At 35.6% G+C, this 72,089-nt stretch overlaps 2 protein-coding genes across 2 annotated transcripts; one reads left to right on the top strand and one right to left on the bottom strand.

Moving 5' to 3' along the window:
• Positions 1-32,461: 32,461 nt before the first annotated feature.
• On the top strand, positions 32,462-36,511 carry LOC136202621 (3-ketoacyl-CoA synthase 10). Its single transcript, XM_065993360.1, has 3 exons — positions 32,462-32,917; positions 34,020-34,645; positions 35,858-36,511. The coding sequence occupies exons 1-3, from the start codon at positions 32,507-32,509 to the stop codon at positions 36,432-36,434; spliced, it is 1,614 nt and encodes a 537-aa protein (XP_065849432.1). The 5' UTR covers positions 32,462-32,506; the 3' UTR covers positions 36,435-36,511.
• Positions 36,512-47,283: 10,772 nt separating this feature from the next.
• On the bottom strand, positions 47,284-55,555 carry LOC136202386 (uncharacterized). The gene is made up of 3 exons (XM_065992967.1): positions 55,374-55,555; positions 49,720-55,136; positions 47,284-48,717 (listed from the first exon to the last, which is right to left on the bottom strand). Exons 2-3 carry the CDS (start codon positions 50,946-50,948, stop codon positions 48,669-48,671), a joined length of 1,278 nt encoding a protein of 425 aa, XP_065849039.1. The 5' UTR covers positions 50,949-55,136; positions 55,374-55,555; the 3' UTR covers positions 47,284-48,668.
• Between the last annotated feature and the right edge of the window lie 16,534 nt (positions 55,556-72,089).

The raw sequence follows: 72,089 nt of genomic DNA, 5'->3' as shown, positions 1-72,089 counted from the left end.
TGCCTTTCCTCCCCTTCCTAATCTTCATCGTGTGGACCATCTCTTGGGCGATCACCACATTATCCATCATTTGTCTACCAGGCACAAAGCTACCCTGATTCTGACAAATGATCGCAGGAAGAATGCCACGGATTCTATTAGCCACAATCTTTGTAACAGTTTTGTAAAGAACATTACAAAGACTGATAGGTCTCATATGCAAAAAGGAAGAAGGCTTATCAATCTTAGGAATCAGAACCAGGAGGGTTCTATTAACCAGCTCAATATCCTTCGAACCACTGAACACCCCCAAGACAAAATTATAGATGCCTTCCTTCATGACATCCCAATGCTTATGGTAAAAGCCCGCCGGAAGACCATCAATCCCAGGAGCTTTAGAAGCCCCAATGCTGAAGATAGCTTGGTCAATCTCTTTTCGGGAAATAGGTTGAAAGGCCTCCTAACTACAATCCTCACTGATTAAAGGAAATGTAGCAATAGAGTGAGCCCTCTCCAAAAGAACAGGTTCCTCTTTGAACAGCTCTCTGTAGAAATCCAGGGCTAAGTTCCGAATAACCTCATCTTCATAAACCCAATCACCATTAGAATCCTTAATGGCCTCAATTCTATTTCTCTGCCTTCTGATCAGGGTAGAGAGATGGAAGTATTTGGTATTACGATGCCCATCTCTAATCCAGGACTTCCGAGACTTCTGGAACCAAAGGAACTCCTCCTGCCTAAGCACAGCCTCCAGCTCCTTCTGAAGGGTTCTGAGGAGGCCCTCAAGGCTAGTAATTATTTAATATATTATAAATATAAATTTGTTATTTTTAATTAATTAAATATTTATTTTTAATTAATTAAATATTTTTAATCTGATTTTTAACTACGTTGACAACTCATCAAAAAGACCTCTTTTAGAAGTGAATTTCATATAAAATTCTCAAATAAAAAACCTCATCGCGCCATGGTAGCTATATAATAATAAACAACTAGTCGAAAACCCGTGCGATACACGGGGTATGAAACTTTTATATAATTTTGATAAATAAATAAATTGACATATTTACATATAAATAATTTTATATCATGCTATGAAAAACATTTATATTATGTATATTTGAAATTAATATATATATTTTTAATGATAATTCAAATTAAATTAATTTTAAAAATAATTGACTACTTTTTTTATAGAATTTTAACTAAAAATGAATGATTTATTTATTTTTACAAAATTCAATGATTTGTACTTTTTAGGAATTTTAATACATTTTCATATTCCAAATATTCTGTGAAACAATAATAATAAAATAGCAGATTAATTAAGAAATATATTAGAATATAATAAAAAACCAAAAATTGAATTAAACTATAATTAAAATTAAATATTATATTTACGATACAAAAGAATTACAATATAGGTTAAACAAAAATTGAATTAAACTACAATTAAAATTAAATAGTATATCTACGATACAAAAGAATTACAATCTATATTAAAATGGAAGCAATATCAATATATTATTCTATAAACTATTACAATCAATACTTTTCTAATGTTGCATATGAAGAAACTTTATCAATTCAATATGTTACATATAAAAAAATAAAATTCATAAGAATTAGTCACAAATTCATGTTGATGATAATTATTTTGGTTGATGGAATTTCATGATCACCAAGTATTCGAATTCAATTATTCATTCGGCTATAATAACCCAATATATCTAATTGAATCAGTTTAAGATGATGATTTCTCCTATTTTCATCTCGTAATATCTCATCAAGTCATTCGATCAATTTGTTCTTCATTCTTTCACTATATAGAATCGGCCATACTCGCAGATATCACTTATTTGACTTCATTAATATTTTCTAATAATTATATATTCTTGAATTTTGTAAGTAAGAAAAACAAACAAAAGAATTGAAAAAAAATGAAGGGACGAAAAAGATAATTATGAGAGAACCATCTTCCTCTCGGGTTTTTTTTTAAAATAAGAGAGAATGTCGAGACATAAGCGTATAAAGAGGAGAGTGAAAATATTTTTTGCCCATTAATTAAATATTTTATTTTTTCTTAATGAAGTATTAAGTCCACAAATTAATTTTAGTTAAATAGAATTAAATCGCAATTGTAACCACTCAGTATAAAAAAAAAACGTTTTATAATTAATATGTGAAATTAATTATATTAATTAGAATCATTATGCTCAACATTTGAGAATTTGAAAAGATTCAAATAATAATATTTTCTTAATTAATATTTTTCAATAATTTGTCCTATGATCATATTTCATTTTCATCTGTTAAAAACTCTTGAAATACTAACAATTTTGTATGAACCATAATATAATAGTTAAAAATTATATAAGCCAATGTTGCAAAAGCAATTATCTCAATATCTATAATTAATGTACATTTTTAGGATTTTGAGCATCAAAATTTATTTTTATTTACCTTGATTTTGAATTCGTATCTAGCATAATCCACATTCTTCAGGAATAAACATCTTATCAAGCGTATTAGACGCTTACAATCTCATTGTCTAGAAAATTGAAGAAAAAAAATAACTTCTTAATAATAATAATAATAATATAACATTATTTATATTGAAATAAACTTCATTGTAAGTATAATATTCCAATATCTCTTTAATATTTTATTTAATATGTCTCAAACTTCAATGAACAATTATCGTGTGAAACTCTATATCTATTTGTACTAAAATGCATAAAAATATAAAAAAAAATACAATCCATATCAATTAGCTAAACTCAAACTAAAAAAAAATTAATGGATTTCAACATGTTCCGAATTAGAAAATTAATCTAATTTCAATTAAAACTAAAAATTGAGTTCATAAAAAGCCGAAAATCTAAATTTTAGTTAGAGTTAACAATCAAAACGATAACACCTAGGAACATATACTAAAAAAGAATGTAAATATACAAAATCTTTATTTTAGTCATATTGAAAAATAAATAAATAAAAAAGAAAACATGGATAAGGTAGCGAGAGGTATGGAATCTAGATAACGACAGAAATGGAATTTCATCACTGAAAGATGAAACTATAACAACAATTGTTTAATAAAAATAAAACAACATTGAGAAAGGCAAAAATTGAGTTCATATAAAGCCGAAAATCTAAATTTTAGTTAAGAGTTAGCAATCGAAACGATAACACCTAGCAACATATACTAAAAAAGAATACAAATTTACAAAATCTTTATTTTAGTCATTTTGAAAAAAAAAAGACAAATAAAAAATAAAACATGGATAAGGTAGCGAGAGGTATGGAACCTGGGTAACGACAGAAATGGAATTTCATCTCTGAAAAATGAAACTATAACAACTATTGTTTAATAAAAAGAAAACAACAACACAATTGAGAACAAAAATAACTACAACATATGAAAAAAAACCGAATAATTACCTTGAGAAACATAAGAATTTCTTATAATTTTTGACACTTTTGTGTTTTCCGGTTTTAGTTGTTAATGCATCTTCTATTTCTGTCGGATTTCTTCAATTGAAGCTATCAGTTTGGAAAAAAAAGACAAATAAAAAAGAAAACATGGATAAGATAGGGAGAGGTATAGAACCTGGGTAACAACACAAATGAATATGAAAGATGAAACTATAACAACTATTGTTTAATAAAAATAAAACAACAACATAATTAAGAACAAAATAACTACAACATATGAAAAAAAATCGAATATTTACCTTCAGAAATATAATACTATCTATCGTGACCAATAAATATAATGGTGGAATACTATCTATCATGCTTTATATAGAAGTTTATTTGTGACTTTTGGATTTCCTTTGCTTTGTGTTTTTTCATCTTCCCGTAACTCTAATACTATCTATCATGCTTTATATAGAAGTTTATTTGTGACTTTTGGATTTCCTTTGCTTTGTGTTTTTTCATCTTCCCGTAACTCTTGCTTTCTTTTATTATTTTAATTAATAGGCTAGTAATTATTTAATATATTATAAATATAAATTTGTTATTTTTAATTAATTAATTAAATATTTTTAATCTGATTTTTTACTACGTTGACAACTCATCAAAAAGACCTCTAAAACACTTCTTCTCATTTCTCTCTGCTTCCGTAATTATATATATATAGTATAAGATAAGATAAGATTAGATTTTGGGCAATGAATATTCTTTCATATTTGATACCTTTGGGCCATCAAAATTAAGGCCCCATGTTGGAACCATTTTCTATCAGCTCGTGTTATTCTTCAAAAACAATAAGAGAAGAAATCTAAGTTCCATTAGGAAGAAATTATAAAGAAAATCATGTTTGAATTTTTTTTTACAATTAATTATTTTCTATTTCTATCTTTTATCACGATATGGTATTTTTAATTTAAAATATCAGAAAATTATGTAATTAATTATTATTTTATTAAATAATTAATTCATCCAATTTTTTAAGGGATGTATGTATTTATATAAAAACTATTTATTTGATAATGTTAGAATTTTTTTTTTAAGCATAAAAAACACTTGTAACTATTGGCTTTTCTCTTACTACTATGTAACTGTCCCTTGTATTTATGGAAAGATCTCCATTTTGAAAAGATAATATGGTTGGGAATCACAGCTTGCCCATTGACTGTCGGGCCGGGCCTAAGCCGTCTTGATATATAAATTCTTGGAAAAATTACATAGAAATTCATATTTTAAAAACTATTTACAATTATATGAAGTCATAATTTTGGATTATGTCAAACTAGTAAAATCAGTACTTTTAATATATTTTAAGAATTAGAATTTAATAAATTAGAAGTCTAGAATATATTTTCTAGAGTTTATGATTTATGAATTGAAGTTTAGATTTCTTAAATTATGATGTAAAATCATAATATATAGAAAATAATGACATATTAAGAATTAAGTTTGGTGATATGATTTAATTGTAATTTTGTACTTAATTATGATATTCATGTATTTCACCCTAAATTCTTTGTACAAATCCAACCCAACTTGCAATACTTCACAACGAGTTTGTGTCAGGTTTAATCAAGTTAAAAGAGCTCATTTTTAAGTCCAATCTAATCTGATCTGTTCAATTTATCTATTTATATTTAAAAAATAAATTAATATATAAATTATAATTATGAATAATAAAAATACATCCATCGAAAATTTACTAAATTAATTCAACAAACATAATCTTAAATGAAATATCGATTAACAAAATAATAATAATAATAATAATAATAATAATAAATATATATAAAGGGTGCACAAGACGAGGACAACTTAGACTCATAGTTTACATTCTTGATCACATACACTTTAATGAGCAAGTAGAATTTGCTTATTCACCGTTAGATCTAGGCTTATTAGAATCCTAAGGTGAAGATTCAAAGCATCCTAAGACTTAAATTTAATAAGCCTATATTTAACGTTGAATGAGCAAATTCACTTGCTCATTAAAGTACATGTGAAAATTCCTACAGAACTAGATCGAGCCGAATCAAATATGAAATCGGCATATTCAAACTGTTGCAACTCATAAAGGACATATTTGGATGGACTAATATGTCCATGAACATGCTTAAGTGACAAGATTTCCTTTTGCTAGATATTAATTCTTAAATTTTTAATTCAATTAGTTCTATGATATGTGTTTAAAAATTCAAATCTCAATGATTTCATTTATTAATTAAATTTTAACATATAATATAATGAGTATGTGTTATACACATTTCAACGTCAGAAATAAAATCTATTTTGGACTTTAACTATATCCTAATTTTTTTTTTTAATTTAATGACCACTCTATTCCAATAAACAAAATCTGATAAATAAATATAAAATTGACTACCACGTAAATTTAATATGAGCAAAAACAATAATTTGCAATTAAGTCCAGTGAATTCTAAAATTTAGAATTAGATCCCTGAACTTGTAAGCATTTATTTATAAACTAGTTTTTGGCCCGTGCGATGCACAGATTCATCTTAATATATAAATATTAATAAAAATACAATCTAATAATTACAATTAATGACATAAATGTGTTATATAAATTAAATATTATTATTTGATTTTCACATTTACTTTAAATAATATTTTTATAGATAAATATAATAATAAAATAAAAACTAATATATTATATTATATTTTTTATCAGTAAAAAAGGAGGAAGTGACACCTCAGTTCCATCGTTACTGTTTTATATTATATAATATATAGATATGTAGAGAATTAGAGAGATTTTAAGGATTAATTTAAATTCTGTAGTAATCTTAGATACATGGAATAAAATAATCTTTTTATAGATAAATATACATAATAAAATTAAAATTAATATATTAAATTTTTTATCGCTAAAAAAGGAGGAAGTGACACCTCAGTTCCATCATTACTGTTTTATATTATATATAGATGAAATTCAAGGTATAGTAGAATGTTGTTGATGAAAAATATAATTTAAAAATATAATACTCAGCTAAGTGAATAAATGAGAGGTCCTTCCTTCAACCCTGAAATTTATGGTATTTAGAAAGTTCAACTTCTCTTCCCATTTTCCAACTTCCAAGTACACAATTAATTAATTTATGCAAAGTTGTACAGATCAGAACAGAAGAGAACACAAATTCTTGTAGAATAGATAGTTGACTTTTAGAGGTGGTGGTGGTGGTTGTGCAATTAACTTCTCATTTATATTTATGTTTGTATTCACAATTAATTTATGCAAACTTCCGCCTCTTCAACTTGCCATCACCTACTCTATACTCTTAAGTACATTATCTATGTTTACCAAAATTAAAATTTAGGTTAGATAAATGGAGAAATATTATATATTATTCAGAATTTATTAAAAGAGGTGCTTATCGTAATTTATAGATATTAGATTTATATATTTTTAATGTGTTTACATAAAAAAAATGAAACTCTAATGACAGTTTCTATAGAACTTTCAGCGTTTTTCAACAAAGAGGAAGACATTTATTATAACCCTAATATTTCTTCTTTCTAATAGCAACTAAAGGTTATCCTCACTTCTTTAACTTACTCAATCACTCATCATTGTTGTCTTCTTCAAATTGTGGTAGCCACCGACCGACAACCACTTCATAGAATTTATGTCATTCTTTGTACAACTCTCACCACCATTCTTTCCGTCATTATTATACGTAATTATCCGTTGATTTTCTCTTTTTTTTATCTGTTTGATACCTGTTTGATTTCTCGGATATTATTTTCACCGATCATGTTTATATTTACAATTTCTATGTTTTGATCTATTTTAATATTGATTTACTTGTTCTGATCTATTTTAATTTTGATTGCTTTCTCCTCTTATTGAGACAACAACCCACTTTATTTACTCACTTGTTCCGATCTATTTTGTTTTTATTAATTCTCATTTTTAATAGGAGTTTTTCTAATATGAGTTTTATGTATTATTATTTGGATTGATGAATTATATTAATTGGAATTTAATGAGGATATCTTTTCAGCAAGTTCCAATTCGAGATTAGGGAAATAGTAAGGTAACAGATTTCGTTAGATATGTGGGGGAAGTGGTTCAGAAGAGGAGAAAGACACACATAAAAGTTCTAATCTATCTTTTCTTCTATGCAGATCTATCTGGGCGAATCTACTCGACATATCTTCTTTGATGTATCTTTTTCAGGTATCTAGTTATGCGGATCTACTTCGACGTATCTACTCATCAACGTATCTACTTCCAGTATCTACCTGAGTGGATCTACCTTGGCCTATCTATTCGTTGTATCTCCGTCGATGTATCTACTTCGACGGATCTACCTATTGTATATACTTCGACCCAGTTTGGCGGATCTCACTCTACCTTGAATCCTGACAGATCGTCTTCAGATGTAGACAAGACGAACAACACGTGCACCTGATGGCGTATGTTGGATGAATAACTAAAGTGAATCCTAGAGACTACTTTCTTTCCAAGGAGTGAAGTTTCCTTCCTTGTATAGGAAGGATTAGCCACAAGCTTTCTTTCCTTCACAAGGAATGATATACATCTTACCTATTCTACAAGTCTTCTTTCCTTCACAAGGAATGATATTTCTTTCCTTCAAAAGGAATGATATAATTCTGCCTAATTTACCCTTTATTTTCTTTTTTTGGTTGTAACCTAGTAAGGGTAATTATGTCTTTTAGTTTTCTTTAGGTATTTAAACCTCATCTTTGTAAGAAAGAGGAACTTTTGATCAATTTAAACTTTCTTTTTGAGAATTTAAGGTTTATACATTTATCTTGGGATGCACTCCTTTTAGTTTAGCTAAAGAAGAACATCTTTATTGGTTTACGATTAAAACCTTCACTTTATCGCTTTCAATCTGTATCAGAATTCATGATTTGTTTTATGAAAGATGGAAAGATATGGTTTCGTCCAATATATATCTTCTACTCTTATGATAAAAAAAAACTGCCCCATATAAACTTAGTATACCTTTAATATAAACTTAGTATACCTTTAACATTATCAATAATCTTTTGTACTTTCTTTTACGGAAGTCGGAATCACATTTTCCCATTTTTTGTTCAGTTTTTTTTTTCACACTTTTCACCGTTTTTCTATATAATATATATAGTTAGAAAATAAAAAAACTATAAATAAAAAAATATAATTCCGATACAAAATAATAATTTTGAATGTAATCTTTTCTATGCAAAATTTATTAATGCATAATATTTTTCTGTAAATAAATGGGTCTAAATCTCTATACATTCTGACATTTCTTTGATAATTCATTTGAGCTTGTGTTTATCCATTCATAAATAGTAGATGTGGATGCATGTTATAATGACTGTACCTTGTTTACAACTACATTGTTGAAAATTGTTAAGTGCAACTTCTCATCCGTGCACTAAGTTAGTATGTGATTCCATATCACGTAGCCAATAATTTAATATAATAAAAAATAATTAATTAATTAAATATGAAATATTAATATTTTATTAATTTAGTTTAACATGATATTAAATTATTGGATAGATGTACTGTGAGGTGTTTGGTTGCTCCTTTTCATGCTCCTTTTTGCATTTTCACTTCAAAATAGAGAGTTTTAGGTGTTTGATTAGTGACCTCCTGTTTGCCTTTTACATCTGAAAAACAACATTGAGTGTTTGATTAGTGACATCCTATTTACCTTTTACACCCGAAAAGCAGCATTTTACAAAAGCAGAGAATCTCTGCTTTTTGGAAAAGCAGCCTTTTCAAACAGCAAACAACAAACCGTAACAGCAAATAGTAGGTAAAACAAACGGACCCTACGATAATGTCATTATTTGAGTAAAAGGACCACTACTAATCTCGATCCATAGTCGCCATGGTCTAGAATGAGGCTTTTCATCTATGGATGTGTTGTTGTTGGCAGGGCCGGTCTTGATATTTTATAGGCCCTAGGCGAAATAAAAAATAAGGGCCCCTTAATAAAACAAAATGGGATAAGGGCCAAATTTAACCTCTAATGTCTCATGTGAAGTGCAGATGTAGCACTAACATATGAAATTGTGCAAATTTAACTATAATATTTTTAAGAAAAATCAATTTTAGCCATATGCTGTCGAAAATTTAAAAAAACTGGTTTGACTGTTATTTAATTGTCACACCTTCCAACAAACTTAATTTTCTATAACGTAGGGCTATGAACTTGCTTGAAAATGTTAGCCCCAAATTGCAATTTGATCTTTATCCAGAAAAACATTGTACTTAAAAATTTAAAATAGAAATTTAGATCCATTTTAGATCTAAAATATCAATTTCTTTTATCTTCTATTATAATTCAATTTATAATAATAAAAATTAGTAAAAAAGTAACATTTGAACCTATTTTGATCTTGAACCCTACGCGGCCGTACTCCCGGCTTATACCCAGGAACGACCTTGGTTGTTGGCAATGTAGAAGATGGGAACTTCTCTGCTTATGTAAGTTGAAGTTAACTAACAATGCCACCCATAAGGTGAGTTAAGCATGTAGTTAGTTGACTCTACCTTACTTCTTTTCTTTTGCTACTCGTATAGTTGATGTCTACTAAATTGCTCTACAATCAAGCTAATTAATTAGTGTTATGTTGATAGTAAAGTAACAAGAATTTCTACAATGATCATAGTTGTAAGAATCGAACTGAATCTGCCAGTTTAATCTGGTCCAACCGGAATCAATCACAATTTCGAAGATGGTTTAAATTTTTAATCTTTAAAAACCAATTGAATCACTCAAAGCGACTGATTTAACTGTGAACTAGTTAATTTGGTACCACTAGTCCGGCTAGATTCAAACATATTTATTTTAAATCAACAAATAAATTTTAGTAAAGATGAATTTGAATCTTGAACCATTAAACTATAAACACTAATGTTTACAACTAGACCACCATTTAAACTAAGATTATTATTAACCAATTAAAAATATGTTATAAATTAAATAAGTAAAATATTATTTAATATTTTTATTTGTTTTATATTTAAATATTATATAATGATGTCATAGTATTTTATGGCATATATAGGTAGAATAGTCTGAATTGCTTGAAATCAATCTAAAATGAAAATTTCACAATCATTACTTTTTAATGTCACCCTAGACAAACCGGAAAAAAAAGAACAATGAACCATTTTTTGTGACGACCGACCATCTCAATCTTCAAGAAGAATGGGTTAAGGTGCAAAAATACTCCTAACGTTTTGGGCCAGGAGCAATTTTACCCTTAACGTCTAAAATGGTGCAATTCTACCCCTAACGTTGGAAGTCAAGAGCAATTTTACCCCTAACGTGATAAATTGGGTCAATTTCAGAAACTATTATAAAACACATATATTTTTGTTTATTATTCTGCACCAATTGCATAATAATTTGTTCTAAAAAAATGATTTCATGTTTTTTATAATTTAATAATAAAATTTGAGATTAAGGGGGCGTTTGATTCGGGGTCTTTAGGAATGGGAATGAGAATGTGATGGTTTCATTCCCTTTGTTCTTGTTTGTTTAACAAAAAAAATTCATTCCCTTTACCCATTTTAGATTATAGGATTACCCCACTTTAGGTTAACCCATTACCCCAAATCTTGTAGGGAATTGGATTCCCTTTCCCAATTTTTTTGTTCTTTTTATTTTATCGAACCACAAATCTCTAAAATTTATGAAATTTCAGAATTTCTTGAAATTCCAGAATTTTCAAAAAGTCCAAAATTTCTCGAATTTCTAAAATTTCAGAATTTCTAGAATTTCAGAATTTTAAAAATTTCAGAATTTTTGAAATTCCAGAATTTCTGGATTCTGGAATTCTAGAATTTCTGAAATTCTAGAATTTTCAAAATTCCAGAATTTTTGAACTTCCAAAATTTCTAGAATTTCAGAATATCTGGAATTTCAGCATTTCTAAAATTTCAGAATTTTTGAAATTCCAGAAATTCTAGATTCTGGAATTTCAGAATTTCCGGATTCTGGAATTTTAAAAATTCCAGAATTTCAAAAATTTTAAATTCAAGTTTCAAAATTTCCAGAATTTAATAATTTTTGAAGTTCAAGAATTTTTTGAAATTCTAGAAATCTGAAAGTTCAAAAATTCCAGAGGTTTGAAATTGCATTCCCTTTCCTAAACATAACCAAACACATAGGGGAATCAATGCTTATTCATTTCCTTTCCTTTGGTTTCCCTTTCTTCATTCCTTTTCCCTTACCTCATGTGAACCAAACGCCCCCTAATATTTATAAATTCGGTTGATTTTTTGAATTTTTTTTCTATTCCGTACAAAAAGATAGTATATTTTTTATATTTTTTATTTTTTTCACATCCCAACGAATGTTTGTGATTTGTTACTGATAAAATGACACACGTATGAAGTGTAGATAACAAGATTCATGACCGAGAAGACAGTTTGATAAATTATTTCTCAAATTGACCAAATTTATTAACGTTAGGGGTAAAATTGCCCTTGGCTTCCAACGTTAGGGGTAAAATTGCACTATTTTAGACGTTAAGGGTAAAATTGCTCTTGGTCCAAATCGTTAGGGGTATTTTTGTACCTTAACCCCAAGAGGAATATTATGGAGGCTCTATATGGGCGTACGACACACGGTGACCCTCAAAGCTAGAGAACCCATGAAATTCGTGATCCCTGACCTTCCCAATAAAGGATGATGTGTACCCTTACAAACAAAATGGAGTTTATGAGAAAGGTTGTAAAATGTTAGCTAGTCGCAGGATCGTTGGGTATCTTTAGATGGATCCTTTTCCAATTAAAGGTTTTTAAATACGTTAGGGTTCGAACTAGAGACCTAGCTTAGGTGACTTGAAGCCCTTAACTACTCAAGTCAACCCTAATTGGTTGAAATTTAATACAGTAAAACATCTGTATAAGAATACACTTGGGACCAGGCTATTTGTATAACAATTGGGAGGTTATTACTAAATAGAGTTTGGTATAATAAAATTTCTCAACACATAAAATTTTAAATTTTTTATCATAGGCATGCATGGTTTATATATAATGTATAACAATAGACATTAATAGAACAAATTAAATATTTAAAACTTGAATTTAGAGTTTAAGTTTTCAAAATATATAGATAATTGAAAGAATTTTATGGGAAAATGTAAACATCAATGAGAATACTAAATAATCTGGGAATGCGAACACAGTGATCCTGGCCTTCGGTGATGACGTCTGGCTCGCCGATTGCTCGTCCCTGCGCCGAGAAAGGTCCCTGCGGATACTCCGACGAGCAAGACAATTAGTAGCTCAAGAGCGTTTATTAATCAATTATGTAAGAGATAGAAAGAGTTACCTGCCTCGATTCCCAATATGAGCTGTGTATTTATAGAGGGTGCCTAGGCCTTGGGCCCTCCTGGGCCTTCAGGCCCTGATTCATATCCCGAATCAAGTAGTCCCCCCCACCGTAGAGTTAAGTCGAGCATTTAATGCGAGAAGATACGGGACTGCCTCTGTTTCTCGCCCAGATAAATGGTGGACAACCGTAAGAAGGGCTCTTCGGACTAATCTGGAAGAAACCTTTGGGATTACTGCATGCGTTTTTTGTTTGTAGTGCTGCATTAATTGCGTCTGTAATTAAATCCCCCGCATGCGCCGTAAGAATTTATTGAAAAAATGAGCTGTGTCGGCGCCTTTTACCCCCCAAGCTATAAATACCAGAAGAGGTAAGATGACATCTCTTTATTTCACTCTCCAATTTTCTCTAAGAAAAAATTTTCTCTCTGCTTTTGCTTCCTGTGGGTTCTGTCTTTCTTCTGCGATCGTGTCGGCCTGCCCTCATTTGCCCGTGCACTGAATATTTGGCGGTCATCCGATAATTGTTGCTCTTCGGGAGATTCCTCGCGTCAGAGTTTGTCGTAACTTTTGCTAAGGTTAGTCGTGTAATCTCTTGGCCTTGGCTTTTGCGTTTTTCTTTGCTTTATTTCGACTTTTCTGGGGAGGGTTATTATGTCAGAGGGTTCTTCTCGGGGAGCCCTAAGCATACTGCCGCCGGTTGCCCCTGGTGACTTCACGCTTCGAGACGCTTCGTGGACGCGAACGGTATCGCGAAAAAGGCGAGCGGAAAAGGATAGTGAAAATAGCGCAGTGGCCGGTGCGGCGAAAAAAAGAAAGAAATCCGTTGTTCGCCCGCCGCCTACCGTCGAGCGTCCTGCCGGAGGCGTTGCTGCCGGCGTTCTAGAGGTGGTAGTGGTTGTGCCGGAGGGTCTGATTACTGCGGAGCGGCCCCTTGCCGTGATTTACGAGGAAATGCGCGAGAGGGTGTGGACTCGATCTCTTGGGACTTCTAGTATCGAGAGTAAGCGATTTGAGAGAGCCGAGCGTCCTAAGAGGCCGGAATCCCTTTCGGTCGAAGATGCCTATAGTATAATCGTCTCAGCAGACCTGCCGGCGATATCTGCGGTGTACCGACTCGGAGAGCCCTACGAATTGGTTGCGTTGCGCGAAGAAAATAGAGCCCATTCTGCGGGTGGCGCAAATGAGCTCATCGTTTACGAGGAGCAGTTAGAATCGGGGATGCGGCTGCCGCTCCTGCCCTTTTTTGTAGGTGCTGAAGGAATATGATCTGTGCCCTGGTCAAATACATCCGAACGGCTGGAGAATGATGGTCGCCTTCTACTCCGTGTGTCGATCTGCCGGGTATCGAGCAACGATCTCAACATGTCACGTTCTCACACCAGAAGTTCAAAGTGATGGGTGGTTTGAAAGATAAATTATCCGAATACCGTCACCGCTACTTCTTGGTGAGGAAGCTCGATGGGGACTTTCCTTTTCAGGTCGTATGGAACGACGACCCCATGGACTCCAGTCGATGGCTGAAAACCCGCCCGAAGCTGCCTTTCGAGGAGAATTTGGTGAAGTATTTGAAAGGTCTCCCATCGGATAAGGATCATAAGCAGGATGTAGATGAGTTAGTTCGTCATTTCCTGGCCGCCGGTTACTACATTTGGAATCAATGGCGGATGGCTCAACTTAGAGGGTGGTCGGCTGCCAATTTTGAGAAATGGAAACGGGGATATAACTTCAAAGCTGGAGAATTGGTGGAATTGGAGGCGATCTCCGTAAATGTTGCCGTTGTAGGTGCGGGGCTGGGATTTTATTTTGCCTTGTGAATTATGTCGCACGTAATATGTTGTTGTGTATTCGGAATGTCTTATTCTTTCTCCTTTCTGTATTTGCAGGTCCAGGAGATCCCCGTGTCAGCATGGACTTTGACCCCAATGAATTCAGTGTTGGTCTGGAGACCGCTGATGAGGCGTTCAGAGGAGCTTCGGGTTCATTGGCTTCGTTTTCCTCGCTCGAGGATGCGAACCAAGTGGTGCAAAGTATGGGAGGGGTTATCGATGTGCGAGAAGATACTGACGGAATAGTTGATGTTCCGCAAGGAAAACCCGTGAATGATCCAGCTGCCAAGGAGCTTGAGGGCGATGTGGGGATGATCGTCCTTGAAGAAGAAAAAGGCGGCAGTCCGAATCATGGGGTGGTTGCTCGAAAGCGAAAAAGGGATACGGGGAAAGCTGTTGATGAATATGTGGCCGGGGAAGAGCCTGCTGGGGAAAATGCAGCTGGGGCCAGCGAGGGTACCAAGAAACCCTATTCTAACGGCGGGACCGAGCTGTCTGCTGACGTGCCGGATCGAGTAGGAGATCATCCGGAAATGGTTAAGAGGATGGAAACGAAAATCTCCAAGTTCAGGGATTATGTTATGAACTTGTCAGTCCACTCGGATATGATGACTTCTGATCTAGCTCACATGATGGCTCACGTTGCCAGGGTCCCCGGGGAGCATCAGCGGATGGAGGGGGCTTCAAAAATGAACCTGGGCCTGGAGACCTTATCGGCCCTTGGTGTGGTGGGTTCTCCTATCCGCACTGTTAGCCTTGGTTTGCCTTTCATGATTTTCGTCTTCTAACTTGTGTTATCTTATGTAGGCTATCCAGAATGCAACCAGGGTTTTTGACATGTGCGTTAATGACGATCAAGTTTTTCGTGATATGGAAGATGGTCTGCGGAGATCTGTCGGCGATCTCGAGGAGGCAAATAAGAACTTGGTGGCTGCGCGGGAGCTTCTGGATCGTCGTGCGGCCGAGATTACCGTTTTGTCCGAGAAGCTGAAAGTAGAGACGGCCGATCGAGTGGAGCTCTCCCAGAGGTTGAAACAAGATGTCGAGGAGATTTGTGCGTACAGGGTGTTGCTCAGGATGGCTGTTGGGTGGACTCGTCGAGTAGCGGAGACTTTGAAGGAGAAAATGGGACGGGCGGCAGTGCTGGCTGAGGAGAACGACTCTCTTAGGCAACAACTGGAAGCTGCACGGAAAGAGGCTGCTGATCTTCGTGCTCTCGCTGGTCAGCGCGAGGAGAAACTCATAAAGCTGGATCGTATGATGCTGATCACCGCTGCTCATTCGGTCGGTTACAAAGTTCCTCCGGAGGTGATCTTTGCTCCGAATGTGTATGACAAAGCTGCCCAGGCGAAGGGTGTCGAATTTTGTGGTCGTTTCAAGAAGCAGTAGGCAGTTTGTACTTTGTCCATTTTGTTTTCAAAGATGTAATGATGATTCGTACAATCTGAATCTTTTTTGTGATATTGTAGTGTTCTAATTATGTCCTGCATGTTGATTTGATTGTAGTTCATTGTGATGTCTTTCATGTCTTTTCTCCGTTGTGCTATAAATAGGAGCCGGATTTTTCGTTGTGGACTTGCAATTTCTCTTTCACCCTTTCCTTTTCTTCTTTAGCTAATTTTCTCGGGGAAATGTCGCTTCGGGACGTCGTCGATCCAGCCCGCGTGTTGGAGGTGCAAAAGGCAATATCGGCGATGCCACATCCCTATGTTTATTGTCCCCCGTTTGAGGAGAACGATCTGGAAAGGAAGGTGAGGTATTCGTCCCCTGTTTGGATGAACCGGGACTGGGCCTCTCAAAGGAGGAAAGTGGAGAGTGAGAATTCTGTTCCTTATACCGGATCCGTCACCGATTCATGTGAGGTCGTTGTTAGCACGCTTTCTACAACAGAAAAGAAAATATGGTCTCATGAGGGCATCGGGTATCTCCACCCCGATGAAACCGTCGCTCCGGTGCTCAATCCGCATCCTTCCTAGATAAAGAGGCTTCTAGCCGATGAGATGGAAAGGGTGATAAACTTGCCTCATGAGACGGAGTACCAGCGAGTAGGGCGCCATGCCTCGCCGACGCGTCCATATGGACCGACGTTCGTCGATCCCATCAAACCTCGAAGTGTGGTTTTCTTGGAGTTTGCGAGGCAGGGTAGTCTTGGTCCCGTTCCTGCTAATCCTAATCATCGTGTGACCCATGTGGGCAAAGCCTGTTTGTATCATAGGCAGAACGGCCATAATACCGATGAGTGCGTGGAATGGAGAGCGATGCATCAAGATTTGATGGATGAGGAGGCTATCCCGAACCCTGATCGTCCTCAATCTACCTGAATGTGTTAGGGTTGCTTATGCGTTTGCTGTAGCCATAGGAATGTTTGTAATGGCTCTTTGTAGTAGGAGTGACCTTGTTGTAGTTTGATATCGTAGTTGACCTTGTAGTTTGCGAGTTTATTTTAATCTATGCGCCTTTCATGTGATAAGACTTGAATGTTGTGGAGAGACTCGAACGATAACATTCGGATGTTATACTCAGATGTTCGAGGAGTTTTATTATTTTATTTATAAATGAAATGGAGCGAAGAAAGGGGCAGAGTTCTACGTACTCCAAATCGTTCATAATGTGGGATTGTGAGACGACGTATTAGGCGTTCGACATGTTCGAAGAGCCTGATGTTAACATTTGAATGTTTGTTTGGCGGAGAACGCGATAGGGTTCTGCTCGCTCAAAATCGTTAACAAAATGATAGTTAGACGATGTAGGAGGCGTTCGATATGATCGAAGAGCCTGATGCTAGCATTTGAATGCTTAGTTGGCGGAGAACGCGATAAAGTTCTGCTCGCTCAAAATCGTTAACAAAATGATAGTTAGACGATGTAGGAGGCGTTCGATATGATCGAAGACCCTGAAGCTAGCATTTGAATGCTTAGTTGGCGGAGAACGCGGTAAAGTTTTGCTCGCTCCAAATCGTTAACAAAATGATAGTTAGATGATGTAGGAGGCGTTCGATATGATCGAAGAGCCTGAAGCTAGCATTTGAATGCTTAGTTGGCGGAGAACGCGGTAAAGTTCTGCTCGCTCAAAATCGTTAACAAAATGATAGTTAGACGATGTAGGAGGCGTTCGATATGATCGAAGAGCCTGAAGCTAGCATTTGAATGCTTAGTTGGCGGAGAACGCGGTAAAGTTCTGCTCGCTCAAAATCGTTAACAAAATGATAGTTAGATGATGTAACCAAAACATCTCTATGAATCGTGATTCGTGTACAAGTTATTGATAATATCTCTTTAACGTTTGGATATTCCAGCTATTGTCGTAAACCATCCCGTCTAAAGAGGCGATCTTGTAAGCTCCATTATGGAGAACAGTGTCGATCTTGTACGGTCCCTCCCATGATTGGCCGAGCTTTCCTTGAGCTAAAGGGGATTGCGCAGCCGTGGCGTCTCTGAGCACAAGGTCTCCGACCTGAAAAGTGCGGGGGCGAACTCTTCTATCGTGATAGCGCGCGACGTTCTGCTTATGGGCCGTGATATGCAAAAGAGAATTAAGGCGCTCTTCCTCGAGTCGGTCGCTGACTTCCCTGAGCTCCGCGCTGTTGTCGACCTCTTCAAAACTGGTCTGTCGGGGGGAGCGAAGAATGACTTCAGATGGTGCCATTGCTTCTACCCCATAAGCGAGGAAAAAAGGGGTACATCCTGTTCCCGTATGAGGGGTGGTGCGGTATGACCATAAGATTGCCGCAATGTGATCGGGCCATGCCCTGCCATGGTCGGATAAACGTGCTTTGATCCCTCGAAGGAGCGTTCGGTTGCTTACCTCCGTGAGGCCGTTGCTCTGAGGGTGAGCTACCGACGTGTACCGTCCTTTGATACCCCAGTCTGCGCAGAAATCGCGAAACTGACTGCAGTCGAACTGCTTCCCATTATCGGTGATAATTGTTCGTTTGAGAAAACTGATAACGTTGTCAGCGGTTATCTTGGCAAGGGCTTCAGCTTCGATCCATTTGGTAAAGTGATCGACTGCCACGACCACGAAACGCTTTTATGCTAAAGCCATTGGAAAAGGGCCTAGCAGGTCGATGCCCCATACCGCGAATGGCCAGGGTGTGATGATACCTTTGAATGGAGCCGCCGGGGCGTGATGGGTATTGGCGTGTAGTTGACATGCCTGACAACTGCGGACCAGACGCGTTGCATTGGAATCCATGGTCTGCCAGTAGAACCCCTAGAGCCGGGCCTTCTTTGCAATTGTTCGGGCGCCCTGATGCGAGCTACATACGCCCTGGTGAATTTCCTTAAGATAGTGATCTCCCTCTTCCTCGGATACACAACCCAACCAGGGATGCGTGGCAGATTTGCGATAAAGTAAGCCATCATGTAATGCATAACGCCAAGAACGCCGGACCACGAGGGATGCCGCTGTCCGATCTGCTGGGAGTGTCCCATCCTGAAGATATCTGATAATTGGGCTTCTCCATCCTCCTGCCGCGGCGTCTGCTGAGTCGATCTGCAGCGAACTCTCGATGCGAATAGCTGGGGCGCTTGCAATTTCGATTAAGGTGAGCGGGTCACTAGACCGTTCGCCTACTGCAAGAGCGGCGATAGCGTCTGCTTCCTCGTTCTCCTCTCGCGGTACTAGCATCAGGTCAAGGGTTACTCCTTTTGTTTTGAGATCATTGAGTAGGGATGTGGCGAGGGCCAGGTATTGGCACATTGTCGGGTCCTTTACCTGGTAAGCGTTGCTGATATGGCTGATGACAAGCTTCGAGTCCGAGCATATTATCAGCCGTCTGCTCACTATTGTTTTTGATAGCCGAAGGGCGGCGATCAAGGCCTCATACTCGGCCTGATTATTAGTGGTCGGGAAATTTAGCCGGACAGCGTACCGCATGTGGAGATTGTCGGGTCCTTGAATGGCTATACCAGCGCCTGCCCATCCTGGAGCGCAGGACCTGTCAATGCTCATAGTCCAGATGTCATCAGTGCGAGCTGCCGTTGTTGTAGGCTCGGTGTTAGCACAGCTGGTAAATTCGACAATAAAATCAGATAACGCCTGAGCCTTGATCGACGTGCGGGGCTCAAAACAGACGTCAAACTGGGAGAGACGAACGGACCAGTTGGTGATACGCCCGGAAACCTCTGGTCTCTGGACGGCCTTTTTTAGCGGATAATTGGTCCTGACCACGATCGTGTGCGCTTGGAAATATGGTCTCAGACGTTCTGAAGCTTGAGTGATGGCGAATAGGGCTTTTTCCACCTCGGAATATCAGATTTCGGCTCCCTTCAGCACTTTGCTCAGAAAGTAGATTGGAAAAAGCTTCATCCCCTCTTCTTGAGTTAAAACGACCCCTACTGTTTCATCCGTGATGGTGAAATATAAGTGAATGTCCTGTTCTGGTTTTGGCACCGAGAGCAGAGGGGGTGTTGCGAGGAAAGTTTTTATGGCGTTGAACGCGGCCTGGCAATCTGTAGACCACCTAAAGGGGTGCTCCTTCTTGATTGCTTTATAGAAGGGGAGACATCGTTGCGCCGAGCAGGAGATGAAACGTCCCAGAGCGATGATTCTTCTATTGAGCCTTTGTACCCCTTGCAGATCGCGCGGTGGTTCCATTGCTAGAATTGCTTCGATTTTTACGGGGTTAGGCTCGATGCCCTTTTCTGATACCACGCAACCCAGGAATTTGCCACTGCGAATTCCGAAGAAACATTTTTCCGAATTCAGCTTGAGGTTATAGGCTCTGAAGATTTTAAATATTTCTGCTAAATCTTGCGAATGGTCGCCCTCTTCGGTGCTTAGGACCACCATGTCGTCGATGTACACCTGTACTATCTTACCAATGAGATGGGCGAACATCTTATCTACCAAACGCTGGTACGTGGCCCTTGCATTCTTTAACCCGAAAGGCATGACATTGTAACAATATGTGCCTTCGTGTGTAATGAAAGAGGTTTTCTTGGCGTCGGCCGAGTCCAAAGGGATCTGCTGGAAACCGGCGATGGCGTCAAACTGAGACAAGATCTTGCGACCGGCAGTTTGATCGAGGAGTTGATCTATGTTAGGCAGTGGATAAGAATCCTTGGGGCAAGCTTTATTGACATTCGTGAAATCTACACACATGCGGTACTTTCCGCTGGCTTTCTTTACAAGTACAACGTTAGAAAGCCAGTCCGGATAGTTGACCTCGTGGATAAATTTTACAGCTAGGAGTTTGTCGATCTCTGCTTTTACTGCTGCCTGCTTGTCTTTCGCCTGCACTCGTATCCTTTGCTTCACTGGTTCGACAGAGGGGTTGATATTCAGCTTGTGCATTGCTTTCTCAGGTGCGACCCCCGTGATGTCCCCGGTGCACCAGGCGAACACATCTGAATGCTCTGCTAGGACAGCCTTGATCTCTTCGGCCAGTGGGGAAGCGAGTTTCATTCCCATTTTCACTATCTTGTTATCCCCGGGGATACAGTCATCGACTGGTGTAATGGGCACGGGATTGTAACCCCTCATGTCCATCAGACCATCCTCTAGGTAGAGCGCAGTTCGAGGCTGAGTCGCCTCCTATTGCAATCTTTTGGCCAGCATACGATCTCCCTGGATGGTGATCTTTCCACGCGGAAGGGGCAAAGTCAAGTATAGTCCGGAGATATCCACCGTGGCCCTCAGGGCGGCCAGAAGAGGCCTTCTGATAATAGCATTGTAAGCCAGGGGGATATCGACCACCACCCACTCTACGGTATCCTCGATTTCCTCGACCCCTTCGGCGAAGATAGTCGGTAGTGTAATAACTCCTTTTACCGGCACTTCGATTTCTGAGAGGCCAACCAAAGGGAAAGTCCCGGCCCGGAGGGTGGTGCGAGTATTCTTCATTGCGCGGAGTGCTGCCCAGGTGAGCAAGTTCACCGAACTTCCTATGTCTACAAGCACTCGGTGTGTTTTAAAACCTGCGATGCTAATGGTGACAACAAGGGCCTCCGAGTGGCTGGTACGGAGTGGAGGTTGCACCGTTAGTGTCTGCCCGATCGCCTTTCTCTTACGAGAGCACTCGGGCGGTGCGAAAAGTGCTGGTGCTCCTTCCCTTATGACGTGTATTTCTCCATGGTACATTGGCCTCTTTGGCTCCTCTGCTCGCCCCGCTTCCCTCTGCTTCGGGCTTTGCTCCCTTTGCCTGCTCGCCTTTGATGGCGCTCCCTGCTCCGTGATCCGCTCGATCTCCTTTTGTAGTTGATAGCAGTTCTCCGTGGAATGTCCGGAGGATCTGTGATACTTGTAGTATTCCTTTTCTGCCCGGGTTTTGCCCTTGTCTCCGGCCGGAACCTGCTGTGTGAATCGGCGAGGTTGACTCTGAATGGCGTAATGCACTTCCTTGCCCCGGGATCGATCTCCCCTTCGCTCCGGGTTGGCACGCTCGGCTCGGGCCGGAAAGGGCATCGGAGCCTCCTTGCGGACTCGGGCCTCCTCACGTGACTCCGGGATCGTCCTGCCTCTATCCTGCTTGTGCGTGTCGCCTTTGGCCTTGTCCCTTTCTGTCTCCTCGTAGCCGGCGGGACGGTCACAATCATCGTATCGGACAAACGTCTGTGCCATGGTCATCAGCTCTTCGAAAGACCTCGGCATCTTTCGAAAACACTTCTGCTTTAGAGGCTCGCAAGTGGTCCTTTTCGCTAAGGCGTCGTGGGCCACCTCCAGGTTGAGGCCTTTAACTTGCGAGGCCATGTGATGAAACCTTGAGAGGAAATTGCGCAGAGGCTCGGTTGTTCGCTGCTTGAGCCCGTTGAGGTCCGAACTGATTTTCCTAACCTTTGCCGCTGCGGCAAAACGGGAGAGGAAAAGATCCTTTAGGAGATCAAAAGAATCAATGGATTCCGAGGCAAGTCCCTGATACCATTCCTGCGCACTGGATGAGAGAGTGGTGGGGAAGACCTTGCACATGATGTCCTCATCCTTTGAGTATAAATTGATGGTGCTCATGAACGATGCCACATAGTCGTTGGGATCCTCTGTCCCTGAATATTGGGTTAGTCGAGGAGCTTTCCAGTCGCGCGGGAACCTCTTCTCGATGATCCTTTGCACCAGTGGTGTTTTGCTGGAGGTGATGCTTCCTCCCATTACGCCCTAGAGGGCCCTTTTGTCGAGAAAACGTTGAATCTTCAGTTCCAACAACTCTTCGCTATTCGCGACTGTAGTCCCCTCTCGCCGCTCCTCGCCCTCTCTGGTCGCAACGGCCCCGGCTCCTCTTCCCGCGATGACCATCGCTTCTGGGGCCTGCTCTGGCAAGGTTCCCTCCTTCTGTATCTCTGCCGCCTCTTTAAGGTATTGCCATATTTTGGCGTTCTCCTCCTGCAGGCTTCTCTGCTGGTCTATGATCTTCATCTGAGCCGCCGTGTGTACGGCCTAGGTCGTTTGAAAACCTTGGATTGCGCTGAGGAGTTGAGTGGTGTTAAAGGTCTCCTCCTCTTCAGGGCTTACCTCCTCCATCAAAGGCCCAAGGTTTCTGGGGGAGATCGGAAGGTTTGGGATCACGCCTCCGGCGTGCGTCATGGAGCTGGTTGCTCCAGCTTCGGGTACTACAGTTGGTGCCGAGTCATTAGGGGTTTGCATCTTGTTTGAAGCTCTGGAGTCACTTGTAGTCCACGTTCACCGCACCAAATAATCTGGGAATGCGAACACAGTGATCCTGGCCTTCGGTGATGACGTCTGGCTCGCCGATTGCTCGTCCCTGCGCCGGGAAAGGTCCCTGCGGATACTCCGACGAGCAAGACAATTAGTAGCTCAAGAGCGTTTATTAATCAATTGTGTAAGAGATAGAAAGAGTTACCCGCCTCGATTCCCAATATGAGCTGTGTATTTATAGAGGGTGCCTGGGCCTTGGGCCCTCCTGGGCCTTCAGGCCCTGATTCATATCCCGAATCACTAAATATTTATAATTTCAAGTTGTAGTTTGTATTTCCAACTAATAGATAATTTCAATAGTTTTTTTTTAATATTTTATAATTTAGTTTGAATTCTTAATATATATATATTTAAATATATAATTATTACTATATAGAGACATAGTTTTTAAAGGTGAGACTTGAAAAGTGTATAACAAATAACGATTTGAGGGGTTATTCCTATTTATAATTGGCCCAAATTGGGACCGAGTTTTTATATAATAAAATAGAGGTTATTCCTATATAGAGTATTCCTATATAGAGGTTTTACTGTATTTTTTATTCTAAATAGTTAACGAGTGCAATACATAATTATATATTAGTCTTGATGTAACAAATAAAATCTAATAACAAATTATTATTCTTTTCGTTTTTTTGTATGCAAACTCTAATTAGTAATTCAATCACCGTAATCCATTGCAGTTAATTTTTTTTTTTTTAAAACAAATGATATGGCCAAACCGTTGACAAAGAATGTTAAACAATTCCTCCCACACAAAAAAATTGTTCAACGATCAACAAAGGATTTAATTAATTAAGAAATTATGTTTTTGGAATTTTAAAAAACAATACAAAACTAAAATAAGGACATATTACTAAAATTTAGCAGAGAGTTAAATTGATTAAAATTGAAAAAAAAGGTGTGCGATAAAGGGGTTAGAGTATCTCCAAGAGCCTTTTAGTTTGACTCTTAAGTTAAAATTTGATGAGAGAGAAGTAAAAATCAGCTTCAACAGCCTCGTAGCGGCTCCTCAAATCACTAAGGCCATCTCCAACCATCTACTTTATTTTTCCTACTTTAACTCTACTTTTTTCTACTTCATCTTCAATTACAGAGTTACTACAATAATACTTCTTCAACCATCTACTCTATTTATAACCCTAAAAAGAATATTTTTATTAACAAATACTATTTTATTATTATTATATTAATTTTACGTACCATTTATTATATAAAATGATATTTTTATTATTAAACAGTCATTAAATCTTACTCTAAAAATAGAGTAAAACATTTTGATTCTTCATATATAGAGTATCAAAAGCCTTACTCTAAAAATAGAGTAAGGTTTTAGAGTGCCATTGGAGTGCGCTTTTATTCTAAAAATAGATTATAGAGAATGGTTGGAGATGGTCTCTCCATCCTCTCTATTAATAGAGAGTCTCTTTCCACATCTTAGTGTCTCCTAACTTCATTTTTTTATTAATAATTTATTATTAAAGAGCCTCTCTCCTTTCACTATTGGTAAATATAACAATCATTAATAATTTTAATTATAAAATAATAAATAAAGAGTGAATATAAAGAGTATTGTTGGAGATGATATATTTTAGTCACTCTTAAATCACTAAGAGTTAATTATTTATATTATTTTTAGAGAGTTTACTAAAAGTCTATTGGAAATGCTCTTATGCGTTAAAAAAAGGGAGTGTTAAAAAAAGTGGTGTTGTGTTTTTTTTATAGTGGGTGGTTTGTTGTGTTCTACGAAAAATAAAATGTCAAGCGAAATATATTTTTTTATTAAAAACTAAATAGATAAAAATGTGGGTTGTTCCTCCTCTTACAAACCTGGTTGGTATGCTTATGGCAAAGCAAAAACTTTAAACACCATATGTCAGTGATCTCCTAATTATGGCGATTGGCCACTCCATATCGCAGTTAATGCAACCGTATAACTGACCAAATTTGACGTGTTCGTGTTGGAGATTGCGACTTTGATCACTGCTCTTAGAAACTCAGCGTAAACTGATTATTTTGAGTCAAAAGCTGTTTGAGTATCTCAGATCAACGTCGATCTACGTGGGTTCGATTCATATGGAAGGGGTTTTTGACACCGACATGATCGCTCACCTGTTGGAAATCAGTTGTGGGAAAGCTTGCTACAACAAACGTCTTGCAACTTTGAGGATTCGTTTTTGTATCTCGATGCCCTTTTTGCGAGTCAGAATCATTTAGTCATATTTTCCTAGTCTTCTCGTTCGTCAAAACGATTGGGTCGCCCATTGGCACTGCCATTCACACTTCTACATCGCTACTTCGTCTAATCACTTTTGCCAGTCGCGCCATCTTCAACACCCAGATTTTTTGCATTTGTAATGGTGTCATAGTAGCTGCAATATGGGTAATTTGGCGTGCTCAGAATAATGCGATCTTTAATGATGTTAAACCCACGATTGGTCTTGTTCTTCGTGGCATTTCAAGGAGGCCAGCTCCTTTCACTCCAAGACAATGACCAATACCATTATTGATAAATTTATTTTGGACTGATTCCATATTCAGGATATTCTATCACTACCGATGCGTTGTCTGTCAGTTAGATTGACTTTTCCACTGACTGCATGGGTTAAAGTTAATACTGATGGGGCAGCCTCTGAGTCACATACCCGTGCTAGGGCAGGATGTATTTTTCAGATTTATAAGGGATTTCCAACGGTAGCTTTTGCTATTTCTCTAAGCGATAGGACGACTCCTTTTGCCGAGCTTAAAGCAGCAACCTTGCTGTTATCCGAGCTTCTGAATTTAACTGGATTCCTCTATGGTTAGAATGTGACTCGCTCTTTGTCGTCAACCTGCTTCCCGCACGGTCCACACAGGTTCCATGAGAGATTCTTGGCGATTGGCTTTATTATCTGCGCATCATGCAACAAAATATTGTTCAGGTCACACATGTTTTTAGGAAGGGCAACCTGCCGCTAATGCCCTGACAAAGTTTGCGGTCTCTATGAATTCTTCTTAATGGTGGACCACATCTCATGACTTTTATTCTCTTTTTATTCTCTGAGATATGAGTGGGACAAAGTATTTATGTATTAACTGACAGTGCTTGTTTTGTTTCATTTCTGTTTGTTTTGTTTTCCTGTTTTTGGATAGTTGAAACTTCTTATATATTTTTTTAATAAAATCAGTTATGTGTTTGGTGGAGGCTAATGTTTGGGGAATACGGTTTCTATCTTGATCTCTCCCTCCTAGCAACCAATCTTCTTCTGAAAAAAAAAAAAAGATAAAAATGTGAGTGTCGTGTGGCATGTGTAATGATGTGAAATATGAGTTTAAATTATAAATAAAGTTGAAGTGTATATATCAATAAAGTTATATTTTGAATTGAAAAAAAATAATTAACTAAAATATATCATCTACTATAGTATAGCATTGTTTAAAAAAAAAGTTAATATATATAGTATTAATCATAAATAAATAAAACTTTGAGGCCCTCCCATTTAGGGAAGCCCTAAGGGGGACTCCCTTGGAGCTGGTCATGGCTAGTCGTTAATCAAGCAAATACTGCTTTCAAAAATTAATAAAAAATTAACTAAATTTATGTTTTTATGATTTTTTATTTGTCAATGCACATTAATATATAAATACAATTTCAAATATGTATTATATTATTTAAAAACAAGAATATCGAAGATTTAATATAAAAATCATATATTTGTAATATATATTATTAAAAATATATAAAAATTAATATTTCAATAATAATATAATTGAAACAACTCAAATAAGAAAAAAAAATATCAATAAGTAATATAATTCACAAAAACTAAAAGATATAATGTCCTTAAAGTCTTGAATTATATAATTTAAAAAAAAATAGACAACACAATTAAACAAAAAAATCCAAAAAATAGCAAGTATAATTCATCAATAACCATACAACAAAATTAAAAAATGAATTATAATAAAACAAATAAAAATACATAAAAAATAATTGTAATAAACAATTTTTGTTTGGTTCACCGTCTAAGCACTGTCCAGACCACTTAGGGACCGTCTAGGTATTGCTCAGGAGGCTAAAAAACCCGGGCAAATGGGCTAATAAAAAAAATTGGAACAGTTCTCAAATTCAAACACTTAAATATGACCTTAGCGATCGAGGCAACCGTTTTCTTAAACACTATAGTACTAAATTGTCATTTCATTTTATGAGTGATGCATGTTTATATATCCGAATTTCTCGGAAACACTCATGATCCAATAAGATAATTTGTAAAAACTTGAGCAACAAATAACATATCCCAGAATGACAATATTGTAGAAATGAGCAGAAACATAAATAAAGTCCATGAAAATTGAATGTCCAAAATTAAGAATGATGTAGACATAAAAACGGAAACAGCACAAAAGTGTGTTAATCCAGGTTGTTGTCTCTTTTGGTATCCTTCCTTGTATTCCATATGCTGGCAATGGCATCATCATACATGTGCCCTTGTATCCATGCAATTTGTGAGGAATTAACTATTCCGTTCCCACATCGGTGCTTTTACAACTTTCTCATGAAAACCGGGCGAAACAGGAATACAAGCTCAAACACACCAAACATTATTGAGGTTTGAGATTTATTTCAGAAATATCATTCAATTTTATTTTTTTTAATAAAATCACTCAATTTTACATTTAATTTTAATAAAATCATACCACCTAATTTATTTACAGAATTTACTACAGTAATGTGATACAACAAAGACGATTGAGAATATGTCAACTAAGCAGTGGCGGAGCCACGACCTGTAGGTCGGAAGGGCTAAACCGTACACAAAAAAACAATAATTTAAATGATACTTCAGTATATTTATAAAAATAATAAAAAATATATATAAATAAGACAAATTATATCATAAAAATGACAGTAAAAGTATTTGTGTATCTATTGTAAGAAAATTAATGACTAACAAGTGGCAATTTACCCCTCCGAAATGTCATGTTCTGAAAATCCTAAATTAAAAATCCCTAAATCCTACATTAAACCTTAAATTAAAAATCCTTAAATTAGGAATCCTAAATTAGAAATTTCTAAATTAGATTTTCTAAATTAAATCCTAAACTAATTGTAATTACTAAATAATCTCTAAGTAAACAATATATTAATAATCCCTAATTTAACAATTCCTAATTTAGAAATCATAAACCTAAAGCTAGAAATAAAATAAAAAAAACTTACTTGAAAGTAGAATTGACTAATAATAGAAAATAATTGAACAATTAAATGAGCAATTTGTGGAAATTTTTCCAAAATAATCTTTTTCTTCTCTCTCCTTTTCTTTCTCTATGTCTGTGCGAAAACAAGGAAAAGGGAGAAAGTACCAATGCTGCAACGCAAGGAGTTGGAGGTGGAAAGGGCAAAATTGTCCTTTCCATCTCTTTAATTTTATATCTATTTTATTTTGAGTTGTTCGCTTAGTCGTCTTGTCAAACTATATATCGCAAGCATGAACTTGTAAATTGTTTGATCATCAAAAATATCAAATTGTTCACTATATGAACTTGTTGGTTTTCTTTATTGTTTCTATACTATTCCTGAAACAGGACAACTGCTTTGCTGACCATATTTCAAGCATCTATCTTTATACTTTGAAGATCGTCACTCAATTAACTTGTGTATTTTATATTGCAGCGAGTAAAGTGATGGAAGAAAACGTGCAGAGAATGAGGATAACAAGTCATGAGATTCAAATTTAGGTTTTTAGGCTTGTTATATAGTTAAATGTTAGCTTTGTAATGAAAACCCTTTAGGATTGTGATCTTCACATATGTACAAGTTTATTGTTTTATATAAAAGTTATTTGCACATTATTTACAATAAATTTTGGTTATTTATACAGGTTCATGAAGAGGTAAAAAAAAACAATGACAAAATTCTTATAAGAAAATGTCATACTAATTACGTTCCAAAAACAGGATATAATACAAATTATGTCATGTGAATTATGTTACAACGATAGTTAGGAAAATAAAAACTGTCATAACATTAATATAATAACTTCATTTTAACTTGATATTTTGACAGATTATTTAAAAATTGTGTCATGAGAACATATATTCGATGACAGTTGTTATTAGATAAACCCATATAATTAGTGGTCAGATGACAGGTTGCTATTTGGTCGCTGTCATGTGAGGCTATTACAGATGACAGCGAGCCTTATGACAGATTTATATTTTGTGGGATGACGGTTTTTAACTGTCATCTGAAGGGGTATTTGGCGTAGTGCTAAGTGAGTTTATATTGAAATCTAACTGCAGTGGCCAAGTGGTAAATGAATTACATTTGAATTACGGTAAAAAAATCCTAAAAACTAAGCCAACACAGCGCATTAGGGCTTGAGTGCGTTATTGATGGCTGCTCTTGGAGTTGAACATGGCGTGTTGCCTCCCTTAACACGTAGTGTTGCATCTCCTAACACGACGTGTCGGGATGAGGGAAGCAGGCATGAGGCGCTGCAGTATCTAGCACGTTGTGTTGAAGTTACTGCACGAAGCCCTCCCAAACCCTAGCTTAACATACGCTGTGCTGTCAGGTTAAGCAGGTGATACTCGCTTGGATTTGGCAATCTTTTCTCAATATTTTTCGCAACCTAAAATTTGTAAAAAATCAATTCAAATGCCTTCCAATTTGAATTATCAATCAAGGAAATTCCACAATCTTTAACCATAAAATAAATATAATTCAAACTTAAAATATAAAAAAAACTGAAAATCTTAAGGAAAAGTTGACTAAAAATCACTGAAATCAAACCTAGAAAACTATAAAATCAATATTAAGCATAAATTATAGACAAATCATGTATAAATGTAGCTCAAGGTGAGCTAAAAGACCATAAAAGCGTACTAAATAATATGGATTTTACATCCCTATCACCTAGCATGCATCTATTTTTCTTTCTTGGTTCACTTAACTTTCTTAACCTTTCCAGTTTCTACTTCCGGCTCGTCAGAGTCGTTATTCACTCTTTTAACTTCATCATCTAGCTCACTGAATTGGTTTTCTCTTTCCATTAGCTAGTTCAAGGCTTGATTAAGACTATGCTTTTGTTTAAGAGGTTTGGATAGAGTGTTGGAGATCATAGCCTCTATCGCTTCCTAGCCATCCAAAGTTCGAATGGCCAAACATGCCTTGTGGAACCTCTCCACATAAGATACCAACCATCTTCCCGGGAATGATTAATGGCGCACAAAGTCCTTTGCGCAGTGAGAGGCAACATAAATATCATGAATTTAATGCAAAAATTTTAGGAGTTGATCGCAGCTATTGATAGACCAGAGCTCTAACCCTTCATATCAATATTGGGCGGGACCCTTTAGAGTACTTCTGAATAGTCTATATCAAAAGTTGTCATCTACTCCTACCACGTCCATCATGTCCATATAGATTCGAACATGAGCAGTTGGATCCTTGTGAGGAAGAAGCGTCAGTTTGACAACGCGTACATCTAGTGTTGATGATATCCTCAACCTCCATTAAGGAAGTAGGAATTCTGTTGTCTAAATATGAGGGAATTCGCCTGTCCGTGTTGCTTGTGTTCACGTTTACTACATCAGTGTCTTGAGCTGAAGAAGTCATGCTTTTAACTATCTCAACTCTACGCTCACCGCACCAATGATAACAGAGTGTAGAATCTGTCCGGACGTGTTAGTCAAAGAATTCAAAAGGATATCTTTTAGAATGATATGTGCGAGCGAACACCTACAAGACAAAGGAAATGTTTGACCGGATCCTCGACAAGAGATACTCGGAATGCCCAAGTCAGTTATGGTCTAGAGAGAAAAATTAACAAAATACTTAGAGAGGGATGCTTTGAAGAATGTAATGTATCTTTTGCGAAAGGAATTGGATTCATTTAAATACGAGTAGAGACGCATAGTCTAAGTAGGATTAAACCGACTTTGCATTTGATTAGGAAAAGGAACCGCCAAAGTTAGCTTTCTTTAGCAGCAATGCATTATCTGTGCAGCGACGGATCTTTGTTCAGGAAATGATATCTTTAACTAATCTTATAGTCGAAAAGAAATGCGTTTTAGAACATCCAGTAAACATAAGAAATGAATCTAGATCTACTCAAAACCGAATCAAATATTATCATCATTGATTATATATATAAATACATCCCCTGTACAATAGATATGTTAGAAAAAGAACAAGGAAAAGGTGTGAATTAATAGTTGCGAGCTTGGGTTATACGTCCCCATCCTCCACATAAATATGAGCAGTTGATGAATGAATGAATGCATACAATTAATTTCGGTGCTTTAATAAGTGTTGGTTCGATTTTCACATGTAGACATGATGAGTTTGCCTAAACCATATCGCTACTGCAATTAAGTCTGCAACATCAACCAAATATATTATACTCCTTTAAATTTTATATTTTTTTTAGATCATTAGCCTATGGTATCATACAAAATCACCTCATACTCACAGCCCTTAACACTATTACACCATGTTCGATAAAATAAATCTTCAGGATCTTTAAAGCTTTTATTCTCCTATAAGAGAATGTGCGGAAAAACTAGAGTCCCACTTGCCAACACCTAACACGATAAAGAAATTCTAAATCCAAAAATACTTCTAGCAAACGAAGGATTCAATCTGAACCCTCTATATATATATACATTAATGGTCACATCTATCGTACCTTAACAATTATCTTACAACTAGTTATTACTTTTTGATCCTGAATCATCACTAATTTAGGCATTAAAGTAGGTTAACGGGACTCCAACCCTCTTTACCTTTGTTCTGTTTTATAGATCAATATAGAAGCAATTCAGCAAGTGGGTTCAGACAATAATCAAGATTCAGATACACATAAGATCAAAAAAAAAAAAAAAATCAAATACACAGTTATGAGGATCCAAAATATGAGTATGAAAGAGTAAAGTCTCAACTGCTTGTGCAATACCATTTGACTCACAAGAAACGTGCAAAAAAGGTGAAATCATCCAATAGACCAAAAGCAAAAGCAAGAAAAACTACAGTAATGGTCCTCTTAATTTGTGAAGTTTGAATGAGTGACCAATGTTTATTTAATGAAGAATTTAATACACTCAACTACACCAGCAGCCCAAGTTTTAATGTCAGCATTAAATTCCATCTCTACCCACTCCAACCTTCATTATCAATTGCATACATCAGGCAGCCATTCTTTATATAACGAAGCTATGTGAAGTATGAAAAGCATATTGATCAAAAAAATCAATGGCTAGAGAGAGAGATCTGTTATCTACAGAGATAGTGAACCGTGGGATAGAGTCAACAGGGCCAAATGCTGGTTCTCTTACATTTTCAGTGAGGGTAAGGAGAAGATTACCAGACTTTCTTCAGTCTGTGAATCTCAAGTATGTGAAATTGGGTTACCATTACTTGATCAACCATGCTATTTACTTGGCTACAGTGCCAGTTGTGTTGCTTGTTTTTAGTGCTGAAGTGGGGAATCTTAGTAGGGAAGAGATTTGGAAGAAAGTTTGGGAAGATGCTCGATATGATCTTGCTACTGTTCTTTCTCTTTTTGGGGTTTTTGTTTTTACTCTTTCTGCTTATTTTATGTCTCGGCCGAGATCCATTTATCTCCTTGATTTTGCTTGCTATCTTCCCTCTGATGACCTCAAGGTAATTCTGATTTCCTCTCCACTCATCTTCTTTGGAATTATTGAGTTTGAGTTTAACGGATCATATTTTTTTGTGTCAACTAAAAAATGACACCGCAATTTTTGAGTCCGGGTCTCCCGTCAACTTGTTAGCATGAAACTGACATAAAAATCTATGTAGTTTAGGGTTAGAGATGTGAGACTACTTTATATACTTATTTTTTCCCAACATGTAACTAGTGATTGTTGATCTATGTTGTTACTTTTTCAAGTTATATTAGTAAGCATATTGGAAAAATTCTACAATGGATTGAAATCAGTATTGATTCTGTCTTCTTAGACAATATCATGTTTGTCCAAATGTTGATGTGGTATTATTCAGATCAACTTTTAAGATTAGAGACTCATTTCTCCCCAACATGTAACTAGTGGTTATTGGTTTATGTTGTTACTTTTTCAAGTTAATATTAGTAAGAAAATTGGAAAAATTCTACAATGATCTGGGTCCCGTTTACTCAGATAATGACACGCCTGTCCACTTATTGATATGACATTATCTGAATGGAGATATCAGTTCTACATTAGAATTTCTCACTAGATTGGATCATTAAATTATACTGTGTTAATAGGTTAATTCACGAAACAAGTTAGTTTAGGTTAGTATGTTAAGAGCCGTGTGAAATTAACATATTTAGTTATTTATATATATACTTTGAGTTTTTCTGTGTGGAACAAGTCGTGTTAGTGTGTGATTTATGGACATGAATAAATCTTCGCATCATACTAGTGTTTTCTTTTTGACACTAACTTTTGAGACATTTGTTTAGTACTCTTTTTTAAAACAAAACAATTAACTAACGCGTTCACATCATGTTACGAATTTGTTTGGATGAAGATTTTGAAGGGGTTAAAGGAAAAAGTTTGAAAGAGTATAAAATTTTCGGTTTCCAGTGGATAAATTACATTATCCATTATCGAGATTAAATTTTAGTTAACGCCTCAAAATCACTGTTCGACCTCAAAATAAAAAAAAAATAGAAGAAGGAACACCTAAATAATGTATAACCAAATTCTATTTTACCCCTTGAAATCCAAGTAATAAGATAAAAATGGCAATATTGCAGGTGAGCAAGGATGAGTTCATAGAGATAGGAAGGAAAAAAGGGAAGTACGATGAAGCAACCTTAAATTTCCAAAAAAGAATCTTAGAATCATCAGGAATAGGAGACGAAACCTACATTCCAAAATCAGTCACATCACAAGAAAATTGTTCAACAATGAAAGAAGGTCGTCTAGAAGCATCAACAGTAATATTCGGAGCATTAGACGAACTGTTCGAGAAAACAGGAGTTCGACCAAAAGACATAGGTGTTCTAGTAGTAAACTGTAGCATCTTCAACCCAACACCTTCCTTATCTGCAATGGTAATAAATCATTACAGAATGAGAGGAAACATATTAAGCTATAATCTGGGTGGAATGGGATGCAGTGCTGGGATTATATCCGTTGATCTGGCTAGGGATATGTTACAAGCGAATCCAAACAACTATGCTGTTGTTGTTAGTACTGAAATGGTTGGCTATAATTGGTATCAGGGACAGGAAAGATCTATGATTATTCCTAATTGTTTTTTTAGAATGGGTTGTTCTGCACTCTTGTTGTCTAACCGCCGCCGTGACTTCCACCGTGCTAAGTACCGCCTTGAACATATTGTCAGGACACATAAAGGAGCCGATGATCGCAGTTTCAGGTAACGTTTTTCTCTATTTGCTTGTCAATTTTGGACTATGCAGATTTTAATCATATTGCAATGCAGCTTTTGACCTAATAAAGTCATGCAAGTAGTAAATTTGTATAAATAAAGTCACGGATCGGACTATTTGGACCACCGAAAAGCTATGTTGGCTGTCGTATCAACAACATCTCACAACGTGCATGTCACGTGTCACCATGTGAAAATTAGAATAAAAAATATTTGGATCAATTTGAGATACAAGTTAGAGGTTAGGATATTTAGAAAACTCAACTTTTTTTTATTGTTACGTACATCATTGGTTTCTATGCGGCGGCATGTGTAAGATATATTCTGAACTATTTTTCGAATGGTAGCCACGTCAACTTTTCGGTGTTTTAGATTGTCCAATCCAACCATAATAATTTTATTGACATAACTTTGCTATTTTAGTGAGTTTATGGGGTCAAAACAAATTTAGTGACCATTGATATATTATCATACTTTAATGCCACCATGGTTAAATTATATATGTAGTGTACAACCATCAATTTTACACAAAAGTGTACAATTTTTTTGGTAACCTTCCACTAAAGTTTACAATCTGTAATTGTGACCGGTTAATAACATACTATATTAGCAATTTTGACTTTTATTGAATTGCTGACGTGACACGTTGACTTTGCGTTGACTTGTCATAATTACCGGCTATACAATTTAGACAATTACCGGGAGTTTAAAATTGCAGTGATTGGGTTTATGAGAACATTTTGGGTTGATCTTTCCAATTTCTATTGATAAAACCTCTAATTTCTCAATTTCACACATTGCGCCATTATTTAATATTAATAGTATGCATTAAGCTTTTTGATGCCATAAACTTTAATTATAAACAACAAACTCAATTATTTGAAATTAGGTTGTTTTAGCTAAAAATAAAAATAATACTTTTACAGTCATATATGTAAAAAGGTGATAGATGAAGATAAGGTCCAGCAAGTTATTAATAAGTTGTCTTTTATGGCAACGGCTTTTATTAATGTAAGCATTTTCTTGTAAATTGCATCATACTCAACTCAATTAATTAATGAATGGTCCCTTACCTTACCTTACCTTGTGGACCTACTTCATTATCATAATTTCCCCTCTTCAAATTGACAAAACTATCCACCTTCTTAAATGCAACAAAACCAATTTAATTATGTGAATTGTTACCAAATGGTTATACAGGTCAGTTTACCAGGAAGAAGATGAACAAAAGATAAAGGGACTAAAAGTAAGCAGAGAACTAATGGAAATAGGAGGAGATGCCTTAAAAACAAACATAACAACACTAGGCCCTCTTGTCCTACCCATTTCAGAGCAGCTTCTCTTCTTTGCAACATTAGTTTGGAGCAACTTATTTGGCAACAACAAAAAAGGAGATCAAAAATCATCATCAGCAACCTCCTCAACAAAGCCCTACATTCCAGACTATAAACTAGCATTTGAGCACTTCTGTATCCATGCAGCAGGCAAGCTTGTCTTGGATGAGATTCAGAGAAACCTTGAATTGAGTGACAACAACATGGAGGCAGCTAGAATGGTTCTGCACAGGTTTGGTAACACTTCTAGTAGCAGTATATGGTATGAGTTAGCTTATTTGGAAGCTAAAGAGAAGGTTAAAAAGGGAGATAGAGTTTGGCAGATTGCTTTTGGCTCTGGGTTTAAGTGCAACAGCCTTGTTTGGAAGTCTATGAGACGTCTCAAAAAGCCTACTAGGAACCCTTGGCTTCATTGCATTGATAATTATCCTGTCCAACTTTAGGGCTTTTATTTAGGGTGGGTGGGTTTTGATCTATTAATATTCTAATATGGGTTGTCTTTAATTTCCTCTTTTTTTTTTTTTTTTTTTGGTTTTTTCTCATTTTGACAAAATGGATTTATTTACTCTATTAATCTATTGTTGTTGGATTGGAATTAGTGTATTTGAAAGTAATTAGAATCTTAGCTATCAAAATCTATTAACTTTTTAAGTTAAATAGCTCATTGACATTGTATATAAGAACCGCATTCTTGAGTTTCCAAGAGATTAGCTATCAAAATCTATTAACTTTTTAAGTTAAATAGCTCATTGTATATAAGAACTACATTCTTGACTTTCCAAGAGATGCTAACATTTTACAAACACAAGGAAAATACATATTGGAGTTTTACTAAAAGGTATTAAACATATATAAATTCCCTAATACTACCAATTCCTTCATTCTAAACTTATTTATATACCTAATGGAGATGCATATGAAGTTATGCTTAAAAGGCTGCTATATGGAATGTTGGGTGTATTATATGTGCCGGACTTTGAATTCAATCTCTTGTCAATGAGAAATTTTCTCAACGATAGCATCATTGTGATTGAATTTTATGCCTCACATTGTTTACTACATGACCGCAGTTCTAACAATCTACTGGGCTGGAACTAGGATGAATAATGCCATTAGCCAACATCTTACAATAAGCCTTTCTATCTCATTTTTCTAGAGGTGTGAATACTTATAAGGTTTGACCTTGATTGGTTCAGGGCATGCCTTTAATGGTATCGCATGATCATGAGTCCTACAAGGAGGTAAAGTATAGTTAGGGGTTGAAATAATTGTTGATACTAGTCCAATAGGGGTTGTAAGGTAGGGTTAAGTTGATCACGAGGGTTTGGAGGAGGAATGAGGGAAGTGGAATTGGTCTCATGTATAGACATGAGGAAAAGCTTAGCGGTTACTCCCTTCCATCCTTTAACACATTAATTGATGAACTGATTTTAGGGTCATCAGCTTTTTCATTTTCTATTAAATTTCTATTTCAACTATTAATATAAATTAATTAAATAAATTAATAATTTGAATATTTCTATTTAATATTCATTTATTATTTATTAATATTTATTTCTAATTTTTCTTTTTATTTTTTATTTCTATATTAATATTTCTATTTCAAATTCGATTTTAAATATTAATTTAAAACGTGTAACCTTCTCATTCATCCCTTTTAGTGCTAATTGATTATCACCCTTGTCACTTAGGTAAGGATTACTTTGTGAAAAACAAAGTAACCATAACCTCACCCTATCCCTTATAAGTAGTTTATTCCTCTACAAAGTCGAAAGTCATAATACAATGAATTCTCATCCAATCTACTCCTAATAATAAGTCCTACTCACCAACCTCTAGCAGTCTCACCATAAGAAAACACTGATCTGCTATAGAAAGATCCGTAGCAGAATGATGACATTATGTAGGAGATGGCGATAAGCTACGATCTACTATAGACAACAATCTGTAGTAGAATGTATCGTAAGTGATCTCCTATAGAAATTACGTTTTGTAGGAGAACTCTCCTACCGAAAGTCACCTACAGAAGATTATCTATAGGAGACATTCCTACAGAATCACCTACAAACTATTCGTAGGCCATTTTTCTACAAATTGCCTACAAATATTCCACATGTGAATATCCTATAAAATCGCTACACAATTCCATGTGATCCTCCCAAATAGTTACCTACTAATATTCTGTAGGCGATTAAATATCCATCATAATTTATATTTATTAGTATTAATTAAATAATTAATTTTTATATTTAAATATTTAATATTAGGCACCTAAATCATACATCTAATAACTAACAATTATATATATAATTGAAATTTACTTGCAAAATAAGACTAATAACGAGAACATTCATTTCCATAAGTTTGAATGTTAATAACAATGTAAATATTACTTGTCCAAAACAACCTAGGTAGGCAAACATATATACCTATTAACATATGGAATTTTTGCACAAAATATGAAGCACTAGTTAACATATCTTAGTTTTTTTCAAAAGAAGACAAGTTATAGACATATGTACTAACTAGAGTTAGTAAGCTTCAAAATAGCTCCCAGATGATCGGCCCCTCGTACACCACCAATGAAGTCAAGTCGTTGTTGCACACTAACTAAGATAATTTGAATAGCTCCTAGTTGATCTGGCATACACCTATCGAGATCCTCATATCATTGTTCAATATGTGCAATCGTCTGTGGATCCATATGGTGCTTATTTTGCTGCTTATGTCGCTTCATGTCTCTCTCTCTCTCTTGATCAACTCCAAGCATTGGTGCTTGAATATTCTACTGAAAATTCTAGCTATGCTATGCTTTTGTTGAGGTATTTTTAGTACCAATTTGTTAGTTGACTTCACTTCTTTTTTAAAACTTGAAATGGAAGCATGCCATCCTACTTCATTTTGTTTCTCTATTTTGTACTTTAAGTACTGAGCATATTTTTCTATAATATCTTCTCTTTTTGGCCAAATATTAGTTAATACAAGGAAAACCTCAATTACAAGAGCATAATACAAAAATTTATCTTGTTTTGTATAGTTACTACTACTGCATTGGGATTGTTACTTTTCCCCCAATTTGTTTATCATCAGTTTGATACATTTAAGCTCAAAGGAAGTATTAGACTACTTAAGTTCATTTAGGATTCGGATTCAAGATTCACTCACACAAAATATTGTGCTATATTATATTATTAGCTCGAAATTTATCATTTACAATCATGTGATATATCATTAGACAAAATTCAGCTTGTCTAATGTTATCACAAATATAAGTTGTGCACAATTCAGCATTTACAATCATTATTAAAACAACTTATGGATATATTATAGATAATATTTCTCACATCAATATGGTTTAAATCATAAGCCAGCAATCATAGAAAACTATATAGTAGTAACCAATATCACAGAAAATAATACTTGATGTAATATGCAGTAGCCTTATTTTAGAAATGACTTACCTTAAATTCCTCCCATTAAAGATCTTTGATAATCCGAGGAACCTTCTTCCACGTATATCCCAATCTATGGGGATGTGCTTGAAAGTAGTCCCTACACACTTAAAACTTGAATGTAATTGACAAGAAATTAAAATAATTGTCATAACATTTTTTTGTTGTAAAAATCAATACATACAATAAACAAGTTCAAATTAGTTATCCACTCATCTTCCACTCCCATCCAGTCCAATACACACTGGTTCATTAGCATTTGGATTCATAGCATGACGTGAAGCTAGTGTAACAAGTTGGGGTGTTGGGGCAGGAGGATTCAGTGCTAATGGGGGTGTTGGAGCAGTAGGATGAGGTGAGGGTGTTGGGGTAATAGGTCGTGGTGAGGAAGTTAGGGCAGTAGGTCGAGGTGCTAGTGAGGGTATTCGAGCACTAACTCGAGGTGTTAGTGAAGTCACTAGAGGTGCAGGACGAGGTGCTAGGACAGTAGCTCGAAGTGAGGATGTTAGGGCAGTAGGCAGAGGTGATGGGGAACCAGTGGAAGACGAGATTTGTGCTATGAATACAAATTAAGAGAACAATTGCAAACAAACGTTATTACTAATTTGAAAATAACAATATCAAGAATAAAGGTACATTAAATAAATATTTTCTAATTAATACTTACATAAATTTGGTGACAGTGGCAAACATGGATCATTAGGCCCAAGCAAAGTTGTTGGCCTACTATCAGGATTTGATGCACCACTACTGGACGGATCTGTTTGTGGTTCTTGTTTCATCCATGGTGGTATAAAGATTCGACCCCGAACAGATGGTCATTGTGATGATTCGGGAATCTGTCTATGATCATCTCCTGAATTTGACTATAAATAAATGTTAATAACATATGTTGGGGCTTTATGTCCTATAGACAATTGTTTTAGGATATAAACATGTTAAATGAATTGTTCTTTTATGTCATTTATTTTAATGAGATATAGTTTTGTTTTCAACTATATAAAGGCAGTCACCTTTTAAGAACTAAATAAGTCAAATAAAAGAAAATCTTAAAGTTTATTTAAAGTGATTATAAAGTGTTCATACAAGCATGAAGTGGGACCAAACCTTATAATAAAGTAATAAACTCAAAACCAACCCAAGTCAAGTAATATGTTTAAATATGGATTGACATAATACTGTTGAGACTTGCATGTAATAGTGTCTTCTATTATGAACAGAGAGTTGATCTCACAAGCTTCAGATATGGAGATATCTGGACAATTACATGGATCCGATGAAGGAGTTCATTAGGATTAGGGACCCGACTTGAGATAACATGATGGATGGATCTATCCTATGTCACATATTCATCACATTGGTATTAGTAGGTATAAGTAATCCTCATACTCAAATGAATGTTAATTACTGATTCTGAATTATGGAGTGTGATACTTTGACTCTATTCAAACACGATCCATAATAGGGAGGACCCTAGGGTGTGTGCGGGCAGGCGTTGGGTATCACACAAAGTAATTGCAGAATAGTTAACATTGGATTGAGCATTCGTCACTTCCGATAAATGAGAGATATATCCAGGATCACTTGTGGAAGACTTGACTCCAAATCCTTTTGTCATCCCAGGTACATGAAATATATTCTCTAATTGCACTTTCTTAGAGTTGTATCGAGGCACGACCATCGTTTTCCCAACATGTGTGATTGGTAGTTTTGAGTTCACTAGTAGAAAAATATTCATTTGCATCGCTGTATTTGCATCGGCCCCTTTAATCACGTGATGCAAATAATACATTTGCATCGGCCCTTTAATAGGGGCCGATGCAATTGTCATGAAATAAGTATTTGCATCGGACCCTTATTAAAGACCGACGCAAATACCTTCGTTATTTGCATCGGTCCTTAATAAAGGGCCGATGCAAAAGCCCGTTTATGTGTTTGCATCAGCCCTTTAAGTAAGACCGATGCAAATACTTCTATCATTTGCATAGGCCTTTAATAGGACTGATGCAAATGAACAATCTCTTTTTTCCCCAATTCCCTTTTCGCGAAAAATAGAGTAGACCTAATACTGAAGAAAGAAGTTTGCTGGAAAAAATCCAGAAGGTCGCGAAGAAAAATTCCTATCAGGTTGCCGACATTGTCATCTCTTTCCCTGAGTCTAAGTTAATTACCCATTTACACTAAGTGTTCATTCCTCTTCTCTCCACCACACCTCTGTTTCTTTTATTCATTTTAATCTCCGCTAACCCATTTCATACTTATCTTCTATGAAACCAAATCTTTCTCTTCACCATATCTCATTTCGGTTTCCTTCTAATCAAGGTTTTATCAGTGATTTGCCAATGGATCATCTGCGTCTTAAGAAGAACGTTTCTGGAAATTTCCCTGGACGGATAGCTTTGGCTATCTCTTCACTTACTTTAATGTGGGTTTCTTGGGCCACTCGTACTGTGACTATTTATTTGCGTATTTTAATTACTGTTTTAGTAGATAGTATTCTACAATTGAGGAAATTCATTTCACTTGTGTTTTTGAATTTTGTTTGGTTCAGGGGATGCTGAAATTGGTTCTAATATAATTCCTCTTGATCCAACTTCTGTGGCGAGTGAAGTTTGGTATGCGAAAGTAAATGGAAATTATACTAGTAAACGGAACAGGAATACTAATGTTTATAGTCAGTTGTATCCATTTAAGGGACTTAGGAATTACACTTCCGGCATCATTCATCATGTGAGAATCGATGGTAATTTTATTTTTAGTTTAATTTACAATGATGCAATTATCTTATCTACTACTTGTTTTTATAGTGGTTTTGATCTATTAACAAAATAACATTTGATAGTAATGAACATGGTGTATAATATATTCTAGAAAAAACATCAACAATTTATCTCTTTGAATGTGCATAGGAGCTTTGTGTGTTATGTATGGATTTGAATATTAAACAGTCAGATGATTCAAGGGAAGGAGGTTATGATTTTACCAAGTATTCACGTTAAGGTTATTTTTAGGTTATGGAGTTTAATTTACTTCCCGATCAGCCTTTTGATTCATAGGTAGATTTGCTCCTGAGAATAGGAGTAGGTTGTCTTAGTTGATTCTCATTTGTTCAAGAATCACGTACCTCAAAAACAATTGGGTTTTTTCTGTAATGACCTGGTTCTAAGGGGTGCGCTGGGTGAAAGACGCGAGCTATGGGCAGCCCTAAAGGATGTGATCGGACGGTAATCAACTGAACCTCATATCAGAAATGGAGGGAGTGACGGAGTACATTAGTAGAGTGGATTTTCAATATATGTACACTGGTTTTAAAGTTGTGCCGTTAATATAACAGGAGCCGGAGCAGATAAATTCTATATGATATTATACCAGACTCTGAGATTATTAGAAAATATAGATGAATTGCGGTATTATGTTAACTTTCGAAGGTGCCAGCCGATAGAATAAGCATGAATCCTGCAACTTAATGGATGTTATAATACCACAGCAAAGGAAATATTTATGATGGTTTCATATCAATCATTGATTCAATTTGCAACATTTGAAACTTACAAGTTTATTCTGTATGCCAGGTACTATCTGGTGAATTTTTGCAGGGTTATAGGAAATCCGTAATCAACATTCATCATGGCCTCTTACACCATCATTTAAGGGTGGGAATCCGTCGAGACAGGTTATTTCCTATCATCATTTGATTCTGAAACCATACTTCTATATCTTCTACTGTTTTGGTGTTAAAATTACCCTTGTCAATTATTCCTCTTTCTTCCTTGACTCCCCCGTACATGTTTAATTTGGTAGACCGTGTTCTCAGGCTTTTGATGTTGATGTCAATTAATTGGTGCCACAAGTCACTTTTGTGACTGAAGAACTTGTTGGAGGGCCTATTGTTGAACAAATAGTAATATATATTTGTAAAGTTTTCTTTTTTTGAGAGATTTTAGGTACTGGTACAACGGTGACAACAACTCGCTCCCCTTTATACTCTGTCATGCTTGATAATTTTTCCTTATCTCCTGTCATATGATTAGAGCATCTAGAGTCCACTATCCAATCATTATGATAATTGATAAATTTATTACTTACAGCGGTAAGTGCTAGCTCATCATGTGCTTCTTCTTTGGAGGGCATGATTATATCACATGTCACTGGCTCTGTAATTGCACACGAAGCCTCGAAGTCCCAGTCTTCTTCTCTTTCATCTTGAGCATGTGTGGATCTTGCAGTGTTTCCTTCCGCTTTCTTGTATGTGCAGTCTCGAGCATAGTGGCCTCTTTTGCCACAATTATAGCATTGGTCGTTCTTTTGCTGATATGTCTTCTCGTGCGCTTGCTTGTGGTTGTGGCGAGCTCCCTCTTGTTGCTAACTCCCTCCTTGTTGCCTTTTCTGCCATCCTTGTTTGAATCTTTCGCCATTTCTCGATCTCGTGATTTTTGGATCCTTGCTCTTTTTATTGATAAAAAGAGCTTTATCTTCATCATTGACTGAGACTTTAGATATTTGCTTGTTTAGAGTATCTTGATTAGCCAAGGTATTTTCTAATTCATTTAAACTTGGCTCTTTAGCCCATCCACGGGTTGTCGTGACAAGTGCCTTAAATTCGGGATGCAACCCATGGACTATTATTCTTCTCATTCTTGTTTCAGTAATTTTATTTTCAGGATCCAATTTTGAAATTTTTTTACATAAAGTTTTAACTTTAGTAAAGTATTGACTCACCGTCATATCATTTTGCGAGACCGACAGTAACTCATTCTCGAGTTGTTGGAGCTTGGCATCGTTCATTCTTGCAAATACTCCTGCAAGAGTGTCTCATGCTTCTTTGGGGTTTTTTAGCATCCTTGATGCGTTGCAGCAAATCGTCCTCCACCGAAATTGATAAAGCATACATAGCTTTACCGAACTTGACCTTCCACTTTTTAAGCTCATTTTGTTCCGTCGGAGGTGTTGTGTCATTACCTCCAACTGTCTCCCATAAAAATCTTGGCCGAGCAAATAAAATTGCATACGAGTACTCCAAGTACTATGATTATTATTATTAAGTTTTACAAGAGTGCTTACCGAGGTAGACATGTCTGCCATCACGACTTGGTTATCTTCTTTAATTAACCAAGTAACACCGACCAATAATTTTTACAGTCCCAGATTACGCGCTAAAAATAACTGACCGCCCGACTCCCCGCTTGCTTGCACTCGACCACGTACCGGTCCTTGACCGCTCGCTCTGATACCATTTTTAGGGTCCACGAGTTCACCAACAGCTCCACCATTAGTATGATACTGTCCGCTTTGGGCCAAGCCCGCACAGATTTGTTTTTGGACTCCTTCCCAAAAGGCCTCATACTAATATAGTTGGTGAACTTCTTTATAAACTATGTAACTCTCTTTTATCTTTCCGATGTGGGACTTGAGATGTATACCCAACAATCCTCCCCTCCGACCAAGGACCACAAGCCTCCCCTTCAGGGATAATCTGTCTAATCATCTTGTACCGCCGCCAACCCGCAAAACAGGAAGACTTTCGACACAAGGCACCAAGCACAGATTTTTTATCGCGAGGTCATACTGAGAGCCTCCCATATTTCCTTAGATCTCATGCACCATGACTTTCGTATTAATGCTTCCTCTACTTACCATTAAAATGTGCAGGTGGTTTCGTATCAAAACACTTCCAAATCCTCCAACAAATAAATAATAAATATAACTACCACTATGGCAGAATTTGTGGTGTGTAGTCTAGTTAATATATAAGTTATAATTTAAGTTGTTTAGGATTTCATTAAACTTGATAAAATTTGTTTTTGGTGATAAATTGGATATTTTCCCATCCAACTCATTCATATTACGCCAGAGATCTATACCACCCTAGGGGGGCTTCTGTTGAGGAATATGGATCAAGACCCAATTTATACCAAATAGGCCCATAAAGGCCGACTAAAGTCAAAGGAACTCAAAGCCACCCCACATCTGCATATACTCATACTACTAATTTTAGCATGGAGCGTATGGAGAGGACCACCCCCCATGCAAGACCGGCAACCGGAACAAAACCCATAGTTCAGGTGGCCGATGAGAATCTATTAGACATGTACAGAAAATTTAATTCAAGAAGTTTAACAAGAGTTTTGAATTGGTACCCAAAATTAGAGGTGGCAATTTCTGAACGAAAACACGATTACAGAGCCAACCCGATTGACACGAAAATCATTTTTTTTAGCATTTATAACATATAAAACCATATGAAACATTAACATGAGATAACATCAGAAACACGAAATTGCCACCTCTACCCAAAACTGAACCCATTAGAAGAAATCGAAAGCACCACAGGACGACTAAACTGGAAAAAAACGATTGCATTTTGGTTTGGGCTAGAAATAAAAATTAAGTCCAGTTTATACAGGTTGGGGCTAATTTTGAGATCCTAGCAATCCAATGTTGGCTCTGATCTGACAGTGCATATAGATGTGTATTTAAATGGAATTTGCACAGCAGAGTTGAGATGCATATGGCTGGCGGCTGATGACAAATTAAAAGCTTCCAATATGACGAAGAAATTCAGTTGATGAAGACAAACTACCATAGATGGGATGGAATTCTTGGAGGAAGAACAATTGGTTTTTAGAAGCTTCTGCTCCTTATAATACCCAAGATTATTCCAACCAAACAAACATATAAAAACATTTAGGCCCATTTGATTCATGAGAGACTAAAAAAGAAGGGAAAATTATATAGAAATTCATCTTTTAAAAACTATTTACAACTATGTCAAGTTATAATTTTTAATTATTTCAAACTAGTAAAATCAGTACTTTTAATATATTTTAAGAAATAGAATTTATAAATTAGAAGTCTAGAATATATTTTCTAGGATTTATGATTTATGAATTGGAGTCTAAAATTTTTAAATTAAGATATAAAATCATAATATATAGAGAATAATGATATATTAAGATTTAAGTTTGATAATATGATTTAGTTGTAATTTTATAATTGATTATGATATCCATGTATTTGATCTAAAAAAGAAATATCTAATTAAATACTTAAAAATCTTACTATAAAATAAAATAAAAATAGAAAATGGAGTGTCAAACACCCCATAATTTTACTGATTTATCTTTCAATTAAAGCTATGCATTATTGATATTATCCAACTGAATAAAATAATACTAATATTAGAATTAGTTTGAATTATATATATAAATGTGGAATAAGATAAATGAGATAAGTGCTAAATTTAATCCTAATAAGAATTGCAGATTTAACCCTAACGTTTCCTATAAAGATCAATTTTAGTCATGTGTTATCAAAATTTGAAAAGACTTGTTTGACGGTTATTTAACGGTAATATCGGATCTTCCAAACATCAATTATATTTAAGATATTTAGTGTATTACTAATAAAATTATAAAAATTATGTTAAAATGCTAACTAAGTGTGTTACTTGTTAAACTGTCTAAAATATTTATTGTGTTATTAATATAATTATAAATAACCAATAAAAAAATGTACCAAATTGCTACAATGTATCAACAAACTTGTTTAGAAGGTCCGATATGACACAACCAAACAAGCCTTTTCAAAATTTTGGTAACATATGGCTAAAATTGATCTTTTCCAACAGTGCCAAATTAAAGTCGTGTAAATTTCGAAAACTCAATCCAACATGATCTTTACATATACTCAACTTATCCCACCTACACCAGTAAATACGCTAAGCTCTATTCTCCTTCATAACCTACCAGAAAAAAATCATCATTTTCTACAGTTCATCACAAATTGATTTTGAAAGCAGAAAAGTACTCATACAGAAAGTGGGGAAAGACTAGGCTACACTTCCCTCCAGCAAATAGAAACCAAAAGGTCCAGCTATTGAAATGTTTAAGAAGTCGTATCTTTAAGAAACCAAAAATATCATTTTTAGACCTACCAATTAAAGATGGAAGTTCCATATACCTACCCATGTTCAAAGGAGAGTAAACATCCAGGAGAGCTTTGATAGTATGACAATCTTCCTCACTAACATTCGAACTAAAGAATACTCCCCATTTCAAGAAATTGACTACATGCACTGACATAGTTTCATAAGCTTCAAGAATATCTTTTACCTTCCTACTCCCTGCTTCAGATGCATTGAAGAAACAAAAACTATAAGAAACGCCAAGACACACTCTACATCCAGTAATAAAACCTTCGGTCTCCACGTTGGTAATTAGCCTTGACAAACCTCTGCACCGATAATAAACAAATATAGCAGTGGATACTAACTCAAGCCTCTTTCAGGAACATATGGCCTACTAACTCGCCATTAATATCAACCAAATATACGACTAAACTAATACAAATCATAATAAATTTATTTATCATAGAAACCATGTGAACCATAACTGATCACAAGAAACCTCAATCAACTTTATCATAAGCTCTGCTAATATCAACTTTAAGCGTACCTCAAGGATTAGTTTCAATCGATTTGGTGGCATCTTATTCCAAATTTTATTAATACAACTTGAAAATTTTAAACTATAATAAAATAAGTGAATGAGCATCATTCCATTTAACAGCTTTTGAAGTGTAAAACAGCTAACCAGGTAATGAATGAAGAAAACCTAACTTAAAATTGTGAAAACAAACTTCAAAATCATAATTTGATAGAAAAGAAGAACCCACAAGACAAGAGGGTGAAAAAGAAGGGTAAGAGCATCCTTTTTCAGTTAATAGCTTTTGTCTGCCAATTAAGCATTGCTGTTACTGTTAGAGATGGCGGTGGTAATAGTACATCCCTCCCTCCAACTCTTCTTATCTTTAAAACTAAAGGCATAAATCATAATCATAAAAAGCCACATAAAGCAATTGCACTGCTCTACTCCATATTATACAAAGATGTGCTCAGCTCAGCACCACCTCTCTAATTATTGTTGCAATTTTATCTTTTTTTTCTTTAAAGATGAAAAACAAAATGATGAGAAATTACATATATATATATTTTCTCATTTAGAGAACCTGAATAAGGAGATACTATACTCCTTTCACTACATTATTTTCCCTCCCCCACCCCAACCCACATCATCATCCTCCCTAGTTTTATTACACAAAAAAAAAGGAGGGGGGTTCTCTAGAAGACTAACTACCCTCCAAAAAGAGAGAAATGGAGAAAATACCAAATAAGAAGAAAATAGCCAAAGATTTGATTAACCAAAAAAACAATCAATCCTTGTGTTGTCAAGCTAGCCATTCTCCATCCATGCCTTCAATTTCTCCGATGTCCATGCTGTGCATCACAATATTAAACAACAAAAACAATATTACTTATATCACTCAACTCATCAATTGTCAACCACTTTTGTATTTCTCTCGAATATAATATAATTCTCAACTGCTCATTGGTTTAAGCAGAGACTGCATAATTATACGGTTAAAATATATATTAAAAAAAACTTCTGTTTTGACCGTGATTTAAAGACTTGCAAAAAGGATTCCGTGTTTGTGCACTTTCCAAACTCAGACATTCCATCAATTAGTGGTCATTTACCTCAAAAGAAAGCAACTTTGAGCAATTAAAAAAATTGATTTTGTAAATTGCATCATATATAAAGTCTAATTTTATAAATTAATTCAACTATAAATATTCTTTTGACCGAAAAATTTACTCACCTATCCTTAAACTGCAAACGTGAGACTGCGGTTTCAAAAAGTCAGAACCATTTTCGCTTTACCCTTATTAATAAATTGAAAAGATCATGGGCCGGTTGAATGTGATGTGACACCTTACTTTGAAGCCCATGAATAGAAAACAACCATTGAAAAACCTGGTCTCAAAAGCCATTAATAAGGCCATAAATAATAGAGAAGGTAAACGTCAAAACTTCAAGCATTTCTTGCTGCTAAAAGATGACAAGTCCTGCTAGCCTACCTCTTGGCCTAAATTGTGATTAGGTGGATCCAGAACATTACTTCCGTATCTAATTAAGGCCATACTCTTGTAACATTCAATTACTAATGAAAATTAGACTAAATCCATTGATCAATTCACAACTAGAGATCTATTACTAAATAGTAAAGCTGTCAATTTCTAACACGAACACGATAATTTACAATGATAATCTACTTGACACGATCCATTTGACATTATTGTCATTTGCGTCACTAATATTATATATAATCATGTATAGAATCATTTTGGGATCCCTACTAGAGGCAAAGGCATGGAACAGAAACTATTTCCAGGTTTATTCTTATTCAAGTTAGGAATTTAAGAAGTTGGGATTCTTACCAAGGCAGGGTAGGATCATGATAATAATCTTGGGAACAGTAATCATCCAAATGTTGCTGCAAACACCCCTCATTTGCATTCAACCAGGCAGGGAATTCCATCACTTGTTCAAATGGATGGTTGTAACCATCATCTTCTGCTTGCACTTCAGGATCAGATTCCATGGTCTTTAAGAACTTGAACCACCATGCTGATGTAACCAAATTCATAGTATCACTCCATTCCATCTGATGCTGCTCTCCTATTGATCTTATCTCTGCCATCTCCTCATCGTCCATTACTTGGTGTAGGCCTCCTCCACCGTAAGTTTCAGCCAAGTCAGCTGCCATAGAAGGCATCCCTGCTTCTTGAAATTTTGCAACTTCCTCAGTGGCAATAGAAAGAGAAGGGGAAGAGGAAGAGAATGATGATGGAGATGAGGATTTGTAGACAGATGATGGATTGTTGCTGCTGTGGTAAAGAGTGGCATCTAAGTTATTGAAGTCTTGAAAATTGAGATTCAGGCCAAGAGTTTGGTTTGGAAGGGGGAAATTGAGATTCTCAGTGACAGTTGAAGGAAGAATTGGGGGATTGGGCCAGTAATAAGGATAAGATGGCGGGGAAGTCGGAGGAAGAGGTGCATGAGGGCCGAAAGAAGTATAAGAAAGGCTATCTAAATAATTAGAGCAATTGGAAGTGTTTGATGGATATATTCTAGGATTCCTCCTAGACTTGATCTTTCCTTCTTGTTCAAAACAGGATGAAGGTGAAAGGTGAAGTGGAAGAGATGGCTGTTGTTGTTGATGGTGCTGTGGCTCATGCTGCTGTTGTTGTTGTTGCTGCTGCTGCTGCTGGTGTTCTTTCATAGTTGCTCTATGGAACTTTAAGGCAGCAACAATCTCTCTTCTAGCCTCAGCCATATTAAGAAGCCTTTCTTGGTAAGGTCTACTGGTATGGAGTCTCCTCCTAACCTGTTTTTTGTGTGGTTGAGGCTGTTGAGGTAGCTGGGTTGGTTGGTTTTTGGATAAACCTTGATCACAAATGGTCATATCTTGGCCAGAACAACCATCTTCATTAACAAAGCTACGGTCTTTAGGATGATTCATGGTGTCTTTGGTTCTTGAAGAGGTCAATTGCTTCACTAGGTTACGGATGTAAGCACCAGAAAGATGAGGCTCCTCTTTCAGCTTATTAAGTTTATCTAATTCCATTCCTTGTTTGCTTTCTTGCTTAGATGATCTACCCCTCATCTCCCTCTATCTATTTGTCTGCCTCTCTCTCTCACAATTCATTGAAAGAAAGAAGGTGCTGGCTGGGAGAATCGTGATTATATTTAACTCTTTTTGCTTTATTTTGTATATTCTTAGAGACAAAAGTACACAATGCAGAGAGAGGCAGAGGCTGATCCGGTGTACTGGTCCGAAGGGGCCTCATGGGTGTTATAAATACTAGTTGAGGACAGTCTAGGGTTTTTTAATATTTTTGGATTTTTCCCTCTTTTGGCAAATTACATTTGTTACCGTTTTTAATACCCGCCTTAAATGAGCTGTTAAGATCATTCTATTACTGCTCTACCCTTACCCTTTAACCACAATTACATGTATACAGCTGCTTCTCTTGGCTGTGAAATTGCTCTTTCCCCTCCATATAGTTCAATAACAGAGACAGATCCCCCTATTTTTATTTTTTTTGAAAAAAATACCCCTATTTATATGCACATACGCAGCGTATGCAAAGACAATGCAGTTTTTAACTAAAGAAATAAATTTATGAGTACTGCATAGAAACACAACCAAGTTTTTACTGCCTGAAACATAACTTCTCCCCATTAAATTATAGTGCCTTAACCTTGTTTTAATATATAGGTGTTTAATTTGATTAATATCTAATTTCCTAGTTCAAATGATGCCCTGCTACATCAAAAATCTAGTTGAACAGACAGAGTAGGATGGTCCTAATCATTTAAAAGTGACAAGAAGTGATTCCTAGGTATAAATATAGAAAAAGAAGGATTCTTGAATGATGGGAACTGAAGTGAGGTTCTTTTGGTAATTATCTAGATTTCTGGGCTATGATTTCTTGATTTCCTAGTCATAGTTTACAGCAAGAGGGCATTTTAGACATAAAAAAGGGTTGATGGGTATTCTGGTATCTTGCCTGCAAGTTCCATGGGACCAGGTTTAAAAAATAAACGTCAGCAAAAGTCTAAAGATGACTGACAGAAGAATCTCCATTACTGTTGTAACCTTCTCTTTTTTTTCCTTTCATTTTTATAGGAGATGAAAAGAATAAGGGTAAAAAAATAATAATAATACCTTTGGTTTGCCCAATTTGTAAACCAAGGTATGTGTTTGTGAACACATGTTAATAGTTTGTGCTGTTACAAATTTAAAAATTGTTATCATGGTCATCAACTTTAAAAGGGAGCTATAAGGACTACTGATTCTGCAAATTAATCGAATCAAATAAACTACATGTATATTTTTACTGTTAAATTGACTCGCAAATTTTTTAACCACGGTTTTTTTACTTTACCAAAAAAATAAAAAGGAAAGTGGAGAGAGAAAATTCCAATACTTTCTGTTTAGAACAAATTGTTGAACATGATTTGAGTCTGTTCATATGAAACAGAGAACTTGGACCTTTTGGAAAGGCATTCCACAGCATGTTAAAGACAGAAATGCTCCATACCATACTCTTTATTTCCCTTTCTTCACACCCTTTTCACTCAACAAATTTTTACCTCAAAATTTCATTCTAATTGGTTGAGGCAGGGCCACAGAGCATGGCTACTGTATGCTTTTAGCAGATATATCAGGCATTAATAACAGTGAAAATAGAGCCTAGAGAAAAGAATTTATTACTGCTGTAAATATTAACAGAACAACAGCTAGAGTTGTAAGGAGGAAAAAAAATAATTATGCTTAGAACAAAAATCTAATATTATATAGTAGTTTGCAACTGACACTGTTCGTTCACAAGAATAAAATGCTGTGCATGTGGGGAGCAAATATTGCATTTTATCCAAAATATATAGTAATTAAACAATCCCCAAAAGAAGTCTCCTAAATTTTTTGTTGAGACATATATCTATCATATTCTATTAATCCAACCAAAAATGTCTTTTAGTCCTAGAAGGTAATGGAGCTTCTGTACTGACTGAATTAATAATAAAGGATAAAGATGATATGTCGTAAGGGGGAAAAAAAGTACAATTCATACCAATAGCTTTTAGCAATTGTTTTTGGTTAAAAGGCTCTAACTTGTAACTATAATCCTAAAATGACTCCACTGACAATAAGTTTTTTTTTTTTTTTTTTTTGAAATAACCACTGACAATAAGTTAAAAACCATTTTAAATTAGCCAATTTTGTTATCATTTCATCCAAATTTGGATCCTCTCAGGTTCAAAATGAACACGATTAATTGATTGCTACTTAATTATCTAATAAATGATGAATCTCACCCTTTCGTTTTGAATTGAATGGTTAAGATAATCAATATGACCTTTCATGTTCAAAAGTGAACATGAGAAAATCCTTATATTCGCTAATCATGTCAAAGTCAAGGAAAATGATATCATCTGGTTGTATATATAACTAACAGAAGGAAACTTTTTTGGATAACTTTAAATGTAATTCTTTTATAACCATCAAGAAGAAAATCAAAGAATAATCCAATTGAGAATATTTACCAATATTCCCAATAGTCAAAGAAATAAGCCAGCAATTTTTGTCAAACACCAAGACTCTTAACGCTTCCTCTCACTAAACACACACTTGCGTCTGCCACCTCTAAAGTTGAATTTCAATCAAAAACAAAGTTCCAACCAAAACCAGGGTTGCAAAAATTGAACCCAATATCTACGGTAAATCAGACTGTAATACAATGTTTGTATGATGATAATGTGAAAAACCTAAACTAGACCATTAATTATCCTAAAAATATCTCAAACTTCCATCATTTAGTTGATGATGTAACCTTAACTTTGAAAAAACTCAAAACTTTAAATTGTCATCCTAATTAAAGCCTACTTCTCTAAGATGATTACCAAATGATAAAGCTCAAATGCCATGATTGCAATTATACTATGTATTCTGCACCATCACATCTACAGCAACCACCTGTACAATTACATCTTTTTAAGAAAGCCACAACAACCCTCAAACTCTGCCATCAGCAGTAACACATTGTACAGTATGAGTGCTGTAGAAGCTGCAGAAATCGTGTGCATCTACAATAACTGCCACTATTCAAATTCCTAAGTGCATTTATCAAATTCCTTAATCACTTCTTATCCCTTATTCTTAGTGGATTACTCTTTATAATAGATAGCCCAAAAAATGAAGCTGATGCACTTGTATTTTCAAAATTTATTGAAAATTTAGCACTGCCATTTCTATCCCCCTCTCTATCTCAAAAACCACTAAACAACTCCTCTCTTGTGCATTTGCTTTGTTTTGTAAAAATATTTTCACACAGAAAACGGTTCATATGTGGATTTTCGTAGAACAATTCAATGTCAAAGAACAAGTTAACCCGAAAATTTAAGATCTTAACTCAAAAGTTCAAGCTAATAGGTGAAATTTCAAGAACAGTTTAATTATCTCTAACACTCAATATAGGAATTCATCTTCTCCTTATGATAGAGAAGAGACATAACTTCACAATATCAAAGGCTACAATGGAATAATCAGATAACAATAACAATAATCAAGCCTTCATTGAGATTGGCTAGCTATATGAATTCTTCTTTGTTTTTCGAGACAAAGGTATAAAAGTTGGGAAGTTTTTATTATCAAATTAGTATTGTAGATCTTTTTGGTACATTGAAACAGAGTTAGACCCCCAGTTAAAGGTACTCCTTTTAGAATTTGCGTAGAGGAGATGATTCACAATGCAACTATAAGCCCAGATGCATCAAATGCAACTTTTGCTGCCCAACTTTGTAAAAAGTACTCACCCCCTAATTTTACTCTAATCACAACCTTAAATAGAGTTTCCTTGCATTGATAATCCAATAAAATGTCTGACTAATTCTAGCCCTAAATCACTTGTTAAGAAACCATGCGTGTGATATTCATGTACAAAGCTCAATTCAACAAAGCATAAATTGATTGAATTGAAAGCTAAATAAGACTATAAAACAAGTGAGAAAACCAGATTAACATCAAGATTTACCTAGTAATTATAAGTAATAAAGAAAAGTAATAAAAAGGGGAAAAAGAAAAAAAAAAACAGTCAAGTTGCAGTTGCTGTAAGCTTAATTGCATCTGAAAAGGCAGGAAAAAATGGATAAAATAATGGAAATAAGCGGATATATACGAAAGAAAGAGAAAACAGGCCTTTGGTTTTGTATGTATTGTGAGAGTGGATAAAGATGCATATGACATTTGCTTCTGAATTCTGATGAGGAAAACCAGCTTCCACCAATCCCCCTTCACGTTCAGATAGAAGCAATAAAAATCAAATAAAATAAAATAAAATGATGGGCAATCAACGAATCACATTTACCCACTCATCCAACCCCTGCAAATACAAATAAATAATAGTACCAATTTAAGCAACTCGCCGTTTTTACCATTGGATTCCATTCACACCACCAATGAAATTTATCGCTTAATAAAAAACGAAATATAGTTTGTTTAAAATGAAAGAAATGCCATCCTCCTTACCCATTTATCCTTTCTTTCGTAGTCGAAACCCGCACTATTTAGGGAGAAGACATGAATATCCAACCAACTCCATGAATGAATTCGGTAGTAATTCCTCCGATTTTGCAGCAACCCTCTGCTCTTCTTTTTCCCTTTAACTGTGAGCTCCTCTCCTGTCTTTTTCTCTCTCAATTTTTATTTAATTCTGCCCTGTAAAGCCTTTTTAGATGTTTTATTGTATACTCATTAATTGAGTCAACGCTAATTATAATACAATTAGGATTAATATTTACATTAAATTGCTGTCCATATAAAATAAAAATAATATTTTAATTTTTTTTTTATAAACGAATGAATTTAGTCATTCACCATTAGATGCAGACTTATTAGATCTAAGCTATAGGATACTTTAAATTTCTACCATAAAATTCTAATAAACCTAAATCTAACGATGAATTACCAAATACTATATGGTCATTAAGATCCATGTGATCAAAATTGGTCTCTATTGAAGACTCGTAAGTGAATTATCTCCATTAAAATGTTCTATATATATATATTAGGATTCGATTATCGATATCTCTAGTTTAAATGATAAAACATTGTTAACTACTTGATAAACCTGAATTAATATATAATAAGATTATAATGCTAGTATTAGAAATTATTTGAATTATTTTGATTAATATACAGGGACAAAATATTAGAATAGCTTCAAAAAAAAATTGTGGAATAGCCAGTTTAGTCCAGCTTCTGGGTATAAATAATATAATTGTATTTCAATTTTATCAAATAGTACAATTAAAATCATCACTAATAGAAATTAATGCATCAAATGACACAAGGTTTATCAATTTATAATGCTAAAATATGAAAGTGTTATTAGAACTAGGTGGAGAGGAAGTATGGGGCTTTGTACCATTTAACGTTGTGACTAAAATTGTATTATTATATAGGGAAAATTACAAAACTAGGTCAAATGGGAAGGCCATTTACATATTTAACCCATTTACTCAACCTATTACATATCTAGACTCATTTTGTGTGACTTTCCAAAAATACCCCAACCTTCCCACTTCCCCCCTATCTCCTTGGTTATGCGAAAAGTTGCTCCTGCATTAATGATTTCAAGACTTTTGATCTTCCTTTCTTCCTTTAAATTGCACGAAATCTGCACCATTTTGTCAAAATCACAATGAATTTCTCATTTTCCTCTTTTCATCTCTTGATTCTACAACTTCCGAACCCTAAAAAACGAAGCCATGGTTTTTCATCTTCATGTTCGTTGCTTAGTTTCTTTCTTCTTGTTACCATCAAAGAAATGGTTTTTCTACGTTATTTCCTTCGTTCTTCCCATGTTATCATATTGTTATTGTCGCTTTTGGGGGTGAAAGGGGCGAAAAATGTAAGTATCTGTTTTTTTTCTGCGTTTTATCATGAATTCACTTCGCAATCGATGGTTTCGCTAAGCTTTGCGAAGAGAACGAGCCTGGAAAGTGATGATCTACTTCGTGTATTGATGATTTCGCGACGTTCTGGGAAGAGAAAGAGTCTGAAACGTATGGATCTACCTCGCGAATCTATTAGTTCGCGAAGTCTGCGAATAGATCCTTACGTTTCAGACCTCGCAGACTTCGCGAAAAAATCGTTATGCGACGTAGATAGTCACATTTCAGACCTCGCAGACTTCGCGAAAAAATCGTTATGCGAAGTAAAATCACCTCTTCCCCTGCACATTTACATTCGCATGCTTCGCTAATTTTCATTTCGCGAATCCAAAATCGTCCTTTTTCATAACTAACACGGTTAATTTTTTCTGTAGATGGTTGAATACGTAACATCCCTTTCTGGAAGGCGGCGTACTGAGCTGCAGGGAAGATGATTTTCCTTCCTGTATAGGGATGAACTTCCCCAAGATTGACACATTCACTCCTGAAATGATTCGTTAGGAGAGGTTGTGTCAATCTCGGGGTGCACCATGGGACACGTCCATCCCATGGTGCCAATCTTGTTAGTAGATTTTGATAATGTTATGATTTGAATGTCGTTATTGTGGCAATCTTGTTGTAAATTTTGATAATGTTAGTAGAGTTCATTGTGGCAATCTTGTTGTAAATTTTGATAATGTTATGATTTGAATGTTAGAATCCGTTGTTGTTTGCCCTTTTTTGTTATATACCACTTCGCGAATTAGCTTCAAAACACATCCAGGCTTCGCATATGCGAACTAAATTCATCAAGCAAACCCAAACATTTACTTCGCAGACTTCGCATAGTATGGAATATGCGAAGTCAGACGGGATGGGGCGAGCCGCGCGTAAATATTGGGGGTATTTTTGGAAAGTCACACAAAATGAGTCTAGATATGTAATAGGTTGAGTAAATGGGTTAAATATGTAAATGGGCCTCCCATTTGACCTAATTTTGTAATTTTCCCTTATATATGCGGGCTAAATTTGCTCTTCCATAAATACCTTAAAGTTATTTGGATCAAATACATGAATATCATAATTAAGTATAAAATTACAACTAAGTCATATCGCCAAACTTAATTCTTAATATGTCATTATTCTCTACATATTATGATTTTACACCATAATTTAAAAATTTTAGACTCCAATTCATAAATCATAAACCCTAGAAAATATATTATAGACTTCGAATTTATTACTTCTAATCTTTAAAATATATTAAAAATACTAATTTTATTAGTTTGATATAATCCAAAATTATAACCTGACATAGTTGTAAATAGTTTTTAAAAGATGAATTTCTATGTAATTTTTCCAAGTTATTTTAGGATTAGACTATGCTTATTTTGTTTTTGACAAAGTAAGCCTTACTTTGTTTTTACCACCATTGAATGAATTTACTTTGTTAAAGTTCATCATCATCCAATAGTGAAAAAAACAAAGTAAGCTTTACTTTTGTAATACTTTATAAAAAACAAAATAACCATAAAAAAACACTTTGTTTCTAATATAAAATTATATGTATTTAGATTTGTCATTTTTTACAGTTTAGCATCCTAAATTTTAGATGTATCATATATCTAAATTTATCAATTTTGAATATCTGACACTCTTATTTACTTACTCAATGGAATTTAAAATTAGCATAGTACAATCAACACCGAATCAAGCTTTATCTAAACTAATTTTATGATATGTGAATAAATAAAAGTGTTAGGAAGTTTAAAATTAACAAATTTAGATTATGATAGATTTAGTTCGGTGCGGTCTAGCTTGGCTAGGTCTCTGAATTCCTTTTGGTTGAATTTTTTCGAACTATTTTATTTTTTTTGCCTTTTAATTTTAAATAGAAGATAAAAAAATGTTAATTACAAATAACTACCATGTGGTTTGGTCGATTTGCGATATGGTACCTGTGGTATTTTTTTTTGCAAACACAACCCTATGGTTGCAAAATTTTACATGTTTTTTTTACTTTGCCAAATTTGACCGATAACGACTTCGAAATGAAAATTTTCAAGAATTAAACTTGTTTGGTATCATATTTACTATGGAACCATATTCTTAATTTTTCAAAATCATCATTTTTAGAGTTTTCTCTCTCTAAACATTATCTTTCTCTCTCATAAAAAACAACACCTAAATGACCTTAAACCTAAAAAGTTGAAGAATTAAAGTTTCTTAAAATATCATTTAGCTCTTGAAATTTTTTATTTCAAAGTCGTTATCGGCCAAATTTGGCAAAGTAAAAAAACATGTAAAATTTTACAACCATAGGGTTGTGTTTGCAAAAAAAAATACAACAGGTACCACATCGCAAATCGGTCAAACTACATGGTAGTTATTTGTAATTAGCCCTAAAAAAAGTGTGAAAATTTTCAAAACAGTTGATTTTAGTAGAAAAGTCAAGTAACATCTACTACCTATCATCAAACAACTAACAGCAACAAGTGAACCAAACGGTCACTTGAAACCTGTTTAGTTCATTTGTTCTTATTTGATGTTTGTTCTTACTAATAACTAGCAAATATTAATTAATTTTTCTATTAAAAACAATTGTTCCAAATTTTTACTAAACATTTTTTTATCTTCTAATTTAAAATTAAAAGTCATAAAAGTAACAAAAAAATAGTTCCAAAAATAAAAACAAATGGATAATTAGTTTAAATAATATTGACATACTAAAGTGAAAACTACATTGCATACTTTCTCTCAAAGCTAAAACTTCCGCGAGTTTGACCGAGATAATGAACTATAACTTGCCAAAAACTCTCATGCATGTCCTCGTAAGACTGCGCCTACCCCCAAATTGTTTACTCTTAATGAAAACCGCAGCATCAACATTGCATTAACCTCCCCCTCCTTCGGTTTACGCATCGGACAACTGGTCTACAAATTTCAGCAACAACACAACACATCTGTCACTGCTCCTGCCAGTCCGCCAGCAGACCGAACGCACCAGCCACCGCTTCCCCCGACGCCCGACACAAACCCATCTAGAGAAACTGATTCTGTTTCTGGAAGATGCACTATAAAACCATTGGTGCTCTACTCGAAGTTGTCGTGTAAAGCCGCACTATGACATCCAAAATTCATTCTAGATCCAATCCCCCTCAGAGCCTAGCTTCGGTAAATCAGCCTCGTCCTAACATTCCTCAGCATACTTGCAACCAGTAAAAACGTGTCAACTGTGTTGTGAGCACAGGCTTTTTTCGATCCTAACGATGAAATTTAGGTTACCTGTGCTCGGTATGTTGCAGGTGGATCTCGTGTCACTCCGAATGGGATCAAAGATCGAAACCTAAACTTATTTCTCTCAATATTAGAGCTTAAATTCACATATTTTCCATTTTGAGTCTAAGGTACTTTTTGGACTCAATTCGGAGGTCAAATGAAGAAGTTATGACCATTCGAAGTTTTCTGGACGGTCTTAGAGCCATGTCTTTTAATCGGGTCAGTTTTAGTCTTGGACTATGAAATGTCCGTATCATCGAGAAAAATCCAGCGGTATAAGAATCGTTAAAATCAGAGGTCGAGAAGATTAGTTTTGGAAACCGGAATGATCTGGGGCTGGTTTAGAGCATCTCCAAGAGACTCTTAGTACAATCTCTAAAAATAATATAAATAATTGACTCTTAGTGATTTAAGAGTGACTAAGATATATCATCTCCAACCATACTCCCTATATTCACTTATTATTTATTATTTTATAATTAAAATTATTAATGATTGCTATATTTACTAATACTGAAATGAGAGAGACTCTTTAGTAATAAAAAAATGAAGTTAGGAGACACTAAGAGGTGGAGAGAGACTCTCTATTAATAGAGATGAAAAAGAAGTTTTTAGTGATTTGAGGAGCGATTAAAAGACTGTTGGAGCTCATTTTTAATTCTTTTTAAATTTTAAAGAATGAGTCAAACTAAGAAGTTGTTAGAGATGCACTCAAGCGGAAGAAAATCAGTTTGTTACAACCATTACAGTGCTCTTACATCAAGCAACCGTTCCAAAAAAAAAAAAAAAAGTACACAAACAGCTTTTATTGTTTTGATTTATTTTTATTTTTTTTGGTAGAAGCTTTTATTGTTTTGATTGACAGTACCCTACGTGTGCACATTCGAAGTTGAATTTGCATATGATTTATTAATATTTTACTTTTGGATACAGTTTATGAATATTTTACTAAAGGGGTTAGTAATGCAAATGGATAAAATTAAGGATAAGATATCGAAATAAGTCAATGGTTTTTTAAAAATTGTGAATTGAGACAACATATATAAAATAGCACTAATATATATCCAACGTTTAGAAAAAAGGTACCAATTTAGATTTCAATAATGAATTGGACACGTTATTGATATTATTCCGTTAAGTTCTGATTTCTCCATCCATACATAATTGATAGAACTTAACGGAGTAATATTAATAGTATCTCGTTCCGTTATCGATGACTAAATTGATATCCTCTTTCAAACCTTAAGACTATATTTATACTATTTTGAACATGAAATCTAAATTGATATTCTAAAAAAACCATAAATTTATTTTGATATCTTATTCCAAAAATTAATGGTTTTTTAGAACATTAAACGCAAATAAATACTATTTTTGATAAATTATGGAGGTTTATCAAACACTTTTTTTGATGTTCTTCAAAACAAAATTTTCTTCTTACAATTCGAAAATATCAAACCTTTAACCATTTAAATTCACTGATAATGCAAATAATTTTTAAGGGAAAAAAAGGTGGGTGGCAGCAAAAACAGAGAGAGAGGGAGATGATGTGATGGGTCATAATAAAATGGCTGATTTTCCACTTGACACAAACTGCCACATGGGTACGCCGTTAGGCCTCCTCCAATAGAAACTTCCTTGCCACGTGGGTTCCATATATACCAATAATATTTCATTTCGCCACCTCTTCTTCTTCCTCATTCTTCAATTTCAGATATTTATTTATCAATCTAACGTCAAATTTTCATTTATCATAAATACGAGATCCTAATATGTTGATATTCAACTCGGAGCATACATTTTTAATACATCTTTACAAACTTGTAAAGTAAAATCATCATTATCTGTAGTAGTATTTTTTTCGTGAAAATAATTTCACAGATTTTACAGTTTCGTAATATGCGAAGCAAAATCATCATTTATCAAGTTGTATTTCTTTTCACAGATTTCGCAGTTTCCACTACTAGAAAAATCTCAATTTCTGACTAAAAATTCCATCAAAAATCGGTTAATTTTTGTCGGAAAAAAGGTTTACTAGCGGAATACGTCGTGACTCGCCTGATCCTCCCTAGAGAAACTGACAATTCAGCTTATCAAGTTGTCGGCACACACTCATAGGCATAAGAGCGGAATAATATAGGTCTATGGTTTTTAGAGAAGTATTAATTTAGGCTTTACGTATAAAATAATACTAATATAGGTTTAATGTTTAAAAAATGGTATCAATTTAGGCATCAGATAACGGATTAGACACGTCATTCTTATTACTCCGTTAAGTTCTGATTTGTCCCTCTACGTACAATTGATAGAACTTAACGGAATAATATCAATAACGTGTCTCGTTCCGTTATCGAGGCCTAAATTGGTATCCATTCTTAAACATTAAACCTATATTGATATTATTTTATATGTGAAGACTAAATTGATACTTCTATACCTTATCCCAAACAAAAATAGTGGATATTACTTTGTTAATTTTAGCAATAAATAATGTCGAATTGTATAATTTATTTTCATAACATGGACGCAAAAGTATAGAATAGATCCAATAATTTCTTAAAAGAAAAATGAATAGATCCAATAATTTGGACAGTCTGAACGTATGGTAACTAATTTAATTAAAGGGGACCAATTAATAAAAACTTGTAAGACTCCTTTCTCAGTTATGCCTGTCTAGTCTAACCATACTACTCTATTCCTTTCTATGCTACCATATTTTTCTTTTCTTTTTCGGATCTTAAAAATATAATTTAATTAGTATCACCAACCTTTTCATCTATATATCAATTATGTTAATTTGAGTCGTAAAGAGTCTTAAACCGTTTAAGTTAGAGCTCGAATTCGAATCTTAACATACGCAAAAAACTTTAATTAATAGATGATCTAACTAAAGAATGTTTGATGAGTCTCAAAGTGAGAAATCAAACAAACTATAAAAAAAAAAAATGTTTTAATCTATATATGTTTTATAGCTATTTCTCTCATTTTACTTTTCCTTTATTGACATTATCTTTGTAGATGTTGGGAAGATTGAATACGCCACCTATAAAAAGAGATGCATTGCAAAAGTGAAAAACAAGAGAAAATCACCTATACACAATTATTTTCATATTTTTGTAATCATATATAGAGAATTAGTTCATGTAAACTTCCTATCAAAACTCATTTCTATTGTAAATTCAGAAGCTCTGTTATTACTTCGGTTATAGGCAAGTAACAAGAGAGTGATAGTTGAGTGTTGTAGTAAAGGATGATACTTTACTCAAGCTTATTATTCTATTTGTGTAAAAAGTTTGTGCTCTACTTGTGAAAGAGTTCTTTAGTGGATTAAATCTCAGAAGAAGGAATTTTGAGGTTTGGACATAGTCACAAGGTCAAACCAGTATAAATCTGTCGAGTAACCTCTTTCCACCTTACTGTATTCTATTGCTTCTGAATATTACATGCTCTAAATACTTATATCACATTAATCACTCTGAATATACTGCATTTAACATATATCATTTAACCAAGAGATCTTTAAAAGCCCTGCTTAGAGAGATGTCTTCTAAGTGCAAGCAACAGAATTAGGATCAATCTCAATAGACTAAAGTTGCCTCTGATTCTGAAGTTTTGCCTCTGTGCTAAAATTGACTTAAGCAAGAAAAGTTTCTAAAGGTTTAAATTACCCATTAGTTCTATAGGGACCAACAAGTGGTATTAAAGCATGAGCTCTATCTCTAAGATATAACTATCGCTAAAGATCCTTTAGTGGCTGCCAATAGCACACACAACTTGCTCGGTAATGAGACAACTCAAATCCTTCTAGAAGGCCTGTCTATTACTAGATCCCTCTATTCTTCGGATCTAATTATACATTCTAGAAGAATATAATGATTTTTTTATCCAAGCACAAAGTATGAGTATCTGGTTAGCAATAATCAAAGGCTCACATATACTTACTAAAATAGTAGAAGGGGTAAAAGTTGTATAGTCGGAAGACAAATGGATAGAAGAAGATCTTAAAGAGCTACAAATAAATGCTTCGGCTATCAATATGCTTCATTTTTCTCTAGATTCTGTGAGTATAATAAATTCTTAGTTGTGAATCTACCCAAGAGATTTGGAACAAACTAGAAGTTACACACGAAGGTACCACCGAGGTGAAGGAGTCCAAGATCAATCAAAATATGAGATTATATGAGCTGTTCGAGATGAAGAAAAGTGAAGACATCTCTAATATGAATGAAAATCAACATGCTGAAAATCAAACTTCTGAGAACCAGAATGAGGATCAACCCATTGACACTCAATCTAAAATTTCAACCTCTGCTGAACAAGCTTATGATCTAAACCCTCATGAATATCAAACCATCATTGCACAAGCTTTTTAACAAAATATTTCCGTGCCAACTCCATCTGACCCCTATTTTAAGGTTTTTTAAGAACACCAGAGACAGATTAAGACAATCAGAGTATGCTAGTATAATTGGCAGGCTCCGGTATACCATTAATTGTATTAGACCCGATATAACTTATGTCATGGAATTATTGTGTAGATTTACTAGTAGACCTAGTGTTACTCATTATAGAAATGGTCATGAGATACCTTAAAAGAACCATGAAACTTGGATTATACTAGTAAAGATTTCGAGCTGTCCTTGAGGGATATAATGATGTTGAGTAGAACACCTTGTCAAATGATTTCAATGCAACTATTGGTTATATTTTTAATATAGCTGGTAGTGATGTTTCGTAGAAGTATAAGAAAACAGACTATTCTAGCTCAATAAACTATGGAATCAGAACTTATAGCACTAGCCATAGCTAGTGAAGGAGTAGGTTGGTTGGCAAGTCTGTTAACTGAGATTCCCTTATGGGAAAAACCGATTCCGGCAGTATTGATCCACTATGATAGTGCCATGACTATTGCTAAGATTTAGAACTGTTACTATAATAGTAAGAAATGACAAATATATCGTAAGCAGAACATTGTTAGAGATTTACTCTCTAAAGAAGCTGTTAGAGTGGATCATGTACGCTTGGAAGAGAATTTAGCCGATCTTTTGAAGAAGGGATCAGGCAGAGAGAAAGTCCAAAGTAATTGGAAAAGTGTTGGGCTTATGCCCCTATAGTGATGAGTTATACATAATGGTAACCCAACCTATAGACTGTAGATCTCAATAAATAGGTTCAATGGGTAACAACAAGTTATGATGTAATGGGAGTTAGAACATGCATTATGAAACATGAATTCCTAGAGCGATATTGGGTTGAGGTAATAGAAATTCTTAATGAGATCTATACTCCATTTGAGTGAAGTAAATAACTAAATGAGTACTTCTGATAGACTCACCTCTGTAAATGTGGAAGTGGGACCGCTTGTTGGGTTTTTCTATAATTTTTAACTCTAATTAAAATGTGTTTTAAAGCCGGAAAAATAAATATAAAACACAAAAACCCATTATGCCAAGATCATCATGAAGATGTTAATATCAAAGAAATGTTTATTACCTTTCACCACCGAATGTTAGATGTTCCCATTGAAAGATTGATCTTTCTTAGGTTCGAGATTAGGAGATGAAAAACATAGCTCCCTCTATTTTCTCACTTGCAGAAAAAAAAACTAATTTGAGCTTACTAAGACCGGAACAAAATCACCCGTAGACTGCAAACAGCTCCAAGCTGAATCAATAAAGGGTGGCAGCTTTAAGTTCTCCCTATAGTTTAAGAAAAATAAGATGGATGCAAAAGAATGCTTCCTTAACCCTAATCTTATTTTACTTAACCTCATATATTAACCTAAAACAAAGAAAATAAAACCTATTTTCTTACTAGTATTCAGCCAACTAAATGAGGATTAGGAGGGACTAAATTACTCTTCATCTCATCTTAAAACTCTCCCTAATATCCTTAATTATTTAAACTTTCTTTTATTTAATTAATTAGTTTAGATTAGATATAAATATAAATATAAATCAATGTAAATAATAATATCCAAAATTATTATCATTTTACATTATTTATTTATATGTATTAGTTTTTTTTTTTTTTTTTGACAATTATATGTATTAGTTTTTTAACTAAAAGGATGGGACGCGAAGGAAAGGCCGGACATCCCAACTATGTTGGCACCCCCCAGCACAAACCAACAACCCGAATATTATTAAAAAGAATAGAAAAATATACAATGAAAAGGAGAGGGAAAAGAAAATAAAAGAAACTAAGGGAAACGAATATGTGCTAAACCACAAATGTCATCAAACACTAGAGACTGACAGAAGAAGGGGGCAGACGTCCACCACACAATCGACGAAGCTGTCTTGCCAAAGTTTGCTAGCATATCCGCCGCCTGATTACCCTCCCTGAAAATGTGTGTGAAACGGAAATTCATAGCGGAAACTCGAGCTAAGCATCTGCACTAGTCCTGCTTGACAATCCAGGGGACTTCCGCGGAATTTGCAATAAGTAAATTAACGGCATAAAGGGAGTCTGATTCAATCCAAAGGCAATGACAATCCCTTTCCCATGCCGTATCCACGGCAAAAACAATAGCTGATAACTCCGCCACTTGCGCATATGTGTCTGGGATAGGAAAGGCGAAACAGCCTTTGACGAATCCCCTGCAATTTCTGAAAATCCCTCCTGCACCGCCCATTCCGGGCGCACCAGAGATGGCTCCATCCGTATTGACCTTAATCCAACCAGTTGTTGGTCGAAGCCATCGCACCAACAGAAAATCTGGAGCTGGCTGGAACTCGCGGATAAGGTCGTGCAGATGACGCTGCAAAATTTGGATCGAAGGAAGCTCGTCTTCAAAAACTGCTGAATTCCTGGTCTTCCAAATAAACCACAGGCTGGTGATGACAGCGTGATTCCAGCCTAACCGCAGCCCCCGCCTAAGACGCACATCGCGCACTGACGAGAAAAAATCAGCGAAAGTCATACCTCGACAGCAAAGCACACCAAACAGGTTAAAAACCATAAACCAAAGGCTTGTAGCAACAGGACAGACAACAAATAGATGATCAATGGTTTCCATATTACATTTGCACAACTCACATCTTGAAGCAATCTGAAAACCGCAACCTTGGATGCTTGTTTGAACAGAGATACGATTATTGATAATGAGCCAGCAGACAACAGATCTTCTAGGAGGGACAGCTGCATTCTATAAGAACCTATGCCAGTTGACAGGAGCAGCTATCCGAAGGAAACGGTAAAGTTCTCGCACTGTAAGCTTACCTGAAGCCGATGGCTTCCAAACACATGTGTCCTGGCCCTCAATGTTCTGTTTAATCCGTCTGATATTGAACTGAATATGCACAGCCAGCCGCTGCAAATTGGACCAATCATTATCAGTCCGGAAGTTGCTGATAGGTTCAAAGAGGTTGCGTTGCTCTTTAATCGGAATTTGCAGCTGTTCAGAAACCGGCGGGAAGATCCAAAGGTCTGTCCAAAAATTCAGCGAAGAATTACTCCCGAACCACCAAACCACCTCATTTCTAATCTGAACAATAGAGCCTCGCACGGAAGACCAAATCGCAGAATTTAAGATATATTTTCTATGAATCCCCGATTGCTCAAAGAACCGCGATCGGAGCAAGGTGGGGATGAAAGAATTATCTTGGATTAAATCCCAACTAAACTTCCCAAGCAAAGCAGAGTTGAAGATTTTAAACTCCTTGATGCCCAAACCACCCTCATCCTGCCTATTGCAACAAATTTTCCACGGAACTGAAATCAGCTTCCGAGTGTCTCTGTCGCCCGTCCAGAGAAAGTTTCTAACAGCCTTGTTGATTTTGGAGAGAAGTGAAGCAGGCCATTTATAAATAAAAAATGAGTGAATCAAAGCACCTGTCAAGACGGCTTTGATAAGAGTGAGGCGGCCAGCAAAGGAGAGTGTCTTTCCCCGCCAGAGACTGAAATTGGCGAGAAACCTGTCCATTAGAGGCTGCAGAAATCGCTTTTTTGGAGCGCCTTGGAACAGGGGGACGCCAAGGTAGGGAAAGGGGAGGGAAGCTTGCCTTATACCCAAAATATTCATCAGTCTGCTTCGTCTTTGATTGCTGATATGATTCCCAAAAATGGCCTCAGATTTATCCCAATTTACCGATTGACTCGAGATAGAGGCACAAAAGGCAAAAAGCTCCTGAATGCAGCGCATATTGCTAACCGTAGCTCTGCCAAACAACATCATATCATCCGCATACAGTAGATGCGATGGAAAGTTGGAGGTCCCTGTGTAACCCATCGGAACATATTTTCCTTCACTCACAAGATCGGCCATCCAACGGCTGAAGAAATCTTCAGCTAAACCAAAAATAATAGGCGAGAGCGGATCACCCTGTCGGACACCACGAGAACAAGCAAAGTAACCTTTACTGCCCCCACTTAAAGCAATAGAGATTCGAGCAGAGCGAAGAATTTCAAGGATCCAATTTCTGAAATGTAAAGAGAAACCAAAAGCTTCAAGCACAGCTAGCATAAAGTTCCAGTCCAAAGTATCAAAGGCCTTCTTAATATCTATTTTCAAAGCCATATTCCCTCCAAAGCACTTCTTTTTCAACATATTTATTCCGTCAGAAGCCGCTGCAATACAGTGATGTATGCTTCGACCGTTAATTAACCCAAACTGATTGTCTGAAACAATTCCTGCGGCAATTGGCGCCAATCTATCCGATAGAATCTTGGGGATTATTTTATAACTAAAGTTCCCCATGGCAATGGGTCTAAATTGATGAATTTCATTAGCACTCTCAATTTTTGGAAGAAGCGCCATGATACTGGAATTCATGCCAGGCAGTATGTAACCCGTGTCAAAAAACCCTTTCACCATGTTACACACATCGGAACCGATAATTGCCCAGAAATGCTGATAAAAGGCTCCTCCATACCCATCCGGACCAGGGGAACTGTCACGGCTCATGGCGAAAACAGTAGACCTAATCTCCTCCTCTGAAGGCCGACGCAAGAGCTCATTGTTAGCTTCATCCGAGACGCAAGGATGGATTACTGCTGCGACGGCAGTATAGTCAATATTAAGCAGATCCCCAGTGAATAATGAGGAGTAATAATCAACAGCGTGCTGAGCAATAGCATTCTCATCAGAAGTTAAGACCCCATCAATAATCAGGCTATCCAGAGAGGAATGGACCTTTTTATTTTTGATAGAACGATGGAAGAAGCTTGAATTTCTATCTCCCGCAGCCAACCATTTTTCTTTGCTTTTCTCACGAGCTAAGAGCTCCTGACGGTATAACTGAAGATCAAGATTTCTCTGTGCCTCCACCTCCATGTCCCTCATTTCCTCATTCAACCCAAGATCAGAAATAAGCTTCTGGATGTTTTCTAGCCCAAGCTTAGCCGCGGAGATGTTCAAATCCACTCTACCAAAAACTTCCCTATTCCAAACTCGCAGCTTGGGCTTGAGGGATTTTAACTTGTGACACAGTAGCTGAGCCGGAGGTAATGAGATGTGCGAATCCCGCCAGTGATCAGCAATTAGCTTCTTAATCGAATCCGATGTAGTCCACATTTCGAAAAAACAGAACCGCGGCTTCCTAGTATTGTCTGTCGTGCAAGAGAGGAGAAGCGGACAATGATCCGAATGATGATGAGGTAGAACGGAGCAGTTGATTCGATCCCAGGAATCCATGAAATCCTCATTTACAAGAGCTCTGTCAATTTTGCTTTCGACATTCTCAACACCTAGCCTCCCATTAGACCATGTGTATTGAGGCCCAGTGCTATCAACCTCCACCAAGCCATTATTACTGATAAAACCACGAAAATCTCTGCAACTCACTTCAGACGGAGCCCTACCTGTTTTCTCATGAGCCCCAGTCAGAGCATTAAAATCCCCCATTACCACTTTCTTACTGCAAACGCTGATGTTACCAACGGAAGTCCAAAGGAAACGGCGTCTACCAAAGAAATTACTGCCGTAAATAAAGGAAATTTGAAAAGAATGAATGCCCAAGGAACTGATTGTAATATGTTGCTCATGCTCTGCAATAACTTTGTAACGACTGAGATAGCCTGTGCGACAAAAAACCCAAATAGAACTAACCGGATTACTGCAAATTAGCTCTAAACCAAGAGAGTGCCAAAAAAAGAGAGGGATCCTATCGAAGGTCACCATAGGTTCAGAAAGGCAAACCAGATCAGGACGGTTAACATTGCAAATGAGCTTTAAAGCCCTCTGAGTCTCGCGGTTGCTGATCCCGTGAGAATTCCAGTACAAAACTATCATATAAAACGGATTGGGGGTCCAATCCGCACTTTAGAGCGGGAATTAGAGGACATACCAGCGGTTTTTTACTTGTGTTTTTTCCTGGTGGTGATCCATTCAGAGGTTCCGGAACCAAGAATACCTGAACTGCAGACAACAACGTCCTTGCTCGACGTATTTTTCCTTGGCTGTTTTCCGTAGATTGCAAATCCCCTTCTTCAGAATCCGACTGTTCCTCTTCACTGTATTCTCCCCATTTTTTTCATCCTTCTTTCCGTTCTCTTCAATACCCGTAGCAGGCTGATGTATTATCATTTGCAATTGATTAGCCAGCTCCTCCTCATTCCTAGAAGCATCATTCTGTATTTGTTCCGTTATCTGTTCCCCCTCAATCTCCATTTCATTAACTGTCTCCAAATTCCCTTTATCGGCTACATTAACTGCCTCCAAATTCCCTTTATCGGCTTGCAAAGGAATATTACGGCCCTGTTCGTCCTGCTGCACATTAACTGTTGCCTTTTGTGTCTTCTTTTGTTGATACTGCGGACGTGAGGCATTCCGTCTACAGGATGCTGAGGTATGGCCAATAGCAGAGCAAGTTCCGCAAATCGCCGGTAAATGCTCATAATCCACATACACCCAGTGCTTTTGGTTATCTGTATCAACACGAAGCTTTGTCTGAATGTCCCGTGCAAGGTCAACATCCACCAAAACCCTTGCATAGTGACCAAATTCGCCATTTACTATATTATGATCAAAGCGAACAGGGGTTCCCACAACACGAGCAATACTGTCAATAATCATAGTGTCCCAAAATTCCCAGGGTAAGTTGTAAAAACGAACCCAGACCTGTGCGGAGGTGGATTTATATGAGTCTGGGTTGAAACCCGGGCTCCAAGGGGAGAACCTAATTACACCAGGTTGTAGGGAGATGGGGCCTAACCCCCAAACAGACTGAATAGCATCACTATAGGCATAATGATTTGGTAAAATCCCCATCCAAGGGAAACAAGATTCCAATCCATGTTCTGATTCCAATCCATGACAATTATATGTATTAGTTATTGTTACATGTTTTGTCAAAAAAGAAGTTATTGTTACATTTAAATGAATATACACATTTACTTAATATTCAATATTAAATACAAATAGATATACATTATAGTTTGTCATTTAATTTTATATATATATATATATATATATATATATATTATCTAAATTTAATAATTCTAATTTAATCCAATTGGTTTAAGCTTTTATTTGTATAATTTCGTCATTTTTTATTTAATTAATTCTTGTCGAGGCTAAACTTTAATTCAATCCAATTGAATTTTTCCATTCACCTAGACCCACACACTTTTGATGTAATGCTCTTAGATTCAAGCAATCGTGTTAAATATGAAAACTAAGACATCATTAAAAATCTTGTGCTCATATCCAGTCTCTTGTGCGAGTGATCTTGATAGACTTATCTAGAAATAATGGTTAGACTGAACATCTGGTTCGTCTTACCGATATCCAAGGTTTTAGCTGACCTTTATGAGAATCCATTACATAATTTTTTTTAATAAGATTGGGAATATTCAGCCACTTGAAATCGACATTCCAGCTCTGCTGGCATCCCGACACAAGGACTGAAAAACCCGAATATATTATTAAAAAAAGAAAAAAATAGTGTAAGAGAGAAGCAAAAGAGGGGGGAAGGAGAATAAAAACAAAGCATCAAACAAAACGAGCATGGCTAATGTTACACAAATCATCAGAGATCAAGGAGTGGCAGAACGTGGGAGCAGAAGGCCACCAAGTGATATCTGCAGA

Source organism: Euphorbia lathyris, chromosome 8, assembly GCF_963576675.1.
Source record: "Euphorbia lathyris chromosome 8, ddEupLath1.1, whole genome shotgun sequence".
In the NCBI taxonomy this organism is placed as follows: domain Eukaryota; kingdom Viridiplantae; phylum Streptophyta; class Magnoliopsida; order Malpighiales; family Euphorbiaceae; genus Euphorbia; species Euphorbia lathyris.
Note: the sequence above shows the minus strand (reverse complement) of the source record. Positions and strands in the feature narration are given on the sequence as shown.

Coding starts and splice junctions, on each gene's coding strand:
- LOC136202621 (XM_065993360.1), top strand. CDS start 32,507: ATGGCTAGAGAGAGAGATCTGTTATCTACAGAGATAGTGAACCGTGGG. Junction 32,918..34,019: donor TTCCCTCTGATGACCTCAAG/GTAATTCTGATT, acceptor GCAATATTGCAG/GTGAGCAAGGATGAGTTCAT. Junction 34,646..35,857: donor GCCGATGATCGCAGTTTCAG/GTAACGTTTTTC, acceptor ATGGTTATACAG/GTCAGTTTACCAGGAAGAAG.
- LOC136202386 (XM_065992967.1), bottom strand. CDS start 50,948: ATGAGGGGTAGATCATCTAAGCAAGAAAGCAAACAAGGAATGGAATTA. Junction 48,718..49,719: donor CATGATCCTACCCTGCCTTG/GTAAGAATCCCA, acceptor TGTGATGCACAG/CATGGACATCGGAGAAATTG.